The sequence below is a fragment of the Urocitellus parryii genome, chromosome 12 (genome assembly GCF_045843805.1).
Source record: "Urocitellus parryii isolate mUroPar1 chromosome 12, mUroPar1.hap1, whole genome shotgun sequence".
NCBI lineage: Eukaryota > Metazoa > Chordata > Mammalia > Rodentia > Sciuridae > Urocitellus > Urocitellus parryii.
Window position 1 is genome coordinate 17,662,422 of NC_135542.1, and position 72,089 is coordinate 17,734,510.

Sequence of the window (72,089 nt, forward strand, 5' to 3'; positions counted from 1 at the left end):
CTCTGTTTAGTGGGTATTTATCCCACTGCTGCCTTGCCAGCAGCTTAGTTTCTGACTTGGTAAATGTCCTGGGAGGTCCAGGGGGGTCCACCTAGCTGTGCCTTAATCTCTCCACCAACTACCCAGGCTTCTCTGAGGGACCGGCCGAGCAGCAATCCCTTCCCACTCACTCCCCTAAGCGGCATGGCTCTGGGCTGGAGAGGCCACCATCCTTGTGAACACCGCTGCCTTTCTGTGGGACCTTGGGTGCGTCTAGCGCTACATGCCACTTGCTTCTGCGACTTTGGGTGACCCCTGGTGTCCGGCGCCTCCCACCCTAGGTGGTCTACTATGCTGTTTGCTGTCATGAGGATGGAATTGTTCTGTGACAGAATCCGGTCCTTTGACCCAATTTTCACTGATGCACTGGTGTGTGGCGACCTGCCCTTGAAGGGGTGGCATTGGCTGGGACAGGCACTGCAAGAACAGCTTCAGTGATCTGGCCGCTTCCTCCATGCTGCTGGAGGAGCTCATGGTGGTGAACCAGTGGCACGATCGCCTTTCTGGGGAGCTGGTGGTCTGGGCGCCTGCCCCCGGGGCGGTGTGTCCTGCTTAGTGACCTTGGGGTGCAGGAGGGCACCCTGAGCTCGGGCACCCGCAGTTTTCGAGCGCTGCTTCCTTAGTCGCCCGCTCATTGCAGGCGGCTTTGCCCTGGTGACCCATCAGGTGGTGAAACTGTACTGCATCCTGTTCCATGTCGTGGTGGTCATCCTCATCAAGTGAGTGTCCCCACAGGGTTCCCTGTGTTACAGCAGCTTAGCCTGCCATAGCCTAACTAACCCAGAGATGGGTTAGTCTGAACATTCCAGAATGAAACAAATGGGAGAGATGCACGGACTTGAAGGACGGGAGAGGAGGACCAAGGATGAGGGCTCCTTGGATCAGCGCAGAGAAGGTTGCACGGAGGCCTTCCATGTCGTGTAACCATGCCTGGCTACCCAGCAGCTCTACTTTCGAGAGTCACAGGCCACCCTTGGGCTTTTCTTTGGGGAGAATGAATGTTAGGACCATTGCCTTAGATCAGATTAAAGCCAGCCGGGAAGGTGCTCAAGCAGGAGTCTCTGTATCCCCTGAGTAAAGAGTCTAGTTTCTTGGCTGGAACTCGAATGTGGAGCAGGGCTCAAGAATGACTAGGAAATGCCTGGGCCCGAGAAAGGTCTCACTCTGGACCAGGAGCTGGGTCCAGCCAAGGTTTGCACACTCAGGAGGAGCTGGGGCCGAGACTCAGGTGAACGCACCCCAGCCAGCTCTGTCCTGCAGGGATACCTGCAGTGGAGTGAGCCAGAACTCTGTGCCCTCCCTGCACGGACCTGTCACTTTCCTCTCAGGTGCCCTCTGGACTCAGGGCTTCTTCCCTGGTGCCGATTACCTACATGAAATCCAGACCACTGATTACAACTAAAGGAAGGTTTTTTTGTTGTACCAGGCATATGTACAAAAAGCAAAACAATACCTACTAACTGAAATGATTAAAATAACTAGCTCTGTTGAGATTTGTCCCACCCTGGGGACAAGCTGTTGCTAGGAAATCAGATTGAGAAGTTTAATTTAAAGGAAGCCCTTGGATTAGATCACAGACCAGACAGGCAACAGCAGACACGCTGCTGGTGTCACATGGGGATGTTTCTGAGTGTGATCCAAGTTAAAGAGCCAGGAATAGAATATGGGCTGGCAATGACACTGGCCATGCCACCCAGGGCCTAAGGCCCCTGCAGCTGTCTCCCACAGATGAATACGTGCAGTTTCTAGCTGTTCAGTCTTGGTTTCCTTTGAAACAGCCATTTTCAAAAGGAACAAAATCCTGTCAATCTGGCTTTATGGATGCTCAGTTGTTTAGACACTTCAAGAGGAAGTTTGGTATTGGTTTCCCTGCTGAGGTCTGACCCTGGATCATTTTCAGTTTCCAAGTTTGGTATGTGTATGTGTGTAACTGGTCATGTAGGTTACAATCTTTATTTTCAAAATATAATTGCATTTTGGGGCCCCTAACCTAGCAATTCATCCTACAGATATAGTGGCACTCACACTCACTGTTTTGTAGTAAAAAACTGTGAAACCAACTAAGTGTCTCTAAATTGGAGATTGGTTAAATAAATAACAACCCATTCCAGCAGGGGAATGAGGTATAGCTGGGTCAATATAGATGGAAATGGGCAAGAAAACTGTGAAGTAATGATATACTTCATATTTGCTTATAAAAAGAACAGATAGATACCCAGCACCTCAAAAGCATCTTACCTCAAGCCAGTATCATGAAGTGAATGGATATGCACTGGAAAACCTGCCCCTAGAACAGGGGACAAGGATGTTGTGTGTCACCAGTGACCTCTTTCTCAAGGTATCATCAATGACAAGGAAAACCACAAACAAAAATTAGAACAATATAAAATAAGAATTGTTTTCATAAGGATGATTATTTGAAAACTTCAAAAGAATTAATTGAAAATCCTGTTTATAGAAATCAGTAGGCTTCATATATTCAAATTACCAATTGGAAAAAAATAGGGGGAAAATGATATGACTTAAATAGTAACCAGAAAAGTTTAGTCCCAAATGCTCAAATTAGTACTAATTTTAAAAAAAAGGAACATTTTTGTGTTTTTCAGTTGAGTACAACATTTAAGACAAAGGCAAAAGCCATTTAAGACTATGAGTCTGAGTATAAAGCAAAACTTTTAAAAAAATTCTTCACAGCAGGAGAAATATTTACTAGTGCAGAGAGATGACACATTGGGACAAATATGTGTGCCTCATATACAAAGGACTCAGATAAACTAACAAGCGGAGCGCAAAGTGGGTGGAGGACAGAGAACACAGAAGAGCACACATGTGCTATAACACATGTACACGCACTTGGTCTACCCATCAGAGAAATGCCAAGGAGAGTGCCAGCAGGTATGGTCTCTCACCTGCCAACTGGCAAAGGCCAGAGCCCCATCTGTGCTGTCAGGGAAGGTGGGAAAAGGACATTCACAGTCTGGGGAAAACCCTCGGGGGCTACCAGCAGACACAGATTCAAAATTTTAAGTGCACTCACCTTTGACCCAGCAATTTTGCTTCTAGGAATCCATACTACAGATGTGCCACAATCAAATATCACACAGCCACTAAAAAGTATGAGGCCATTCTACAGTTACATTCCTGATCAGATATTAAGTGAAAAAACGCAAAATGATGCTAGTTCTATTAAAAAATGCAGTTTATAGAACCAATTTTAGAGATTCACACATACAAAAAATGGGCCATGGTTGCCTCCGGAGTCGGGGACATGGGAGCTGAGAAGGGTGGGAGGAAGCAATTCCCCTGTGCTCCTGGATGGTGTCACCTCAGATTTGTTTTTCATGGTGCTAAGGACACAAAGGGAGGGTGGAGGAAGCCCAGCGGGGTTATAGGCCCTCCCAGGTCCTGGCCAGGAAAGGCTAAGTTGGTCCAGTGGTCTATACAGCTCATGAGAATTCTTTTCAAGATCTGAGATTTTTTCCATTGATGGTACTTTGAAGTAATAGGATTAGAATGCATGATTCATAGATAGCAAACAAAAATGCACCATAAAGGACATAAATGTCTGTCTGCCAAGAGGGCCAGCAGGTCTGCCCCATAGGGCTTGCCACTTTGTCTATTCTGCTGGATAATTTAATAAAAATTAAGTCACATGGATGTATTTCATGAACTTTATTTTTAACAAACATTTATATCAACAATACATCTGGAAGAACATCAAGGTTCAAAGAAAGAGAATAGTATTTACAAAATGATTTCTGGGAAAGTGTCTACAGTTAATTTTATTTTCTCAAACGCTTATATTCCAAGAGCAGCACAATGAGCCTATTTCGCAGGGTCTTGATTTTGTTGGAATAGTGCTGTTGAAACAGACTCTTCAGCTTTTGCCTTAGCAAATCCAAAGGTGGAAGGTGATGGCAGTCTGGGATATTCAACATGGTGTGAAAAAACTCATCCCACACGTCCAGATGAGGAAGCCTGCAGAGAGAAAGTACCGGCCACGGATGGAACGCAGCCTGCTCTGGCCCTGACTGCCGCAGGTGGGTAGTGAAACAGAACTCTCACCTAAGAGCACTTGGCCATCAGGAGTGGACACATCCAATCTATCCCACATTAGAGAAATTAAAGTTCCAATTAATTGTCTCAACACACCTGGCTCCCAAAATAGGATTTAAGATAAGCAGTCTTAGCAATAACTCTTCAGTGAAAAAAAATCTATTTTATTTTTTAAAGGCAATCTATCTGTGCTGGGTGTTGTGAGTGCATGGAACCCCAGGGGCTGGGAAGCCTAAGGCAAGAGGATCATGAGTTAGAGGGTGGTCTGGGTAACATAGTGCTACCTCTCCTCATTAAAAAAAAGATCCATTTGCTTTTGGCTCCTGTATCTACCATACTGTCAGCATCTTGTGATCTGGACACGTAGTTCTAAGGAGCCCAACTGCACATGTGCCAGACCAGGTGGACAGGCCGTCCTACTCAGGAGAGAGCTGACTGAAGAGCTCCGGCTACTCTAGTGGTTAAAGTCAACTAGAGGAGCTACAGAGCACAGAAAGATGGCAGCAGGGCCATGCAGAGGACTGGCTTCAGGCTTTCCTTTACACAAGCGGCCAGAGGTGGAGACCTTCTGGATGACCATCTGGTCCTTCCATTATGAGCAAGAGGAAGCATAAAACACTTGTCAGATATAATGGCTCATTATGCAGAATAAGACATAACAGTTACCAAGTTTTCTCCAGGGACTGAACCTAAGCTTCACTATATATGGCACAGGCATTTTATAAAATTACTGCCAATTTTCTTTTTCTGTTTTGGAAGTGGGTAGGGAAGGCCAGGGGAATCGCAGTTGAAATTATTCCCAGAAGGTATATATGCACATAAGATTCCATTTGGCTGCGCACAGAAGATGAGTTCACTTTTCTGTATGTTTTAAATATACCTCAAAAAAGTTAAGAAAGTGTAACTGGACAAGGAACAAGCATGTAACAAATACTTCCTACGAATTTCCTTGGCTTCTTACAGGAAAGATCTGAGGAAGGCAGGATGAGTATTATTTGCATCTCCACACACAAGAAAGCAAGCAAGCACAGCCCTGAGGCTCTGGGACACCTGCCTGGGCGGGATGCCTGTCACCACCCAGGAGCTCCCAGGGGTTCTGTGGGCTACTGGCTAAGTGGGAAGCCCTGTGACCACTCCCTGCCCTGGGCCAGCCTTGTGCTGTACCCACACTGCCTAAGGGATCCCCTTCTGCCAGATGGAACCTGTTACTACCCTAGTTATTCTCTTCCCGCTGTAGCCCGATGCCGACACCTACCTTCTGAAAAGACCTTCAGGCTTCCAGACTCCTCCCTCGTTCTTCACCCTCATGTAGGTCCCCAGCAGCATGCAGTACACAGTGGCTGCCACTCCAAAGTAATCCACCTGGCAAGAAAGCGAGGTCCCATGACTCATGGCGATGCACACATGATCCCATCACCATGTGCTAACATAGGCAGCAAGCTAAGTCACAGGAGTTTATCTTTGAACAATTCTGGAAGTTGATTTCTGGTGGCTGGGGATTCAAGCAGCAGGAATGCTGCTTCTCAGTGAGGTGAGCAAGAGGGATTTCACTAAAATTCAATGCCAGACAGTCCTAGTGACTAATAAGAGACTCAGAAATTCAGGTACACCGAACAGAGACAGCACTGGAGCTGAGCTGGTTGCAGCAGTGGTGGTGGTTCACCAGATGGAGGGAGAATGCAGAGAAATACAACAGGGAGGTGTGCTGTGAGAAAACCTGAAATCAGAAAAGCAGCCTGCACTGAGCTGATGCGGAGGTGATGGAAAGTGCTCTGTGTTTCTCAAACAGCCAAGGGGAGCTGAGGCGGGGAGCCTTGAGCCTCCAGCTGCAGTTCCTGCTGCTGAACAGGGAGAGCAGCGCCAACACTGCCACGCTCTCAGGTGAGCGCCCACCCAGGGTCTAGGCCTAGGGTCTTCCTAGCAGAACGTGAGGGAAATGGACACCAGGATTGTACCCAGGCGGATCCACATCAGAAAAGCGAAGGAGAGCTGAACTCATCTTCTCTGTGCGTCTGGTGCTCACATGACCAGCTGAGGAGGGTCGGGACTCGGAACGGGTGTATGTGAAGACGCCTAGGGATTAAGCCTAGGCAGGCGCGTTCACGGGTGAGAGAGAGAGAGAGAGAGAGAGAGAGAGAGAGAGAGAGAGAGAGAGAAAGAGAGAGAGAGAGAGAGTATGTGTGTGTGTGTGTGGGGTGTGTATGTGGGGTGTGTGTGTGGGGTGTGTATGTGGGGTGTGTGTGTGGAGGAGGGGTGGCTCCCCTTCCTCAAGAGTAGAATTTTTGTGAGGCTCCTGAGATTCAGATCCCTTGACAGAGCTGGGCAACTGCCATGCATTAGCAAATACTACCAAACAAAGTCCCCGAGGCCCTGTTAGATCTAAGCCACTGGGCCCCTCATAGAACTCTGCGGCAGCACCCCTGGAGTACCAGGCCTGTGCAGACAGACTCCAGTTGACAGCTCCCTACCTCCCGCTGGGCCACTCCAACCAGCCGCTCAGGAGCAACACCAAAGGTGTAAGGAGTTAACAATCCCAGGTGCTGCTGGCCCCCTGTGTCATAGCCCAAGAAGAAACAAACACGGGTGGGCACAGCAGTGACCACACATTCTTGTTGACTATTTTGATCACCTCAGTGGAGATGATTCCTTCTTCTTCTTCTCTTTTTTTTTTTTTTTTAATTAAGAATCTTTTCTCTTTTTGGGGAGTGTGTGTGAGAGAGTTCTTGATGTGACAGAGTTCTGATTGGTTCATGGACATACACACATATTTCTTTCTTTCTGTTTTCTTCTCATTTTTAGCATGCTTTTAATGTTATTTTTCCTTGCCTTTTGAGGATTAGGGCTTGGGGTTCGTATATTTCGGTTTTGTTTTCTTTTCATTGGTTTCTTTCTCTCTTCTGCTGACAGTCAAATTCTCTTGTTTTCTTTCTCTTCCTTCCTTAAAACCATCACCTGCTACATCTCGTCTTCTTCCTGTGTTCACTTTTTTGAATTATAAACACTTTCACCTTCCTATCATGTTTTCTTTTCTCTTAATTAACTGTATTTTACCAAATTTAGCACTAATTGGTTATATAACTCCTTTCCCACCATTAATGCTGTTGTAATGATTACTGCTGTGGATGACATAATTGGCACCTGTTGTTTGCTTTATTGCCAGATATAGTTCATGGCTACTTATTTGTTTGGCAATAGACCACACCATTGTTTTTTGTGGTAATTGACATTAAATGTCATAGTAGATATTTATTTTAACAGAAACAGATATCTACTTTAATGCTGTCTGTTGTTTGCATCAGTTGTTACTATTGTTTGTTTTACCCTATTCTGAGAGATGCTGGGAATTCACAGGGTGGAGATTCTGCTGCTGAACTCAACTCGGCGACAAGACAGCACACCTTGCTCCATGCACATGACAAACATCAGCTATACTTTAACACAAAGAATAGAAGAAATAAAAACTCAAACTAATGATCAGGCTCCTAATAGAAATGGCTAGGGGTTGTCCTTCAGGTCCCACTACAGACATCCACTGCTATACCAAAAAGAGAATTAACACAGAGTCTGTGGATACCACATCTACAAGGGTGTCTCAGTCTAGATAACTTGAGGACACTTTGGCAAGTAAAGACTGAGCCCTAAAAAGGCCTACATGTAAGAGTGGCAGAGAAATCCACCCCAACAGATGTAAAAAACCCAACTCAGGAATACAAGAATAATGAAAAAAACAAGATAACATGATATATCCTAAAGTTCATAATTCACCAGCGACTTACTCCAAAGATACTGAAGTGGATGAAATATCAGATAAAGAATTCAAAAGAATGGTTATAAAAATGACCAATGACTTCCAAGAGAACACAGAAAAAACAGAATGAATTAAGGAAATCAGTACAGGATATGAATGAGAAATTCAACAAAGAGAGATAATAAAAAAGAATTAAACAGAAATCTTAGAAATAAAGACATAATAAATCAAATAAACTGTCCAGCTAAAAATCTCTCTAACAGAGTAGAAAATTCTAAGGATAGACTCTTAGAGCTGGAAGACAAAGTGGCTAGTCTTGAACATTCAGATAGTGTTAAAGAAAATACATACTGACATTCAGAATAGACAACATTAAGAGACCAAATTTAAGAATCACTGAAATTGAAGAGGGTTGTGAGAATCAGACTAATAGGATGGATAATCTTCTCAGGGAAATCATTATATTATTATTAATATAATAATTTGGAAATTATTATAACAGAAAAATTTCCAAACCTTGAGAATCAGATGGACATCCAGATATAGGAGGCATTCAGAACCCAAATAGACATGACTGAAAAAGAACCTATCCATGCCATAATATAATTAAAATGACTAACACAGAGAACAAGGATAAAATTGTAAAAGTCTCAAGAAAAAAAAATCAGGTCACATTTAGAGGTAAGCCAATCAGAATCACTTCTAATTTTTTAACAAACTCTAAAAGCCATAAGGTCTTGGAATGATGTGGTCTAAGTTCTGAAAGAAATTAAATGTCAACAAGATTGCTAGAACCAGCAATACTATCCCTCGAAATTGAAAAAGAAATAAAAACCTTCCAAGATAAGCAGAAACTAGAAGAATTCAATATTGCTAAACCAGTAATACAAATACTCCACAGAATAACCAAACCCCAGAGCTCACAATTAAACAAATCTCATTGGAAGGGTAGCTCTAAGCAAAAGAGAAACAGGATCAAATTAAACATTATAAACAAATCAAAATGGCAGGAATTAATAAACATCTCTTTATAATAATATTGAATGTAAATGGTCTTAACTCTTCAATTAAAAGACATAGCTGGCAGAATGGATTAAAAAGCAAGACTCAATTATATGTTGTTTGGAAGAGACACACCTTATAGGCAAAGACAGGCTGAAAGTAAACAACGAAATTGATATACCATGTGCATGGAGCCTGAAAATAAATAGGAGTAGCTACTCTATATCTGACAAAGCAGACTTCAAACCAAAATTAATCGGAAGAGACAAAGAAGGTTCATATTGGTAAAGGGACAATTCAGCAAGAAGATATAACAGTAACAAATATTTATGCTCCAAATTGGGTGCAACTAATTACATAAAAGAGATACTACTCAAAGCCTTAGTAAGACCCCAGTACAGTAACACTGGGTGATCTCAACACAATTCTCTCACCATTAGATAGGTCATCAAGACATAGACTCAGTATAGACTCTTAGAACCTGAAAGATATTATAAATCAAATGGACTGAACAGAGATCTATAGAGTATTTCATCCAACATCAGATGAATATTTTTGACCATGGTTCATGGAACCTCCTCCAAAGTAGATCATATTTTAGGTCACAAAGCACCTCTTAGAAAATAACAACAAAAAAAAAAAATTAAAAATTCTTAAATAAGAATAGTGATAAAACAACAACCTGTGGAATACTATGAAGGCAGTTCTAAGAGGAAAATTTAAAACCAGCCTAATGATATATCTTAAAGCCCTTGAAAAATAAGAATGAACCAATTCCAAAATGTGTAGGAGAAAACAATTAAAATCAGAGCCAAATCAATTAACTTGAGAATTAAAAAAAAAAAAACATTTAGAAAGGATTCATGAAACAAAAATTTGGTCCTTTGAAAAGATAAACAAAATTGATAAGCCCTTAGCCAAATGAACCAAAAGAAAAAAGAGAGAGGACACAAATTCACAAAATTAAAGATAAAAAAAGAGAAATCACCACACATGTCAAGAAATCCAGTGGATCATTAGGGACTATTTTGAAAACTTCTACTCCAATAAATTGTAAAACCTAGAAGAAATGGATACATTTCTAGACAAATATGATCTGCTAAAACTGAATCAAGAGAATATAGAAAACCTAAACCCGCCAATAACTTGTGATGACAAAGAGCAGTAATAAAGTCTTTCAACAAACAAAAGTCCAGGACCAGACAGATTCTCAGCTCAATTCTACCAGACCTTTAAAGAACTAATGCCAATGCTCCTCAAATTATTCTATGAAACAGAAAGGGACAGAACGTTTCCAAATTCATTCTATAAAGCCAGTATCACACTCATACCAAAACCAGATAAAGACACATCAAGGAAAGAAAAGTGCTAATCCTTCCATGGGGAGTCCGTGGCTACTCTCTGAATATACTATAAGACCTTAGGATGGCTGAAAAGAACAGACAGAACTCCTCCCCTTCCCTTGCACTCCAGGAGATGCCAGAACAGCATGTGGTCTGATATACTAGACCTGACTCCCGACCTTTCCCCTCTATCACAGGCTTTTGGAAGCCACAGTCCTCACTTGGTAACCAGGCATCTGGTGTTATTAATCCAGGTTCAAAACTTTACATTTATCCTATTAAGTATTCTTTATATTTGTCATCTGTATTCTAATTTGGTGAAATTTCTGAAGCCTTTTAGGATAATAATGATCCATTTCTAACACTGTTTGAATCAGGTCCTGCACCTGAGTTTCTGTGCCACTCTCACTGTCAGAACCACCTGCCCACTTGCAAGACATGCGGCTGATTCCCCTGGGGGCAGTGGGGTGGGTCTCTCTATTAACCATGGCCATAAAGAAAACCATTTGCTCTGTTTTTATCTCCCAATCCAAGCTGGCTTCATGTGGCAGACTTTCGTTCTGAAGGGTTCACAGATCATTAAATACCTTTCCTAGGGTCAACTCAGAACATATCTGCTTTCCTTCTTGTGAATAATAAGAAAAGTGTACTCTTCAGGAAGAGAATTTCATCCCTCCCTTCCCCTGAGCCTTAAGTCCCATCTCTCCTTTACTACCTTCTCTCTCTTTGAATGCTACAGAGTCAACCCAGGACCTCATGCTTACTGGGCAAGTGCCCTACTTCTAAGCCACGTTCCTGGCCCCCATCTCTTCTTCAACTGGGTCCAAGAGACCAGTTCAAACTAACGAGATTCCAAATTCATTTTGAAAATCTGGTAGGTACAACAGAGGAAAATTTTCCAAACCTCTTACTTTAGGTCCGTACCTGGTAGTTCCATGGTTTGTTACTGAGCATCTCAGTACACTGGAAGCCAGATGTTTGACATTTTGCTGTAAAGGCAGTTCCTTTTGGAAAAAGTTTCATATCTATACTCTGACCCAGGTCAATAAGTGCCAAACCAGTAGACAAATCGCCATCTTCATCGTTCTGTTCCAAAAACCTAGATTAAACACAATTCAGGACAGGAAATGAGCACAAATGACAAAGGGCTGCTAGATGTTCAGGAAAGAACCCTGTTCAGAGGTCCACACTTGCCTGTTTCCCAGTATGAAATTGTCTGGCTTAATGTCTCCGTGAATGATCTCACAGCTGTGGACGTGTTCAATCATGTAGAGCATCCTGATAGCGAAAGAGATGACGAGAGCCTGGGGCATCACTTTTTCGGGGGTATTTTTGTAGAGGTTAATGGCATTCTAGAAACAATGCAAATGGTATCCTGAGTTGGATGAGGATTAATGAAATTTCAAGTCAAGGACTTTGCCCCTGTTTAGCACCCCAACTAAAGCTCTAACCAGAAAATATATGGGTAAGGCACAAACCAGAAATGCACTTAAATTCATATCCATATTATAAAAACAGAACACTTACTAATAGTGTCCCATAGCTGTAGAGATCTCCTACCAAGATGCTCCCATTCTGGAATAAGTGGGCAGAATAGAATTTGATAAACATGTGGTGCACAGCTGGCTTTAGTCTCTCCATCAGCTGGGTACCAATGTAGAATTCCCAGAGGTTGGCAGACTTCTGGACCTACAAGCAAAACCAGGTATGTGTTATTTATATCCAGAGTCACATTCTGGAAAATAGTATCCTAATAAGGGACATGAGAAAGCAATGACATTATGATTTGTTCTGCAGAAAGCAATTCCAGATCCTCATAGTATTGTTTTATTTCTTAATTGCTCAATAAAAACATCACTGTCTTAAAGAAAAAAAAAAAGAGGCTGAAAATCATTTCTCTACAGTTCAAAAATGTATTTGCACCATTTACCTTTAAGACACATTTCTGTTTATTTTTGGTCTCATTCACATCTCCCTGGGTAGCTTCATAGACTTGGGCGAAGGCCCCTTCTCCAACAAGCTGATTGACGTAGACCAGTGAAGAACCTGGGAAGAGATAAATGTGTCAAAATGACAAATGGGCTCAAAATATTAAGGACTTTATCCAAATGAAGAATTTGTAAAATTTTTTTTTGTACTTGAATTGCTTTCATAAATAAAAATGGCCACAGTCGCTTGGGAAATGTTTTACAGGCTTAGATGAAAGGAAGTAAATACCTGCAACAAGAGCCCCCTTACCAAGTTCAGGGCAGCCTGTGGGGGTCACTAAGGTGCGTGGGTTTGGGCACTCAGTGCCTCCCCATCAAGGTTCTCGCATTTTAAAATGAGCAGTACCTGTGCTGCCCATCTTGCAGGCAGATGACAGGAGAAATCCTCCCTGAAGTGATACATAAAGCTTTTTGAAATAAACACGTTTTACAATAGGATAAAAATAAAAAAGACATCTTGATGAGGCTCCAATAGCTGGTGCTGCTCTCCAGGCTTTGCAACGCTGCTCAAGGGTGACAAGAAGAAGAGAGATGCCGGAAGGTCGGCCAAGAAAGGCAAGGGCCCAGTGAACAAATCTGGGGCAATGCTGAAAAGAAGAAGTGGTCCGAAGGCAAAGATCAGGGCAAGCTCAACATCTAGTCTTGTATGACAAAGCTACTTATGACAAACTCTGTAAGGACGTTCCCAACTACGAGCTTCTAAGCACAGCTGGGGTCTTCCAGGGATAAGGACTTGCGGTTCCTTGGCCAGGGCAGCCCTTCAGGAGCTCCTCAGTAAAGGACTTTTCAAACTGGTGTCAAAGCACAGAGCTCAAGTAATTTACACCAGAAATACCGAGATGGAGATGCCCCTGTTGCTGTGCAGATGCACTAGCAGGTCCAAGCAACTGTGCATTTGGAAAAATAAAACTTTATTAAAACAAAACAAAAAAATTAAAATAAAAAGGGCAAAATAAAACTATAGCAACATTTGTAATAGACGATTTAAAATACTTAATTCAACTTTTAATTTTACATAGTTTTTGATTGATAGAAAAGTGGCCAAGAAAGCAGAGTTTCTGCATCCCCTAGCCCACAGGGCTCTTATGTCACAGACAAGGAACCAACCGAGGAGTGCTGCTGCTGACTGAAATCCACACTTGCAGACTCACTAGTTTTTCTGTGTTTCAGGATACATTATATTTAGTCATTCTATCTCCATGGCTACTCCTAGCCTGTGACATGTCTCAGACTTTTCTTGTCTTTTTTTTTTTTTTATAACTGACCTTGATAGTTCCAAAGAGTACTTACTAGTCAGATGTCCTTCAAATTGGGTTTGTTTATATTTTCCTTGTGGTTACACTGGGGTTATTGATTTTGGAGAAAAAGACCATGGTGATGTTGCATTTGATTCTTAAAAATTCTAAAAATAATCCTCCCATTCAAAATCAAATATATATTTTAAAAAAAAGATCTGTGATTTCCAGTCTAGCACATAAGCAGCTTGAAAGCTGTCACTCCACTTTTATGGCAAGAAAGTAACTGAACAACTGAAATTCAACAGCTTTTCTTGGACTATTAAAAAACTGAGATCAGAGGGAAAACTTCTGCACCCAAAGTGGGGAGACGGAGAGGAAGACACAGAGATTCACAGCAGACACCACGCTAGAACTAGCAATGGGAAGGACAGTACTCCTCAGAATATCTAAGAAGATGACTCTCAGTTGTTTGGTGCACGCCTGCAATCTCAGCGACTAAGGAGGCAACTTAGTGAGACCCTGTCTCAAAACAAAAAATTAAAAGGACTGGGATGTGCTCAGTGATAAAATGCCCCTGAGTTTAATCCCTAGTATAAAAAGAAAGTCTCTAGGGAACCTTAAAGGCAACAGGGAAGACAACACAGCTTAACTTCTAGCCAGATAAAGGTTACCCCAAAGCCTAACTATCTCAGTTCCACTTACACAGTCCATCAGGTCTGGCCAGCAACAAAATTGACAAGGCATATTAAAAGACAAAACACAGCTTGAGGAGGCAGAGCAAGCACTGGAAATGGGCAGAGATTTCAGCATTATCAGACCAGGATAGTTTTTAAAACTGTTATCAATGTGCTAAGGATTCTAACAGAAAAAGGAGACAATTTTCAAGAACAAATAGGTCAAATAAGCAGAAAGAAGCAAAAAGAAATGCTAGAAATAAAAAACCCACTCGGTGACAGAAACCAAGAGTGTCTTTTAGTAGACTGTACACGGCCAGGGAAAGAATCAGTGAGCTCCAGGACACCCTAAGAGGAAAACTGAAATGTAAAAAGAAAAGAAAAAAGTGTGAGTTTTCAAAAATTCAAGACCAACACCAAACCACAGATCCTGAAATCTCAGAGAATACCAGGCAGGACAGATAGAAAAACCTACACCTAGGCACATCACAAAGAAAATGCAGAAAATCAAAGACAAAGAAAATTTTGAAAAATGCTACAAAATAGAAATAGCTATAAAAAGAGCTTACTTCCGGAAGAACAAGGATAAGTACATCAGATTTCTCCTTAGAAACCACACAAGCAAGAGTGTGCAGTACAACATTTAAAGGGTTGAAAGAGAAAAACCGCCAGCTAGAATGCTTTACTTCATGAAATTATCCTTCAAAAGTGAAGGGTAAAGACAAGACTTTCTTACACAAAAATGGAGGGAATCTGTCACTGGTAAACGTGCACTGTTCTTCAGAGAGAAGAAAGATAATATAGGCCAGAAACTTAGACTCAAAGAGTGTTAAGTAAAATACTTGATGTTTCTTATTCTAAATTATCTAACAAAAACCCATTGTTCAAAACAATAGTGTCCACCTAGTGGTGGCATACCAGTGGATAAGTGAAACCAACGGCAGCAATGAAAGAAGAGATGGGCAGGAGGGAGGGAATGACACTCCTGCCGCATGGTGTGGGCCCTGCTGTGAGGGGGCGAGGTGCTATTGGAAAGTGGACTTGGACTGGCTCTGAGTGTATATATACTGCACACTCTGCAGAATCCACTTGCAAATGTGACAAAGATAATATTATTGATATGCTGAGAGAGGAGACGCAACAGAGTATGAAATAATTCAAAGCCAAAGAAGGCAGAGAGTGGGGGAAAAAAAACCACAAAGAACAAGTGTAACGACTAGAAAACTAACAAATGAAACATGAGTCCAGCTATATCAATAATCACTCAGAACACCAATGATCTTCACCCACCAATGAAAACACACACACTGAAAGTACAACGACAAATGCAGATTAACAGTTAATAAGATATAGGATGCTAACAGTTATCTCAAGAAAATAGAAATAGCTGTATTAATTCCATACAGCAGATTTCAGAGCAAGGAAAATTAACAGGCATAAAAGGGGGCATTACAGAATGAAAAAGGGGTTAATTCTCCAACAGGACATGCTGTGTATACATCTCATGAAAGAATGTGAAAATATATGAGGCATGCATTGATAGAAATGCAAGTAAAATGGGTGACTTCACTATTACACTTGGAGATTCCTATATCCTTCCATCAGAAATGGACCATTAAGGGGCTCAGGATGTGGCTCAACTGGTAGAGGGCTCACCTGGTATGCGTGAGGCATTGGGTTCAATCCTCAGCACCACATAAAAATAAAAAAAAAATATATTGTGTAAAATATAAATATATTGTCCACCTAAAACTAAAAAATAAACATTAAAAAAGGACTTAGAAAAGAAGAAAGAGTATATAACTAAAAATAACACATTTTAAAAAAGAATTGTTTACAAAAAAGTAAGAATAAAAATAACAAAAAGATATAAAATTAATGATTTAAGGTTCCACCTTAGGAACTTAAGAAAAAAGAACTAATTAAATGTAAACAAAAGAAAATATTATGAAAGAAATCAATAGAGAAAAATAAGAAAACCCCAAAAATTGTGTTTTTGAGAAGATTAATAAAATTGATAAACATCAAGTCAGGTAAGCTAAGAAAAAAAAAAGACACAAATAATGAGAAATGAAAGGCTCATGGACGCTAAAGACATAATAAGAGAGTATTCAGAACATAATGTTCACAAATGAGAAAAACCTAGATGAAATGAACCAATTCCTTGAAAGACAAAATCTATCAAAGCTCATAAAGATAACTAGATAATTGGAATAGTTCTGCATCTATTAAGGAAATTGCATTAATAACTAATAACTTCTAAAGCCGAAAGCACCAGGTTCAGATGCACTCACTGACAGATTCTATCAAATCTGTAAGGAAGAAATTATAGAAATTCTCTATAATCTCTACCAGAAAATAGTGGTAGTGTATACTTCCTAATTCATTCTATGAGGTCAGCATTTCCAGGTTATCAAAACCAGATGGAGATATTATAAGAAACACTACAGACAAATACTTCTCATGAATGTAAAAGTCTTAACAAAACATTAGCAAGTAAAATCCAACAATGTATACAGTAAGTTATATACCACAACTGTCTTAGTCTGATTTCTGCTGCTATAACAGAATATTATGAACTGGATAAATTATAAAGAAAAGAGATTTATTTGGCTCATAGTTCCAAAAGCTGACAAGTCCAAGATTGAGGGGCTAGAACTGGTGAGGATCTTCATGGTCCATCCTAAGATGGTGGGAGCATCACATGGTGAGGGTGAGGAGGGAGATGGCCTGCCAGAACCCCCATTACAACTAACCCACCCAGCAACAATGGCCTCAGTTCAATCGTAAGGGTATGCCTTCATGGCTTAATCAACTCTTAAAGATCCCCCCTCTTAAACTGTGACAATGGCAATTAAACTTAAACATGACATCTGAAGGGGACATTCAAACCATAGCAATGATCCAAGAAACACAAGGATAGTTCAACATCTGAAAATCAGTTAACCTGACCCATCATACCAACAGGCTAAGAATAATCACATAATATAATCACATGATCATATTAACATATGCAGGAAAAACATTTGATAAAATCCAACATCCGTTCATATCAATTCTGAGCAAACTAGCAACAGAGAAACTTCAACTTGATAAAGAACATGTACAAAACCTATAGCCAGCATCAGACCTGATGGTGATACACTACATAGATGCAGCCCCAAGATCAGGAATGAGGTGAGGATGTCTCTTATCATTTCTATTCAGCATTGTACTAGAATTCCCACCTAGTGCAATAAGACATTTATTTATTTAATTTTTTTTAAAAGAAAGAGTGTGAGAGTGAGAGACAGAGAGAGAATTTTTAATATTTATTTATTTTTTTTAGTTTTTCGGTGGACACAACATCTTTGTTTGTATGTGGTGCTGAGGATTGAACCCGGGTCGCACGCATGCCAGGTGAGCGCGTTACCGCTTGAGCCACATCCCCAGCCCAGCAATAAGACATTTAAAAAAAATAAGTATACAGATTGGAAAAGGAAGAAATAAAACTATCTTTCTTTACAGATGACAGGACTATCTAAAGAATCAACAGTAACATGGGGCTGGGGATGTGGCTCAAGAGGTAGCGCGTTCGCCTGGCATGCGTGCGACCCGGGTTCGATCCTCAGCACCACATACCGACAAAGATGTTGTGTCCGCCGAGAACTAAAAAATAAATATTAAAAATTCTCTCTCTCCTCTCTCACTCTCTCTTTAAAAAAAAAAAAAAAAACATTAAAAAAAAAAAAAAAAGAATCAACAGTAACAAAATCTCCTGGAACTATTAGTGGATACAGAAAGCTTATAGGACACAAAGCAGATTTATAAAATACAATTATTTCCCTATGTTCCTGAAATACACAATTAGAATGAGAAATTTAAAAACAAAGAATACTTAGGTAATAATATATATTATGTACCAGATCTATATGAGAAAATCTAAACTCTGATGAAAGATCAAAGGAGATTTAATTGGAGAGATTTCCATGTACAGGGATAAGATTCAATTTTGTCAAGATGTCATCTCTTCCCAACTTGACTAAATGCAATCTCAATAAAAATCTAGAAGTTATTTTGTGAACACCAACAAACTGATTCTAAAGTTTATATGGAAAGGCAAAAGACCCAGAAAGTCAACACAATATTGAGATGGAAGAAGGAAGTAAAGGGCTGACTTCATCCCACTCTGAGACTGACCATAACCCTGTGGTGCTGGCAAGAGACAAGCAAACCCATGGAAAAGAGCTGAGTCCAGAACAGAACCACACAGACTTAGAACTGCTCTTGGGCAAAGGATCAAACATGAGAAACAGTGTCTTCAGTAAGTGGTGCCAAGCATTCAGACATGCACAAATGACAATGAACCTAGACACACACCTTATACCTTGCACAAAGGTTAACTCAAAATGGAGCATAGACCAAAATGGAAAAAATAAAACTATAAAACTTCTAGAAAAGAATACAGAAGACTATTTAAGTTTCCACTGGTGCAATGAGTTTTTCGATGTAACACCAAAAGCATGACCTGTAGGGGGAAAAAACCCTGATAAACTGGACTTCATTAATATTAAAACTTCTATGCTTTAAAAGACACAATTTAAAAAAAAAATAGACAAACCAGACTGGGAGAAAATCTTTGCAAAACAAGTACCTAATAAAGAACTGCTATCTAAACTATTTGAGAAATTCTTGATATTTAACAATATGACAATTAAAAAATGGGTAAAAGATCTGAACACATAGCTCATTAAAAGTATGCAGACAGCAAGTAAACACATGAAAAAATGTTCACTCTCACTGTTGAACTTCACTGTTGTCACCCTGAAATAGTGAGACACTATTGCACACCTACCAGAAGGGTAAAAACAACAGCAAAAGCTGCGAGGGTGTAGCAGGGAGTTCTTGCTCATTGCTGATAAAGACACAGATGGTATGGCCACACTAGCAGAGCTTAGCACTTTCTCATATAAGCAAACACTCAGCCCTCTGTATATGAGGATCCAAATCTATAAACTTTTTTTTTTTTTTAAAGAGAGAGAGAGAGAGAGAGAATTTTTTTAAATATTTATTTTAGTTTTCGGCGGACACAACATCTTTGTTTATATGTGGTGCTGAGGATTGAACCTGGGCCGCAGGCGTGCCAGGCGAGCGAGCTACCGCTTGAGCCACATCCCCAGCCCCCAAATCTATAAACTTAACCAACAATAGATTGAATATGTACAAATATTTTAAAATCATTATTCCTTAAATAATAGAGCATATCAACTACTTACTCTGTACAAAATATTGTAAGTAACCTCAAAATTATTTAAAGTATATGTTAAGTTATATGCACGGCTACCCATTTTATATGAGAAACTTGAGCATCATGGACTTTGGCACCCACTGGGTTCCTAGAGCTAGCCTGTGCAGACCTGAGGGATGAGTGTATATTCATGCCTCGAAATCCAACAATCACACTCCTTGGTATTTACTTGAATGGGTTAAAAATACGTCCATAGAAAAACCTGCATACAATGTTTAAAGCAACTTTATTCATAATTGCCAAAAGGTGGAAGCAACGAGGTGGCCTTTAGTAGGTAAATGGGTAAATGAGCTGTGTGGTACAGGGCCATCCAGACGGTGGGGACTATTCAGTGATTCAAAGAAAGCTAGCAAGCCATGAAAAGGCAAAGAGGAGCCTTAAATTCTGTTGCTAAGTGTCAGGAAATGGCCTGATGGGCTACAAACTATAATTTCAAACACATGACATTCTAGAAAAGGCCAACTGTGGAATAAAGGGCCCAGTCAGTGTCTGCCAGGGCTTCTGGGGTACAGAGGAAGGGGAGAAGGGCAAAGCACAGGAGACTCAAGGCAGGCCAATTATTCTGAAGTGCCCTGCAGCGAGGAGATCTGCCAAGCGTTCCAAACCCCAGAACGCACAGTACAGGGAACCTCGAAGGAAATCGTGGACTTTGGCCACATACCGGTACTGGCTCATCACTGTCACAATCAGCAGGCACACTTATTCAAGACACTAACAGAGGATCTGGGTGAGGGGCAGGGAGGTGGGCATGGGGAACTCTGATGGCCCCTCAATTGTTCTGAAGGCCTACGGCGGCTCTATGTGTGAAAAGCCTTGCTCTCGTGTTATCCACACCCACCCACTTTCCCACTCCCACTAAGCCAACCATTTTAGTTTTGAGTATTCTTCAAGAGTTTTCCAGAAATATTATCAAATGAGTATATAATACTATCCCTCTTCTTAAGAAACATGTAACACACACTGTCCATACAGAATTAGTTTCCATTCTGCCAGTGTGGTGGTGCATGTTGTAATCCCATCTACTTAGGAGGATGAGGCAGGGGGATCACAAGTTTGACACTGGATTGAGCAATGTAGGGAGACGTTGTCTCAAGATAAAATAAAAAAGGCCAAAGATGTAGCTCAGTAGTAGTCCTTGCATAGCACGTGTGAGGTCCTGGGTTCAAGCACCAGTACTAAAAAAATAAATAAATAAATAACCAAGTTTCCATTTGGATGATAAAAACTTATAATAAGACGGTGGTGACAGTTGCACATGTGCTTGTCATCAACGTCCTTAGTGCCTCAGTATATTGAAAAGTGGTCAGAATGGCAAAAAAAAAAAAAAAAAAAATCCTCATTTTGTTATCAATGCCTGTTTTTGACTATAAAATCTGCAAGAAATTCTTAAATAGTCTAACTGCATTTTTAAAATTTTGCAGTTCTAGAGATCAAACCCATAGCCTCACACATGCCAGGTTAGTGCTCTGCTGCTGAGCTGCCCCAGCCTAAGCACGTGCATTTTTACTTTGATAGAGATCTCTGAGTTAAATGTGTTCCAGTCCAACAGCACTCATGGTTCTATAGCCATGGATTAACAAGATTTCTCAATACTGTAGCTGTAACTCTTTACTGGGGCTGGGGGACAGGAGGAGAATCTCACATACACATGAATCACCATCAACGTTCCATGGATGAACAAGAATTCAAAGTTATATCACCCATAAAGTTCTTACCCAATTGAAATTCAGTCTTGGGCTTGATGGACGGAAGTTTACACTGCCACTCAAAAGTATTTGGATAGGAACTCACTGGTTTAGGAAGCCCAGATAGAAGTTTGAGAATCAACTTATCATCCCACGGATTCTCAATAGTGAAGTCTTAAAGGAATAGGAATAAGAAAAGAAACATGAGTTCAGTATTCAAAGATTTTACTTAATAAATTTTAGATAAAGCAAGTGGAGACATTCATTCATTAATTAAGCTTTCAAAAGTGTCATCCTTTATAGAGCATTGATTCAAGTAATAGAGAATTGTTTCCAAAAGTCAGAACTGGGAGTTGTGCAGTTGACCATCTGCCATTTTGGATTTGAAAGTTTAAATCAACATTCAGGGTGACAAAGGGATATCAGCTGCATCTCACTCCGCTCACCTAAAATGCTAGGTCCTGCCTTTAGCAGTTATGGCTGCACATTTAAGGCACAGATGGGGTAGGTTAGTGACCTCAAATGTGCTCAGACAGATACACAGTCTTTAACTGCTTTCCCACTTACACCCACAAAACACAATTTGCACATGAGTTGTACTTTGGTCCAAGATAGAAAACAATTTCTAAAGGGAAGACGAAGGTTTCTCTCCAACTTAGAATAATAATGTATTCTTATTAGTGGCAATTATGAAAGGACTGCTAGGGTAGAACCTAGCCTTGTCCCCTAGCCACTCCATCTCTGGTCCATATTCTCTACCAGTAGGTGAGACTGTCTGGGTGACAAGGGGTGGTAGGAGGGATCTCTTTAATCTTGACCCTCTGTTGACTTTTCTGTAAAGTGGGGAAAACAGCATTAGATTAAATGCCTGACACACAGTAGGCCCTTGAATTCCAATTCCCTCTTCCAACAGCACTTAACTTGAAATCTAAAATTAAAATGGATCGATTTGCCCTTCAAGTACATTCCTGCTGGACTGCACTTCAGTACAGTGAGAAGTGTCTGACTGTAGGTTCTACTCAGTGGCACACCGGTCCCCCTCTGAGTTCTTCCACAGAACAGCTCTTCCTATGCTGTGGTCCTAATGGCATGACTAAGCCTGAGCCTCTGGGCACACCTGGAGCACTGACATCCCCATGGGGACCCGTCTGCATCCGGTCTTCTTGGGGCCTGGCACTGGCATTGAATGGGTCCTCCACAACGGCTCGGTCAGTGTCTGTGAGTTTACAAGCTTCAAGGCCCCGAACAGCTTCCTGGGTGAGTGCAGCACCCGGGGCAGGCCGGCTGAAATGGTGCAAGGATGCCAAAGAGAGGTCTCTGGGGCATGTGCCTTCTGGGCTCTTCTCTTGAATTGAACTGGATGTGGAGAAAATCATAGAGAAAATAAAAACACCCTATTATTAGAAGCCTAATGGACTTGATCACACAAAAGTTCTGCAACAGAGTTTCCTTTTCATTCTAGGAATGTCACTTCAAAATTGCTGCACAGCCTGAGTTGATTAAATCATTTTCTTACACAACTATAGGCAAATACAAAGCTAGTCCAATATTAATAGAAATAAAAATCAAAGACATGATGATATACTAGATAAATGGGGGTGGTGATACGCTTGGTATTATTTAGCAGGGAATGTCGGGAGAAAGGGTATCTCAGCAGCACTGCTATGATCAAGACTGGATATCTAACTTCGTTCTAAAAATGACTTCATTTATAACATTCAGACAACAAAAAAATGTCAACCACAATCTAACAAAATCCTACACATTTCCATACATATGGGTGTGTGTATATACATGCATACACAGCTGATTCCCATTCATAGGTTTCAGATTTGTGAATGCACCTATGTGTTAAAATTTACTTAAACATCCAGATCAACATTCATATAATTTTCAGTCATTTGCAGACTTTAGAGAAATGAAAAATCTGGGTGCGTGTTCCCAGGCCAGGTGGAGCAAGGTGAAGCCTACAGCTTATGCTCCTCACTGCCCTGCTTGGAGTCTAATGCCTTGGTTTTTGCATTTCTGTGTTTTTTGGTTGGGATTTCAGGTGTTTTGCTGAAGTGTGTCTATTGTTCCTAAGCATAGAAGGCTCTGAGATGCCTTACAGAGAAAACAGGTAAGCCTCATCCAGGCACAAGTGGAATGTAAGTCATGAGTAATATGTATTAAATAAGGTGACTTTAAACAAACATGGCAACAGAGACCCACAGGATAAGCATGTATTTCCCCTGGACAAGTGTCCAGTATACACTACAAGGAACAATGAGAATCAATCGTGTATATCTACACCCACATTTAACCCTTACATCTATACATATACATCACAAATAAATATGTCCCTTTCTCAACTGCAACAATTTCTTAGTGTTCCCTAGTTTCCCAAGACCATGATAGTTCAAATAGTACTGGCCACTATTTGGCTTCTCAAATAGACACTAGGGGAACCTTACCTGTACATTGAAAAATTGTTTCCATACCTTATACTACCGATACTAGTAACATGGGTATCCAAATTACTGTCAATGCATAAATGATTAACAAAATCTTTCTCTCTTGTCCATAAGAATCTGAGTCTGTTAACTGTTAGCTCTTTTCCCCTAAAAACCTACTCTGTCACCATTGGTTATGGTTAAAAATAACCCTCACTGGTTAACTGTATCTAGAGTAGAATTACAAATATCTGCTAGGAACCCATAGTTTCAGTTATTCATTTTTCAGAAAAAGAAATGAATTAGCATAAGCATGCAGAAAATGGTTAACTCACCAATAATAAAATAATGCAAATTCAATAAATTTTGGTTTTTAATTGAAATTGTGCCCAGTGGGTTTTCTCATGGGCACCCTGGGACCTGATGGAGGTGTTGCATAAGGCTCTTAAGCGAGGCTCCTGCACTTGGTTCATGTGAGCCTTGCTTCCTTGCAACTGAACTGTCACACGGGGCCAAAGACAACAGTTCCTTGGGTAGGATGCACCCAGCCAGCAACTGGGATTTCTGCCCTATGTACTTCTAAGTTAATCTTACATCAAGGATGGCTTATGGCATTCTTGTGAGTCAAAGGTCTGGCTGGGCTTAGCCACTCCTGATGGCTCTTGTTATCAAAAACCTCATTCAACTGTGACCCAAATAAACAAATGATTAGATAAAAGATGTGAACAGAAATGACTTAAGAAATAAAATAAATGAACCTAAACATATAGAAAGTGATTAACATCAATAATAAAATTAATGCAAATTCAATATATTTTTGCTTTTTAATTGAACTTGTGCCTTGTGGGTTTCTAATAAGAGGCAGTGAGAAGAAGGGGTCAGCACTCAGACAAATACAGGTTCACACTCCAATTCTGTAAATTTGCAGCCTTATGACTTTAAGTCAATAATTTATCTGAGACCCAATTTCCTTATCTATAATGGAAAAAGAAAGAATAGTCCCCACAACTCAGTTATTATAAGGACTAAGTGAAAGACAGAGTCCAGGAAAAGCGTAAGTACTGTGTCTAGAGTAAAATAGTTACCCAGAAGATGGCAGCTTTGGTTAGGATCTCTGAGGTTTACAGCCTGCGCAGACATGGTGGGGTTTACGGTGCCGAGTCTGCCTTTACTGCTTATTCCTTAGGAGGCTTAAGTACCCTCTCTTCTCTTAAAAGGAAGTCATCAATTTTCTCAATTTTACTGGGTATGAAAAGCAATTCTGTGTTTGCCGAGTTCTGCAACAGTCTTCACATGGCAGGGTCTCTTTTTGGTAAAAGGCTTTCCAGTTCTAATCCCCAAATGAGTATAAGTCAATTGCAGACTCGGTCACCCTAGCTGCTTCTCTCACTGTCCTGATACCAAGAGAGGGGCTCATTACTGGGCTTAGAGGACCTTCTGACTAAAAGCTGCCAATTGATAAGCACTTTAAGAGTTGTTCAGGATGGGATTAGGTATTCTCTTACATCTGGAAAAGGAAAGCTCAAGTGGAAATGCAGAGAAGGGCACAACTGCAAGTTACCTGAACTTTCTGTCTCTCAAGGGCTCCACCACATTCTCAACACAAGAACTCAAGGGGACATGGGTACACTGCGTTGCTATCATGTTTTCTGAAATACACAAAAACGAGAGACACAAACATTTCATGCATGTATATGCACGCGCATACCATTTGACATGGTTACAATTCTAGAATTCCTTTATATGATGACTTTCATTATAATTTCAAAATAGTGTTCCATGGCAAAGTGCGATAAGGTGCGGAAAATCAAGATCACTCAACCCTCTCGTACAGGGGAGCACTTCAGTTTTGACATCTGATCTATAATGATCCTTCAAGAACAAAGAGTCCAGAGAGCAGCAGGTCCACTCCAGACAGGATGACCACACAGGTGGTCACTGGCATGGGTGACAGGTCACAGCCAGGTTCAGGAGATTAGTGAAGTGAAATTCCTTGGCAGTTATTTCATTATTGCTTTTAAGAAGTACCAGCAGTGACAGAGTTTGGCTGGTAAATTGGTAGTCACTGAAATGGTACCGAAGTCCCAGATCTCACAGTATGCATACTGTAGGTTGGTAATAAAAAACTAATAATTATCTGTGCTCAATGTAATGCCACATATCAGGGTTCAATTCAGAGATATATATCTCTTTTATATAGGGTGCTATATTTGGGATGCAGTAGAAATAAAAGACTATTTGTGAGTTTTGTCATTATTCCCTTGAAGCAAAACACTAAAAAACAAAATTATTTTATGTGTAATGTACCCTTGGCTGCATGTCTGAAATAATAAAAATTTATAGAAATGTATCAAGGACCAAAATTGGCTATTTTTTTATTCGTTAAAAACCATGTTTAGTATTTTTAGCATTCAAATAATTATCTGTAGTGCTCCCCTCTTGACTTTTGAAAAACATAATCATACTCCTGTACAAATGGTTTAGACTTTGTATATTTGCCTTTATATGCTTCTATAAGTTTCCCCCATTTCTACCTATGATCTGTTATTAAATTTTCAAAATATGTGGACTTTATGAAGTTAGTATGCCAAAGAAAAAAACAATTAATGGATTCCAAGCCCCTTTATGGTTTTTGAACGTCCCCCTTAGAATTGTCAAGAACACTATAATACTAATGAACCGACTAATACTAATGTTTGTAGAAGACAGACACTGAAAAAGTATGTCGCATACCTTTATCTTCCAGATTGTTCACTGCGTCTGCTGGAAGCTTGTGGAAGGGGGTAGATGCAAGCTGGGCAGCAGAGGTGAAGTCCCCTGTGCTCTTAGGACTGGGTGCCAGGGTTCTGTTGCAGCGAATACCCCAGATGGTTGAATCATCCAAAAACTCTTCAGAATGGGGCACTTCCTACAACAAAGGAGGAGCTGAAAAATAATCGCCATCTTCTTGTTTTGTCTGTGAAATTTAAGACATTAAGACTTCAAGCTGGGTGCAGTGGTACAGAATGTATCCCTGCCATTCAGGAGGCTGAAGTGAGAGGATCACGTGAAGTTTGAGACCAGTCTGAGCACCACAGTGAGATTTTGTCCCCAAAAAACATTTTACCCCTCATCTTTAATACATCTCAGTGGAACTACAACACAAGGGTCACATTTTTTATTTTAATTCTACATTTTTCTTTAAATTTGAAAAAAAAATTCCAGGTTTATAGAAAGATTACAAAGGTAGCACAGTCTCATATAACCTTCATTAAGCTCCCACTAATGTCAATTTCTTCTAGATCCTCGCACATTTCAAAAAGTTAAACACCACTTGTAGCTATCAGTCCTTATCCGGATTTCACAAGTCCCCTCCAATATCCCTTGGCTGTCCCAGATCCAGTCCAGGATGGCATGTGTGTGCCACTGTCCTGTTGACTTTGTTTCCTCTAGTTTATGACCATCTATCAGTCCTTCCTACTCTTTCCTTGCACTGAAATTTGTGAACACTAGTCAGGAACTGTGCAGAATGTCCCCCTAATTTGGGCTCGTTTTCTCACACGTGGACTAGAATTATAGGTTTTGGGGAAAACTTGGGGTAAAGGACCTTCTCATTATACAGTGGGGATGCATGCTAGTTAGCCACAAGGCTTGTTCCTGGTGAGGTTAAACCCAATCACTGAGAAGGCATCTGTGAGGTTTCCTCACAGGAAACCATTCTTCCCATTCTCTATTTGTTAGAGAATGGGAAAAATGTCTTACCCAAACTCAAGGGAGGTAAATTAAACTCCACCTTCTAGGATGTCATTAAAGCATTTGTGGACAAATGTTAAACCACCACAGAATCAACAGTGGTGAGATATTTGGAGGCTCCAGAAGTACCTGTTTCTTCCTGAAGTTTTACTCACCAATGTCTGTTCCTTAGTGGATCTTGCCTATAGCATTTATTTCATTGGGACTCTAATGATGCCTTCCACATCACTTGGAATTCTTCTCTAAGGAAGAATCATCCTTTGCTCCCTTTTATTTATATCAATATCTGTTTTATTTCTTGGGTTATAATTCAATATTACTTTATTCTACTTATTGTTCAAATTTTTCTAGGTTTAGCCATTGGCTCATTCAGGTTGGCATCTATATTCTTTTGATATGCCACATCTTTCTTGGTTTTCTTATAGGAAAAAACAACCCAAAATTCTTCCTTAATTTTCTAGCACAATATGCTTCTGACTTATCTTGTATTTTTCTTGCCCCAGCCCCTAGAATCAGGCACTTCTCCAAGAACAGAATTACGGGTCAAGTTTTTTAGAGTCTGTAGGGAAAGACAAATTGCTGAGTCAGGTCCATAGCTCATGACCCCCTTTGGTTGCCCTTACAATGCCACCCATGGTTTTTATTTTTTTAATTTGTTTAGATATGCATGACAGTAGACCGTATTTTGACATATTATACATACATGGTGTATGTATAGGATTCCATTCCTGTGGTTGTTCATGATGTGGAGTTATACTGGTTGTGTATTCATATATGAACATAGAAAAGTTATGTCGGATTCATTCTGTTGTCTTCCCTACTTCCATCCCTTCCCTTCATTCCTTTGTCTAATCCAATGAACTTCTGTTTGCCCCCCACCTTTATTGTGTATTAGCATCCACATATCAGAGAGAATATTTGGCCTTGGTTTTTTGGGATCGGCTTATTTCACTTAACATGATAGTTTCCAGTTCCATCCATTCACCAGCAAATGCCATAATTTCATTCTTCTTTATACCTGAGTAATGTTCCATTGTGTAAATATACCACATTTTCTTTATCCATTCACCCGTTGAAGGGCACTTAGGTTGGTTCCATAGCCTAGCTATTGTGAACTGATGTGGCTGTGTCACTGTAGTACTGTTTTTAAGTCCTTTAGGTATAAACTAAGGAATGGGATAACTGGGCCAAATGGTAGTTTAATTCAAAGTTTTCTAAGGGATCTCCACATTGCTTTCCAGAGTGGTTGCACCAATTTGCAGTCCCATAAGGAATGTATGTAGACCTTTTCCCTCACATCCTTGTCAACATTTATTGTTACTTGTATTCTTGATAATTGCTATTCTGACTAAAGTGAGATGGAATCTCAGTGTAGTTTTAATTTGCATTTCTCTAATTGCTGCAGATGTTGAGCATTTTTCCATATATGATTTGACCTTTCGTATTTCTTCTTCAGTGAAGTGCCTGTTGTGTTCCTTTAACTATTTACTGATTGGGTTATTTCATTTTTTGGTGTTATGTTTTTTGGGTTTTCTTTGCATATGCTGGAGAAATGCTCTACCTGAGTGGCAGGTGAAGAAGATTTTCTCTCATTCTGTAGGGGAGAGAATTCTCCCTCTCTCAATGTTTTCAATTGTTTCCTTTGCTAAACTTCTTAGTTTGGCACCATCTCATTTATTGATTCTTGATTTTGCTTCATGCATTTTAGTTGGTTCCTAAGTGAACATGATGAAGAGTTGGGCCTAGATTTTCTTCTAGTAGATATGAGTTCAATTTCATTCTGCTCTAGATGGATTTCCAGTTTTCCCAGCACCATTTGTTAAGAGGCTATCTTTTCTTCAATGTATGCTTATGGTGCCTTTATCTAGTATGAGATAACTGTACTTAAGTGGGTTTGGTTCTCACACATAATTTTTATATCTTCTGCATTGTCTTCATAAAATCCACCATCTCTTCCAGTGGAGGCGAAACTGGTAGATTGCTTCTTCAGATGATACAAGATAAATTACTGGCTTATGTTTAGCATCAGGATATGTGGAAAATGCATTGTGGGTTTGGTAAAAGTAATAGTTCAGCAAAATGTACCTTTAAAGTGATGGCGCTATGTCTGCAATTCACTTCATTATTTGTGAAAATTTTAAGCTCAAAAGATCAGAGGGATTAGGGAGCCAGGCAATAGTTCATCCAAACAACCCCCCAAGGGACTACAAATAGGAGCCAGGGCTTGGTGTCTTAGTAAGGTGCTTGGTAAGCCAGTGGCTCTCAATGGTGCCTCACTGCCATGGGGTCAGGCAGGGGCTGGGGATGGAGCACACTGTGGGGTACACTTAGGGCCAGGGTGGAAGTCAATGAGGACGGACACAAAGGCCACCGTAGTGGAATGTGGTGGGCTACTGGGCAGTGAAGGGTGCCTGCTGAGCTGTGCTGAGGATGGTCCATCTCAGCTGGATTCAGATTTGCTGGGTTTCTCACTGATATTCCACTTAGGCCTCACTTCCTCCGTCTAGGAAAAACAAATATCCCCAGGTGGCTTGTTCTTACTAGAGGGAAGGCTCTTTGAGGGCAAGGATCATATCAAATACATTTTTATTTCCTATACATATTAGATATCTGGCACATCACAGGTATTCAAATAATTGTCAAACAATATTCTAGCAATATTAGAACAATAACAAGTATTCTAACAAGTAGAATAACAATTTTCTACTTTGCACAATATATTGTGGTTTTATAGACATCACACCATTTGAGTGGCATAATCACTTGGCAGATCTGTGTCAGATGAAGTAGAGATTGGCTTACGTTTGGTTTTGAAGGAAGTCTGCTGCTAGAGCGTTCTCCAAAGGTCCTGGCTCCTGTGGGCTTGTTTTTAGGCTGTGGTAACCTAAGGAAAAGATTTATAAAATCAAAAACAGTAAAATATGGTGATGAAATAAATGCTACCACTTGATCTAATGTTAGAAAGATTCTCCCCTCATTTATTAAGGGGTTTCTTACTATTGCACTTCCAGAAAAAGTGAACTGACTATGTAAATATAAGTTGACTAACAGTTACCAAAGAGAGGGTAGAAAATGCAATTTTTGTTAGTTTTTAAATTGTTACAATTTTTTTTTTAGGAACAAAAGAACAATTAGAAGCATGGCCAATAAAATACCTTGGATGCCTTGAAACACCTTAGCTCTTTTCCCAGTGCCTGGCTGAGATAGGGAACTTCTCTCTGCATGCTGGTCATGCTTTCTCCATTCTGCCTGGGTGTGAATTTCCTCCATACCAAGACACTTGTAATTTACCCAGATATCTCTTTTTCCATAGTTTAAACTATTAACCACTCTCTAGTATCATGTGCCTCTGCCTTAAAACATTCTCTCTGCAGCGTTACCCAGTGTAAGCCGCCTCCTTTCCCACTTATCAATCCTGCAAATGTAAACAGCACAGTACGGACACCTGCACTGATTCCTCTACATTCTGAAACAATTTCAAACCAGAGAATCCTGTTCTTTGACAAATTCTAATGCTTTCCTTTTTCTACTATGCTTTCACTTGGAGCTCTGCCCTCCTGGAACTCATGCACAGCACTGTGGCTCTGCAGAACACTGGCAACAAGCTCCCAGCTGTTGGTGGAAAGGCTTATCAGTGCAGAGCTGGGCCAGAACCAGACCGTCCTGGCAGACAGTCCAAATTCCCTCCCTGCTGCCTCACCATCTTGAGTCCTGCAGGCACCTCCAGGCATCCTGTGGCACTATGACATGTGTCCCCCCAGTGATATATTAACTTGATGTTTCTTTACCCATAATTTTCTTTGTTTCCATCTTCAAAAATAGGAAAAGCAGATGTCAAAGCGACAACTTTATTGACTCCCCAAGCCCCAGAAGAATTTGCATTTTCTGCAAGAGAATAAAAAATGTATTTCATGACTGTTCTAGGAAAAACATGACCCTTTACACTAAAACTTCAACTACAAATGAAGTGGGAGGTAGAGGGGAGAAGCTTATAGAAAAGAACTGGCATCAGTTTTTAAATACTAGGTGGTAAGGCAAGTCATTTTGTAGTGGGATGAAGTGATTTAACTATAATCACTGGGCAGCCTCAGGTCCCAAATTACTGCCACACATCAAGAACACAGCTCATCATTCTCCTATGACACTTCTATTATCACCTGACTCATTCAATAAAAGCTCTCAGTGGTTTTAGTTTTCATTTGCTTTAAGAAAAATCTCTTCTCCCAACTCCAAATGGATCCTACTGATCTTTATTACAATCTCTGGCTCCCAGCATGAATCCCCTGGCCCTAGGTAAGAGGGCTAGTTGCTGGCCTCCAACCACAACCTGGCCACTTTTCTACCAAGAAGGCCTCAAATCACTCCTGGACTACTCAGCTCTTCCTGATGTACCTCCCCATGGGGATTTTATCCTCCTTTAGATATCACTGTTATAGCAACCCAACCCACCTAACCCAACCCAACAGCAAACCCCAACTCTACCACACGCATCGAAACCTTGTCCAACTCTGCCACACTTCTATTTCATGCACTTTCTGTGATGACCAAGGCAGGGCCACATCTTAGGTAATCCCTGACAATGCCTGGGCTCCGCCCACAGTACAATGCACCAATTAGCTTTCACATAAATTATTACTTTGAAACTGGGCTTCAAATGCGTCTTCATTTTGGTCTAGAGATGGCCATTCATCTTTGTCATCAGAAACATCAGGAAGTGTAGGAGCCTGGAACATATTCATGATGAAACCTAAAAACCAGAAAGAATATCCATCAATAGATTGCAAAAGAGTTTAAATTTTTTATAGTTTAAGGTGCTACACATTCAAACAAAAGGGTTTACCCAGTGCTTCCTTGGTGTGCACCGTGGGCGAGGGCTGGGCTCTGGAGGGTGTTGCCTGAACCACTCCCAGTGACGTGTTTGGAGTCGCATGGAAGGAACTTGCACTGGCCACCTTGTGCGTTTCATACACTGGCAAAGGGACAGGACCAAGAGCAGGATCATCAGGTCATTTAAAACGTGTTAGAAGGCACACAACTGCAATAACTTACTACAATTAGACCAGGTTACCGTGGTAACCATAATTGTCAATAATCATCGCTCCAGACCCACATACTTATCTTTGTAAGAATACAGGAAGTAGGTGAGGCAAGAATCATAGTTTCACACAAAATAAAGCGAAGGCTCAAAAGACACCGGGTGTTTGGCCTGAGATCAAACCAATTAGAGTTTTGTCACAGGTAGCATCCTGAGCTCCACCATGTCTCAAGTACTGTCTGCTTGTGGTCAGAGTGTAACCCCCCCCCCCCACTGTCAGTCCTAGACCACTTTCCATCCCACTCAGCTTGAGCCCTGCTTGCTCAGGTTTCAGTGTATTCCTCTTTGCCCTGCTCGCCCTGAAGCTCTGGCCTCTTTACTGTGCTTAGAACACCAGGGATAGTCCTGCCTGGGGGCTCTGCATCTGCAGTTCCTCTGCTTGAAAACTGGTTCTCCGAGGTAGCTGCATGAGTAGCTCCCTCCCTATTCTTCTATGCAGGCATCACCCTCACCAGCATCTTCCCTGTTCACCTTCTCTGAAACCTAACCCCTTACTTCAATATTAGCCCTTTCATTCCTGGGGGGATTTTCATTGTTTTGTCAAGATTCCATCTCTAATGATGTAGAATGGTTGGTGCCCAGCATCTAGCAAGCACGCACCAAGTCTCAGTTGAATAGAATGAGTCTCCAGCTGTTTCAGAGAGCCCACCCTCATTAATAGTCAAAGGAAAGAATGCCATAGCCACCTGCAGGGGGGAGTGAACACCCACACTGTCCCAGGTAATTTAATAAACTATGCACACACTTCCAGTGTGGTGCCAGACAGGAGAACAGTATTCGTAGTTAAACTTTGAATCACCTTTCTTACTCGACCCAACTAACATGACTCATTTTAGATTAATGTACTGAGAAAGTTAATAGAAAAACTTGCATAAATTAATCTTTCAAGGAACTCTGAACTGATAAGATATTTACAATTAATACCATTGTTTTCAATAGTCTGGGGCTGAAATAACCCCTGATTCTAAGAAGAGGATTCCTAACGCTTAGGTTTAGTAAGGTCAGAAGGCTTCCTGTCCCATAGCCCCAGTACAGCCCAAGGAGTGTGCCCCAGCAGGCCAGGATGAAGAGACCCCCATGAAGCTCACCTTCTTTGGTCTCTGCTCCACTCTGTGGCTGGAATCCATGAGCAATCTGACTCATACATCTGGAAGAGAAAACCCTGAGACACATAAGAATCAACATGTCTTACAAGAGAGTTTCTCATTAACTCTCAAGAAATAATAGTAAAAGAAGCTGGTCAACAATCACAGCCTGTTGCTGAAACACAGATGGAGCTGCTTAGATCCACGGTGTAAATAAATGAAATGTTTTTTCTCTTCAGTTCTTTTTGAGGAAAACACTCTTACAGATAAAGGCCAGGCATAGAACACTAGTATGTCGTGTCACTTCTGTGTCTCGGCACCACAACAACCAGCCCTCCTTGTGGCAGGACAGGACAATGGCTTCCTAGTTCCAATGGGCTCATTTGCCGTACAGCATAAGGGGCTGACTGGGCACTGATGCCCAACAAGGTGGAGGCACCGATGTGCTTCAGCTGAGCGAATACCTTTCTGATGAGCCCACAGCCACAGGCTAACATCCAGATTTTAAAACAATAGCTACCAACAAAGATAATAAAGCTATGCAAACCACTTTTAAAGCTGTGGTTAAGTACACTAGGGGCAGGGGCCTCGCCTCATACTGCCCAGGATTCCCTTAAGGAATGTCATTAAAATGTGAAGTAAAAAGCACAAAGCACTTTTAATTAAACAATATCGTATCAAATCACAAGTTGCAAGACAGTCAAAGTGACTGAAGATAAAAACAAACACAACAAGTGATGTGACATTAATTCTAATATCTGAAACCCAGAAAACTCTCAAAATTGGGGAAAAAACTTTCACAATAGTGTGGAGGTAGCTTGTGACATGGAGTCACAAACATCGATCCCATACTGCTCCGTGGGAGGACAAAAGGAGTACGAGGGCATGCCAGCCACTGCCTGGAGTAATGTCCCCTGCAGGCCTTGGCCACAGCCAGGAGGCAAAAGGCAATTCCAACTATAGGTGTTTATTCTTCAAATACAGAGCGACTTGAGTTTCAGGAAATTTTAATTTATAATTCAGAAGAAAAGTATGAAGACAAACAAATCTAAAATCTAGAAGAGGGATAGATCCCTCTAAAGAAGTATAAAATATACATGTTTGAAAATTTTGGGCTCAATGTTTTGATAATTTTTTTCAACAACATATTCATGTAAATCATTTTAGCTGGGTATGGTGGCACACACCTGTAATCCCAGCTATTCAAGAGGCTGAGCCAAGAGAAGCCCAAGTTTGAGGCCAGCCTCAGCAGCTTACTACATACTCTCAGGAACAACAAAACCAAAAAAGAGATGAGGATGTTGCTTAGCGATAAAGCACCCTCAGGTTCAATTTCCAGTACTGCAAGAAAAACATTTTTTAATAGAGATACCCCATCTCTTACATAATGCTCTTGATACTGCAGGTCATAAAAAAGAAGCTGACAGATGCCATTTACACCACTCTCATCTCCAGGACTGGCTTTGACTTACCTGGACTCTGTCACTGGCTGGGCTGTCAAAGGAGTAGGAGGAGCTATGCTCTGGCACACTGCTGGGGACACCAAAGCAGGAGGAACAGCATCTGCCACAGGAGGAACAACAGGAGGCACCTCTCTGGGCTTCTCGCCCAAGTTCTTTGGGGTTTGCTGATTGAGTGACGGAAGACATCGAGCACCAAGTTCCCACTGAGCACCTGTGCCTAGCCCCACACATGCTGAATCCACCTTTCATGCCAGAAGGAACAAAAATAAACCACAAAGACCAGAATGTTATTATCAGGTATTAGAGCTTTCAAAGCATGTGACCCTTATCCTTCCAGGTGCTTTAAAATACCTGGAAATTTTCAACAGTGAAGAAAAAAGACCACTCTAAAACATAACGAATGCTTTGTTGCTTCCAACCCCGGCTGTGACTGCCACTCACACTTTTAACCATTGAAAAATAACCAGCCTCTGCAGTCATATCAGTATTTAAGAAGTGTCTTGTTTCTCTTTATTAAACTGAGGGGAAAAAAAAACAATAAATCAATGTTACCAAAACGCTCACAATGGTGTTCTCTTAAACTACCCTTGATAGGCAGCGTCGTCTTCCTGAATAGGACATGTGTATATGAACTGCCTCAGAAACAGGGTTCATGGTGGGAAGGATTAGACTAAAGGTCTTTGTTTTTCTACTCACAAGTACATAGATTAGAACTAATGTTACCAACTTAAAAGACAGAAGGGTTAATTCCTTGCCCGAAAAGTATCCTCACAAATTGAGAGGAAAAACATCAAATGTCTAGAATATTGTTTTAAACAATAACACTAGTTATCAAAGAATATAACTTAAAACGACCTACACCATTTCCTTACCTACTAAATTAGTACAGATCAAAAATAATTGTACACCCCAACTGGAGGAAGAGCCCAGCCTCCCGCCTGCACAGTAGGCAGACCACGCGGCCTGGAGAGGGGGCCCAGCTGCCCGCCAGAGAGGTAGACAGACCACCCCAACTGGAGGAGAGGCCCAGCCGCCTGCCCATGCGGTCACCTGACCGAGCTCTGGACAAACATAGGTCTCCCCAACACCCCCCACCTCATCAAACACCTTATGAGAAAAACTGATGGAACTCATCTTGGAAACTCCCACCAACCCTTAAAACCCATCAACCGGTGGGCGTGGCTACCAGCTCGGTTCTTCAGTGGATCAGGCACCTGGTTTACATCTCAGAGAATAAGAGTAGAGAGGCCACAGGTGGAAGCTCAAGTCCTCTCACACTGAATACCACCACCACCCTGAACCCAGAGACTCCAGCTAGGAATTGACAATGCCACCAACTGGAAGAAAAGAAAGCAGAGTTCTGAGAGACATTTTTTTAATTTCTTTTTTTATCTTCTCTCTCTCTTTTCATCCATTCATCCAGTCTCCTCTACCCTTCCCCCTCTGGTCCTCGCAACCTCAACATATGTGAAACCAAGAATTGTGCATGAAAAAGGTCTTTAACAACTGAGTCACCAGAATAATATAATATAGAGGAATTCCATATACCCCACCTCCCTCCCCCCTTTTATTTCTTTTTTCTCTTATTTTCTTTTTCCCACTCTCTTTTTTTCTCTTTCTTTCCTTGTTATTTGTTTTTCTCCTTCTTACTCCCTCTATCCCAACGGACACAACAAAATCTATGGGACACAATGAAAGCAGTTCTAAGAGGAAAATTCATTGCTTGGAGTTCATTCCTTAAAAAAAGAAAAAAACAACAAATAAATGATCTCGCACTTCATCTCAAAACCCTAGAAAAAGAAGAGCAAAACAACAGCAAAAGTAGTAGAAGGCAAGAAATAATTAAAATCAGAGCTGAAATCAATGAAATTGAAACAAAAGAAACATTTGAAAAAATTGACAAAACTAAAAATTGGTTCTTTGAAAAAATAAATCAGATCGACAGACCCTTAGCCATGCTAATGAAAAGAAGAAGAGAGAGAACTCAGATTACTGGCATACGGGATGAAAAAGGCAATATCACAACAGACACTACAGAAATACAGAAGATAATTAGAAATTATTTTTAATCCTTATACTCCAATAAAATAGAAGATAGTGAAGGCATCAATAAATTTCTTAAGTCATATGATCTGCCCAGATTGAGTCCGGGGGATATGCACAACCTAAACAGACCAATATCAATTGAGGAAGACAGGGATGCCCTCTCTCACCACTTCTGTTCAAGAAGCCATCAAAAGACTACCAACTAAGAAAAGCCCAGAACCGGATGGGTATACAGCAGAGTTTTACAAAACCTTTAAAGAAGAACTAATACCAATACTTTTCAAGCTATTTCAGGAAATAGAAAAAGAGGGAGAACTTCCAAATTCATTCTACGAGGCCAACATCACCCTGATTCCTAAACCAGATAAAGACACTTCAAAGAAAGAAAACTACAGACCAATATCTCTAATGAACCTAGATGCAAAAATCCTTAATAAAATTATGGCAAATCGGATACAAAAACATATCAAAAAGATCGTGCATCATGATCAAGTAAGATTCATCCCTGGGATGCAAGGCTGGTTCAATATATGGAAATCAATAAATGTTTTTCACCACATCAATAGACTTAAAGATAAGAAACATATGATCATCTCAATAGATGCAGAAAAAGCATTCGATAAAGTACAGCATCCCTTTATGTTCAAAACACTAGAAAAACTAGGGATAACAGGAACATACTTCAATATTATAAAAGCTATCTATGTTAAGCCTCAGGATAGCATCATTCTGATCGGAGAAAAATTGAAGGCATTCTCTCTAAAATCTGGAACAAGACAGGGATGCCCTCTCTCACCACTTCTGTTCAACATAGTTCTCAAAATACTGGCCAGAGCAATTAGACGAAAGAAATTAAAGGCATAAAAATAGGAAAAGAAGAACTTAAATTATCACTATTTGCGGATGACATGATTCTATACCTAGCAGACCCAAAAGGGTCTACAAAGAAACTACTAGAGCTAATAAATGAATTCAGCAAAGTGGCAGGATATAAAATCAACACACATAAATCAAAGGTATTCCTGTATATCAGCGACAAATCTTCTGAACTGGAAATGAGGAAAACCACCCCATTCACAATATCCTCAAAAAAAATAAAATACTTGGGAATCAACCTAATAAAAGAGGTGAAAGATTTATACAATGAAAACTACAGAACCTAAATAGAGAAATAGAAGAAGATCTTAGAAGATGGAAAAATATACCCTGTTCATGGATAAGCAGAACTAACATCATCAAAATGGCGATATTACCAAAAGTTCTCTATAGGTTCAATGCAATGCCAATCAAAATCCCAACAGCATTTCTTGTAGAAATAGATAAAGCAATTATGAAATTCATATGGAAAAATAAAAGACCCAGAATAGCAAAAGCAATTCTAAGCAGGAAGAGTGAATCAGGCGGTATAGCAATACCAGAATTCAAACTATACTACAGGGGGCTGGGGATGTGGCTCAAGCGGGAGCGCGCTCGCCTGGCATGCGTGCGGCCCGGGTTCGATCCTCAGCACCACATACAAACAAAGATGTTATGTCCACCGAAAACTAGAAAATAAATATTAAAAAAATTTAAAAAAAACTATACTACAGAGCAATAGTAACAAAAACAGCATGGTACTGGTACCAAAACAGGCGGGTGGACCAATGGTACAGAATAGAGGACACAGAGACCAATCCACAAAATTACAACTATCTTATATTTGACAAAGGGGCTAAAAGCATGCAATGGAGGAAGGATAGCATCTTCAACAAATGACGCTAGGAAAACTGGAAATCCATATGCAACAAAATGAAACTGAATCCCTTTCTCTCGCCATGCACAAAAGTTAACTCAAAAGGGATCAAGGAGCTTGATATCAAATCAGAGACTCTGTGTCTGATAGAAAAAAAAGTTGGCTCCAATCTACATATTGTGGGGTTGGGCTCCAAATTCCTTAATAGGACACCCATAGCACAAGAGTTAAAAACAAGAATCAACAAATGGGACTTACTCAAACTAAAAAGTTTTTTCTCAGCAAGAGAAACAATAAGAGAGGTAAATAAGGAGCCTACATCCTGGGAACAAATTTTTGCTCTTCACACTTCAGATAGAGCCCTAAAATCCAGAGTATACTAAGAACTCAAAAAATTAAACAATAGGGGCTGGGGATGTGGCTCAAGTGGCATGCTTGCGGCCGGGGTTCGATCTTCAGCATCACATACAAACAAAGATATTGTGTCTGCTGAAAACTAAAAAATAAATATTAAAAATTCTCTCTCTCTCTCTTTAAAAAAAAAAAAAAAGTTAAACAATAAGGAAACAAATAACCCTATCAACAAATGGGCCAAGGACCTGAACAGACACTTCTCAGAGGAGGACATACAATCAATCAACAAGTACATGAAAAAATGCTCACCATCTCTAGCAGTCAGAGAAATGCAAATCAAAACCACCCTAAGATACCATCTCACTCCAGTAAGATTGGCAGCCATTATGAAGTCAAACAACAACAAGTGCTGGTGAGGATGTGGGGAAAAGGGTACACTTGTACATTGTTGGTGGGACTGCAAATTGACCCAGCTATTCCCCTTCTCGGACTATTCCCTAAAGACCTTAAAAGAGCGCATTATAGGGATACTGCTACATCAATGTTCATAGCAGCACAATTCACAATAGCTAGACTCTGGAACCAACCTAGATGTCCTTCAATAGATGAATGGATAAAAAAAAAACGTGGCACTTATACACAATGGAGTATTACTCTGCACTAAAAAATGATAAAAGCATGGCTCTTGCAGGGAAATAGATGGCATTAGAGCAGATTATGCTAAGTGAAGCTAGCCAATCCCTAAAAAACAAATGCCAAATGTCTTCTTTGATATAAGGAGAGCAACTAAGAACAGAGCAGGGAGGAAGAGCATGAGAAAAAGATTAACACTAAACAGGGACGAGAGGTGGGAGAGAAAGGGAGAGAGAAGGGAAATTGCATGGAAATGGAAGGAGACCCTCATTGTTATACAAAATTACATATAAGAGGAAGTGAGGGGAAAGGGTAAAAAAAAAAAAACAAGGGAGAGAAATGAATTACAGTAGATGGGGTAGAGAGAGAAGATGGGAGGGGAGGGGAGGGGAGGGGGGATAGTAGAGGATAGGAAAGGCAACAGAATACAACAGACACTAGTATGGCAATATGTAAAAACGTGGATGTGTAACCAATGAGATTCTGCAATCTGTATACGGGATAAAAATGGGAGTTCATAACCCACTTGAATCAAATGTATGAAATATGATATGTCAAGAACTATGTAATGTTTTGAATAACTAACAATAAAAAATAAAAATAAACAGAAGAACAGAAAAAAAATTGTAATACAGGTTTACTTACATATTGCTTATATAAAATGCTTGGAATTAGAAATGTGTCAGGTTTCAAAATTTTTCAGATTTTGGGAATATTTTCATAGACTAGTTAAGCATGCATCCCTTATTCAAAAATTTGCAATCTGAAATGCTCTCAGATCCACAACTTTCTGAGAATGGGACATGACACTGAAAAAGTTTCAGATTTGGGAGCTTTCCAGATTTCAGAGATGCTTGACCAATATTCAGTTCTGAAGAAAATATTTTAAAAAGAATAATCAGAGACTTTCTCTACCAGATAGCAAAATAGGAAAGCTATAGCATATATACAATATGGAAAGATCAAGAAGAGATATACTCTCACTCCTCTTCTCTATCCAGAATTCACCTAATCCTCCCATGCTCCCCCTCCCTACCCCACTATAAGTCAGCCTCCTCATTTGATTTTTTGGCAATTGGAGAAAGGGAGGGGGCAGGGGATTAGCAAGGGAGGTAGAATATGATGGACATCATTATCCAAAGTACTTGTATGAAGACACGAATTGGGTGTCAACATACTTTATATATAAACAGATATGAAAAATTGTGGTATATATGTGTAATAAGAACTGTAATGCAAAAAAAGGTACATATATAAAGGCATGAATTGGCGTGAACATACTCTATATACAAAGATAAGAAAAATTGTATTCTATATATGTAATAAGAATTATAATGCATTCCGCAGTCATGTATTTAAAAAAAATCAATAAAAGAGTAAATATATATATATATATATGTGTGTGTGTGTGTGTGTGTGTGTGTGTGTATAAAGAAGAGAGATAGTGACTAAAACAAATATTAGAAATGGATTTTATAATATAAAAAGTTAGTATGTGATAAAGATATTTTGAATAAAGGGGCCGAGCTGGTCAATAAATGATTTATGGACAACTGGTAATTCATTTTGGAAAGTACATCTTCATGCCACCTCTACACAGGAAAATCCTATAAAGGGACCTGGAGGACCAGACCCTTAGGGTACTGAGTATGATGGAGGGACAGAGCTGCGCATCACATTTGTTTTGTTACAACACGCTTCCCAAGAACAACAGGGATTACATTTGTAAAACCGAGAGTCAGAATGATCCAGGACTTTCCAATACCAATGGTAGAAGCCAAAAGGCAACGGGCAATGCCTTTGAAAACTCTAAGGGAGGCTGAGGCAAGAGGATTGCCAGGTCAAGGCCAGCCTGGACAACTTAACAGACCCTGTTCCAAGATCAAAAGCAAACCAACAGAAAATGCACTGAGAGTGTAGCTCAGTGGTAAAGTAACCCTGGGTTCAATCTCTAGTACTGCATAAAATCCAAAATGACTTGAGGGAAAATGATTTCCTTCCTAGAACAGTTCTAGTCAAATCATCAACCAGTGTGAGGGTAGAACAAAGACACCATGAGACAAGCAAGAGATCTCAAAAACTTAACCCCTCATACATGCTTTTTAAACAAGTTATGAGAGATTGTGTACCTTTAAAATGGGGACCTTAAGGAAAAGCAATGGCATGTGAATCAGGGATATACCACCAGAGAGAAGCAGGAAGAACCACTCCTCAGAGGCTCTGGGAGACATCTGGCCAAGAAAAGGGAATGGGAGTGCATCTGATGTATTGGATGTGATTGATGAATATTTTAAGTTTCTTCAGAATTTGGGGATAGATGAATGATAAGTAGCAAGAAATACATAAAAACAAAACAATGAGACAATTATTTTAACAATTGCTTATATCTATCAAGGGAAAACACAGTTATATAAAAATTGAAATAAACATTAAAAATGAAAAAACCCAATAGAAAAATAGACAAATCCATCAAAGTCAATTTATTTGATTGGTACCAGGGATTGAACCCATGGGTGCTTAACCACTGAGTCATACCCCTGGCCCTTTTTATTTTGAGACAGAGTCTCCCTAAGTTGCTGAGGTCAGCCTTGAACTTGTGATCCTCCTGTCTCTGTCTCTGGAATCACTGGGATTTTAGATGTGTACCACCACACCTGGTTTTATGGTCAATTTAAAGAAAAAAGAAGACAAAAAGCCACTAAATCAATTAAAAATGTCCAGTACCACTTGTAATTAAAGAAACAGGTAGTTGAAAATACTTAGGATAACTAACATTATCAAAGTGTATGTGAAAAACAAGTAATTTTATATACTATTGATATGAGGTAAAATGAAATTTTTTAGAGGACAGTATTTTAGGTGCACAAACTTCAAAGGCAACAGTTGTACTTCCATCTTTTCTAGAGAAACAATCTTGTATCATGTTTGTAACAGTCTCTGTATGATGTTGGTACCTGCCCTGCTGTAAGTATGACAGAAGACCATGCTGCAGCGGGTAAACTGGGTCTCTGTGCAGTGATATTGACAGATATGTTTGTAGAAAAAGCAGAAAATAAGTCTTATTTATATGGAAAATTCAACTGTGTTCATTTTTATGTGTGTTCATGCATAGCATATATCTGGAAAAAAGATAAACTTCAGCAATTAGCACTGAATAAGAACATTCGTGGATATTCATGTATGTTTGAGTCTTCCCCCGACCCGTGTGGGCAGCTGAAATTAAGGTCACTTGTGTGAATTTCCAGGGACATCAAATAAAACACAGACACCCGCTTTACCTTTAAACAAGCTTCAGGACACGGCTTTTCTGCTCTCGGCCTCAGGTTCCCCAAATGGGGGAGCAAGAGAAAGTCACGAGAGAGAGCAAGCACATTCGGAAGTGGGCTTTTATTGGGGGGGACCCTTATTCTTAGAAAGTTCTATCCAAAAAAGGCCAGAAGGGGCAGGTTACAAGGGACAGATGAGTGTAATTCAACCCAAGGGGCCATAGAGCAACACACCTACATCTGAAGGCACGCCCTCAACTTCCTGGACTGGGGCAATGTCCAGGTCACTATAAGATGTAGTGACTGGTCAAAGCCTCTCGGCTCCAGGATGGAAGGTGCAAATCATTCAGAGTGGCTCCCCATAGTTGGGTATACATACTTATATCTAGTGAATGTTCTGGCATAGATTTTGCATATATATATATATATATATATATATATATATATATATTAATTACACACACACCTTTCATTCAATATTAAAAAAAAATCATTGCAGTCATGAATTTTCTATCATTTTTAAAACATTCATTTAAATAAGCTTTACCTTTTAAGTATCCTATGTCATAGACAGACATATACAATGTGGAAGATTAAGCAAACATAATATAGCTTAAATTATTCCCAATCTCTCCAATTCATAAATAATTTCAAGAAAATACGTGGCTGTAATATTCATCCCTATTTCTTCTTCCCACACAAGACAATGGCAAACAGAAATATGTCTAGATGACAAAATATTGGAAGTCTATAGTCATTGTATGAAAGCCAGAAAAAGGACGCTAAGTGCTAATGTGTGAATATATAAGCATGGACACACACATACATAAAACATCAGCCCTCTATTCTCTAAATTCCTTTGCTCATTCTTCATTTGAATGTCTTTCTGAATCACACAATTTTAAATTTTGGAAAGTTACTAGCTAGAATTAACTCTAAAACAGGGCCCAGAGAGCCAATAATCCCCACCGCTGGGCACAGGACGCCCAGGTCAGAGCATGTCTGTACCTTAGGCTTTTCCTGGACACTGGGCAGGTCCTCCTGGGACAGCTCCACCACTTGATGCAACTTCTTATGAAGCTCATCCATTTTCTGCTTTAATAGCTGCTCTTCAAAAGCATTTGCTTCTTTCTTTTTCATATAATGTCTGTCTTCATTTACTTAAGGAAAAAAAAAAGGTTTATATGCAAAGCTTAAATTCAGTTCATCAGAGGAATACATAACAAATGGATAAAGTCCAATTTTAAGATGGCAAGTCCTATTTTAAGATGGCAACATTTTTTAGTCTTTTCCATATTTACAATCTTTATATGCCCTTAGCACAGTAAGTATTATTACATTCAGAGTATAAGTTACAAAAATTTATGATGATCAAGTCTATCTGGTAATAGCACAGTATCTTATTAAATGCTTCTCATAAAACAATTGGGGTTGTGCTAATCATTTGAAAATAATTGTTCATTTCAGTTTTTAAAAAAGATACGATTCTCTGAAGGAAGTAAAAGTAAAAGAGTTGGGGCATCAAGCATGCTGTCAGTCACACAGCCCAAAACTGGCTCATGAGACAAAGTAGACTCTGGCTGGACACTTTCAGGCTGTGGCATGTGAAGGAAAAAATTATCTAGGCATAACTCAAAATGGATCCTCCAAGAATACTGACTGACTTTTTGTTGTTGACCAAATATGAAAAATTATGAGCAAAAAAAAAAAAAAAAAAAAAAAAGGCTCACGGAGTGCATATGGTCCAACACTATAGACAGTATAATGCAAACGCTGGTGTTAAGGCACACCCTGTTCCCTGTAGGGAGCAAATCTCAGTCTACTCTGCAGTCTCTATGACTAACCCTAACCCTAACCCCTAAGACAACACTTTGATCAGGGGTCTCCTTCAGCATGTTTTGTTTGTAGTAGGTGCAGAACTTGGAAAATCTCTTCTGAACTTCAGTTCCTTTCACAGTACAAATGACTTACAGCTTTAGAATAACTATATACAGAAGTTCAACTCCATACAGATAATATTGTAAACATTTAAAATATTATTTCACTAAGGCTAAGGTGACACTGGCATGAATATCTAGCTCAGGGCTCGACTAGGGTTCAGCCATGGGCTCGGCTGTCAATACGTGAATACAAGTCTTGAACAAACATAGCTGCTACGCTGGTGTTTAACAGAGACCGCTAGTCTTCTGACAGGACGAGCTGGAGACATTTTTTGAAGTCTTTCAACATAGTCAATTATTTGACAAAAAATGTAATTACTCATTATTTTAATTGACATAAAAACAACTCAAAATATAAGACTATAAGACCAAATACCCCATTGTTCATGCTTCCTCCGTTGATTGTATTTCTGGGCTCTCAGTTCTTCAAAGGAAAATTCTGATTCTCCATGAATAAGCTTTTCCTTCCAATACATAACGACCTGTTGAACATCAGCTCTGGCTGCTGAAGATGAGGGCACAGAGCACTCTGATTTAGAAATCACGATCACCCTTTGTTCCCTACAGGGGAAAACACATCACTTACAACAGTGTATGGAAATAATTCTGCAAGGAAACTAAGTAATAGAACTATGCAATGATTGTACTTGCATATTTGACTCTTTATCACAAGCTGAAGGTATTGCTCCAGACACTTCTGAACCCTAAAATACAGAAAACAAACAGAAGCATTAACTTACTGAAAAGAAAACTTCACATAAATTACCTCATAAATCAATATGACAATATATGAGTAGAAAGGCTTCTTAATCTCCAGTAAATTTCTACATGTTCTTGGTAAAATTTCAGTTAATAGCTAAAGCTTTAGTTTGCATCATCATTGGTAGTATAATTTTTGCAACAAAAAGAGCCCATAAACCTTTAAAAAAAAATCCATTAAAAATTTCTTCTGGTATTACTGAGGTTGTGGATGCCAACAGCTGAAGCTCTGGGTTTTTAAACTGGCTCCAGTTGGGAATGAATCAAGGTAGGGATCCTGGGCCTATGAAAGAGGGAAGCAGAACAAGGAGGAAGAGGATCTTGGTAGGAGAAAAACTGCTGGGGAGGAAGTGAACAGGAGAGGTTGTATGGAGGGGACCCTTAGGTCCCATAACAAGTTATATTTGTGAGTATAAATTTAGAATAGATGGCCACGGGCCTAGAAAGCTGACATGGGAACGGGCAGCTGACATGGATGTTAAGTCACAGGAAACAAGGTTAAAGAAAAGAGATGCCAAGGTGGATACAGAAAGGAGCCAGGAGAACCGTTCAATACCACTCCTAGTTTCTGTACAACCTATAATAGTCACCATTACCTGATTCTTAGAGATAGAGGCTGAGTTCTTTCCTTGACTTGATTTTGATGGTACCATTTGGTTTAAAATTGAAGCATTATGCAGAGGTTCTGAGGTCCTAGCTATAAGGGAAAACAGGATAAAATAAGGAGAAATAAGAGAAAAATCACAGTAACCAAAATTATCACACAATACATCCCCTTGATCTTTCAGTAAGCAGCACATGAAATAAATCAATTCAATCACACTGCCTCAGAAAATGGAACTAAAATATTTTGTAAGTAAGTATTTTAGAGACAATTTCTGACCAAATCAAAATGTTCAAGAAGTACCCCAAATAACTGTAAAACTGGTTATTTAATCAGGATAGGATAGTCAATGCAAATTGCTGAAATGTGATATTTATTTCTAAGGGAAATAAAGCCCTGCCATGTTTCCTAAAGTTGCCATCAAATACATTTGATTCAATTCAGAACAGATGGAGTTCAGAGTATCTCTTTTTGATTTTGTTTTTTAAATCCCCAAAATAGAGTGAAATCATCAAGTAGATTTGTCTCCTTTAAAGTGCATTATTACCAAAGTGTCTTCCCCATTACCTGAGACAGTATAGTTTAGTTTTCATTAAATACTAGAAGGATTTGCTTTTTAAAGGGAAAAGAAATCAGCAAAAATTAGCAACTAAATTACCAACAATCTGACACTGCAGAAAGTATTATTTTACCTTGAGCTGGCAAATGGGTTTCAGTGAGACGTGTCTGAAATAACCTAAATGATAGAAAAGGCATTAGTATAGATTTTAAGTTTACAGTCTAATATATACTGTATTAAAGTAGAAATTGAAGGTAACAGCTTACTATATGTTAATAAAGACCAAGGTTGAAGTAATATAGTCAGACAAAATGCTACGAATATTTTCATATCTGATGTACATATATTAAAAAAATTCCTCAAGTCTGTAAATGTTATAATAGTGTTTGGACTCCTACTTTGGTTATTTAATATTTGGGAGAAAGAAGTGAAAGTACAAAGCTTAGACCACTTATTCAAAAGGTATCTAGATCCATTACTGCCCATGCTCTGAGAGGACATCTCAAACGGGCCACTCACAGCATTTTTACACATCAACTCTGTGGAATTATATGCAATTCCTAAGCCTGACATTGGTGAGTAATGCAAGCAAGAGTGCATACTAAAAAGAGAAGAGATCCACAACCAAATGCTAGACCTTGTTTTGCTCTTAATTCAAACAAACTAATGGTAGCAAAACCATTTTACATGATGGGGAAAGACTGAAAATTAGGTGATACTGAAGAATTACTTTTAATTTCATAGGTGAGATCATCTACTAAGATTCTGTAAGAAATAATCTTTTGGAGAACTTATAGTAATAATTGGGATAAACTATTTAGTTAATTCGAATCTCCTATAAAAGTCCTTAGCACAGAAAAAACATGATCAAATGTAATAATTATGGAAAGTAGGTAATGGTAACATTTCTGAGCAGTTTCTTTTCTTTACTCTTTAGTGACCAAATTTTCCACAAGGTTTCCCCATAAAATAGATAACAATACAATGTAAAAGCAAACATTTCCTCTCCAAGTAGGAAATGCCAGGAGGAGTTGTACGTAGAAACTACCTGTACTGCTGTTGCAAGAGCTCTTGAGGTTCAGCCTGGTTTTGAATTCCTCTCCGAAACACAGCACTGGCCTGCTGCAACTCCCCCTGGGCTTCCAGATGCCCTGCCCAGGAAATGTACAGAGGAGATGACTGGATTCCAATCCCCTGGTTGTACAGAAACTCAAAAAACTGATGTGGGTCACTGTTGTATTCAGCCTACAGGAACCCAGAAGAAAAGCACAGAAGAACAATGAGGCAAGGGTGGAGGAAAGATGTTAAGAGCTGGGCTGGGGCTGTGGCTCAGAGGTAGAGCGCTTGCCTAGCATGTGTGAGGCCCTGGGCTCCATCCTCAGCACTACATAAAGTAAAATAAAGACATTGTGTCCACCAATAACTAAAAAATAAATATTAAAAAAAAATGTTAAGAGCTACAGGGGTGCAGTTGGATAAGAAGAATAATTTCTAATGTTTTAGAGCATAGTAGGGTAACTATAGTTGGCAAATAATATTTCAAAATAGAGGGGTGCATGCAGGAGACAGAGCCAAACTGGCATTTATGAATGAATGTTCCCAACACAAAGAAATGATAAATATATGAGGTGATGGATACTGTATCCCACAAATGTGAACAATTATTATGTGTCAACTAAAAATTTTAAAAATATATAAATACCAAAATAAATTAAAAAACAAAAAAAAAAAAAATAAAACACAGAACTGCTAATTTGGGCCAGCCCAGAATCTAGCTGGCCCTCCACCTTTCTATATTTGTGGAGGCTTGAGGATATACTATGTAGGCGAAGGTGTGTATGGTTCTCTGGTCACAAGCCTAAGTTAGGATCATTCCTTTCCTTGACATTCAATATCCCCAAAATTACCCAAACTATTTCTTTAGACAGTAAGTTTATAAAAACCCATCACATGAAGTACTACTTGTGTCTTGCTCTGAGCTTGCTCAAGGTCCATAGGTGCCTCCAACCAGTACTCTGTAATTCAGTGAACGAATTCATGTTTGCCTTATCCACTCCACTCGTGATTTTTTATATCTCCAAGCCTTTGACTTCCAGGTCAAAGAGATGCAATCTTCAGGCCTGAGCCTTCATTCTCCCCTTAGTACTAAGTGTAGTTTCTGAGAGCCAGAATGCTCCCCACTGTTTACTCCCTAGAGCTCTCCTGGCACCTGGGAGTTTCCTGCTCATCACATTTCCTACCCAACAAACCCTCTTTTACTTTTTGGTTTCTATTCCATGTTGGAACATGTGCAAACTTGAAATAAAGGAGAATTTAAAAACTGAATCAATGATTCACTATACAGAGCCAAGGCTATACACATCTCTAGTAATCCAACTTTTAAAAATTTATGACTGGAAACAAGGAATTAAAATAAAAGGCAGTCTAAAAGATCTTAAAATATAGGTCAAAAAACAAAAGTTCAACATGATTACAGATTTGATTATCGATATGAAAGTATACTCACAAATTTTAAACAATAATTGATGAATCTTGGGTCATTGTGGTATCTCTTCGTAACTAAAAATTCCTTCATTAAATGTTCTAGTAGCATTATCAAGTAGTCTTTATTATCAGGAAAATTCTCTTCTACCCACTGCATATAGCTAGAAAAATATGGATAATGTTAACTTTCCATAGTACAACATATAGTTGGTTTAAAGGAAAAAACAAAAACAATGCCCCACCCCCCAAATCCAAATGCTAACCTTTCCCATTCACCAAGTGGGTCATTTCCTTTGTAGCTCTGCATATGGGCTTCAAACATTCTAGAACAAATAAAAGAATGCACATGAAAATTATGAATAATTTATAAGAGCAAAATATTTAATTATATGTGATTTATATCATATATTATGTTTATATTAAATATTTATCATATATCTATATATTGTATTATATTATATAATATAATATATATGTGATTTATATACCTTAAAATAGAAACCTTAAATACCAACCTAAAAGCTATATAAAATTTAAAAGAGCTCTCAGAGGTGGTCAAAAAACTCAAAAACAGTCAGTATTTTTCCAGAGGAAAGTTCATCCCTAGCTCTATCCCAGAGTCTCCTGCTTCTGTCCCTGGTCCCCAGGGTTGCTAACCACCCTGAGGGTCAGTGCCTGGAAACTTGCTGCCCCTTCTCCTAACAGTGGGATATAAGCTAGACCCTGCTCAGATCCCTTCTCTTGCTTTCCAGGAGCACAGTGGAGACTGAGTTGGAATAAGATCCAATAAGGGCTTGCCAGCAGGTGGATAGACAAGATTCCACAACTGGACACTCCAGATAGAGTTCATTTCCTGGGCCCCAATGTAACACAAAGTTCCTGAGGAAGAAAAGGTGATTGGCAGTTTTCATGAATCAGTCACTAGAATTCCCATAGAACTATTTCCCTGACTTCCAAATACCCAAACACATCTTAAAAAGAAAAAAAAAAAATCAACCAAGCAAAGCAAAACTCTTGTGGCAGTTCAGGTGCTAGTGGGGCAAACAAGCAAAAAGAAATTAAATAGTGTCAGGTTACATTAAGTACCAAAAAGAAAAAACAAACCAAATAGAAGGGGTAAGAGTTACTATTTTCAGGTAGGGTGGTCAGGGAAGGCCTGCCTCTGAGGGCACTGACGGGATACCACCAGAAAGCCACAGAGCTATCTTGGGGGAAAATGGTCAAGGCTGAGAGAACTTCAGGAACCAGCCTCTTCCAGGAACAGAAAGTGAGCCAGTGTGGCTTTAGTGTGATAAGCTGGGGAAGTTCTAATTTGCATTTTAAAAGTCTTCCTTCCTCCATGTGAAGATGGTAGGGATAGGAAGCTACTGAAACACCCCCGTGACTGGTGGTGAGTTGGACTACATGTGGGGAATCTTGCACCTCTCTTAGGGCAAGGAAAGGACTTCCTGATGGGACTGTGTTCTGGGTATGAGTCAAGATGAGAAGGTGTCCTAGGTTTGCTATCTGAGAAATCATTAGATTTTTTTTTGAAAAAGGGATTTTAAAGCAATACTTTGGTAAGAGACAAGAACACCCACCTCAAAATACTTCTTTGACATATTTCAAGGTGGATAGTCAGAGAATTAGAGGCAGAAATGGCTCTGAAAAACTATTCTAAGAAAAACTTGCATCAATTCATATTAGCAAGATAAACAGATAGATTTTCTCTAAGTCCACCTTAATTCCTCATTTCCTTTCTGTTTTTTATTTTGATGCTCCCAGGGTCTTGCACAGGATAAAATCTGTATACCTTTCCCCTTATTAATCTATTTATTGTCAATTTAAACCACACACTCAATTAAGGACCCTCAGAAAGTAGAAAATCTTAAACTATACTGTATTCTAGCTATCACATCCACAGACAAATGAAATCATTGTGTCTTAAGACTAAAAATCCAGAAGCCATGATAGGAAAAGCCAGAAAAGTTCAACTATATAGTAATGAAATGCTTCTACATGTCAAATAAACAAAATTTTTTAAAACTTTCCAAGTCAAAAGAGAAATGATAAACTGAAAAAACAAAAGGACTTCTAAAAATTGAGAAGCAAAGTTATAAACCCAATTTTTTAAATGAGCAAAGGGATTAAAAAGAAATACAAATTCACAAAGAAATACAAATGGCTCTTAAACTTGAAAAGATGTTAAACCTCTCTCATAAGAGAAATTCACTGTCAATAAGATACAACTTAATCAATAGATTTTGCAAACAAAAATTTTAAACACAACAAAAGTACACAGGTAAGAAATGGAAGCAGGCACACTCAAATCTTGCTTGTAGGTATCTTACCAATATCTCAGATGGATTTGCTCTTCATCCAGGAAAAACACTTTCAGGAATCTAGAAAACTGATACATCTGGATATATGCAAAATACCATTGCCATTATGTACATTTTTTTTTTTTTTAACTACAACACTGTTTGTAACAGCAAGATATTGTCAACAACCCAAGTGTCTGTCATTGAGGATTTTTGGATCAATTATGGTATATACAATATTAAACAGTTGTCTAAAAAAATTTTTTAAAAAAAGAGTGCTATGTATTGATAGAAATCTCCAAGGATATCTTAGGCAAAAAAAGAACGGAGTTGCTCTGCTACATTTCATGTGAGATGAAGGCAGGAAATGTACACATACAGACACATACATACATATACATACACTTTAATAACGTTAAGTATTTATATGTCTAAGAAGAATCACTTGAAAAAACTAATAAATAAATAAACAAAGGATACATATGATAGGGTGAGAGTAGACAGGTACAGGAATTGTCAGTGAATACTTTCCAAATCTTTCTAAAACCATACAAATATATTATCTATTTTTAAACCTTAAAAATGATTATTTGTAAACTTGAATCTTTCTCATGCCTCATAACAGAGGAACAAATCCCTATAATGCCAGAACTCTTCCTCCAAAATGTGTAATAAACATAACCTTTGCCCAAAGTAATTCATGTTCACACCAACCACATTCTCCAGGAAAATGGCTTATATACACTAATAATAAATCAACCCGTTCATTAGAGCAAATTAGTCTTTAGAAAGTCAAAATAAGGGCTGAAATACAGATTTCCCTTTAAAAATGGGGGTAGAGGGATAGGACTTCCAAAGAAAAAGTCTTACAAGATTTTTGTTTTGAGTATATTGACAACCTCGGTCTTGTGATCCCCAAATATCTGGTAAACTAATCCGTTTTACTTCTGCCACATATGATTTAACCGTATCAAATGTTTTTTTTAATCACCGGCTGGGCAAGTCACACAGGCTATGGGAACTTGTCAACCGTTGACGGGACGGAATAGATGAGTCGACAATAAGCAAGGCACTTTTTTCATTTAAGTGCTGTGTACTAAATACTTTTTAAAAGAGCAGTGGGATTATGAGTAAGAGAGCTATTGTAAATTCTCTCCCTCTATAGTATAATTTTTAAATGAGTGACTTAAGACACGCAGGGCGGGGTTTTGGTGGACTGGACACTCCTCCCACAGCGGCGCCCCATGCCCACGGATAGGTTTCCTTAAGGAACAGCAAGACCTCCAAGGGCCTCCCAAGCTGCCGCAATGCCCCTAAACGGTCGGCGTGGCCGCAGATCTCGAGTAGCCAGGGTCTCAGTGGGACCACCCTCTACTCGGTGACTCGGAAGTGGCCCGCAGCCTTGAGGCGAGGGGGGGCCCAGACCAGGAACGCAGGCAGGTCCGTGCCGAGGGCCCAGGGGCGGAAGGCCAGAGCCCTAACTGTCCCAGCCCCCTCAGGGGCCCAGAGTCGGGGATCATGAGCTCGCGGCGCCCACACTCCACTAGCCGGACACTCACTGAAAGACATTTTCCGGGTTATCCATGGCGAGAGGACGCAGGCCGGCTGCAGGACCACAGACAACGAAAGCTAGTAGCACCGCCGATTTGAATCTCCCGCGCAGCCGCAGTCGCGGTGCCGAGCGTTGGCAAAGCGCCTGGCTATTGGCTGTGGCAGCAGACGGTCTGGCCAATCGCCGAGGCCGTTTCCGGAAGACCAAGTTTTGCCCCCTGCGCGCCGGCGGCCCCTTCCCACTTCCGGCCGGCTGAAGGAAGGGAAGCCGTCGGGGTGGAGGCCTCCCCTCGTAGGGGCGACTTTCCATCCCGTGTCCCGGGCTGTCGGGAAAGCACCAAATGACCCAGCCAAGGAAGGCCTCCTCGCGGATCCTAAAGTGCTGTGCACTGGAAAAACCTGAGTGGTCTTGGTTTACTAACTGTAGCATAAGGGCACGCATGCTTTTAGGTAATTTTCTGGTTGGCAGCGTTAATTATGCATGGCATGTGAAGGTGGTGGTTTGGGACCCTTGAGACCTCTGGACTTGGCTGATGTAATAGACTGGGTGCAAAGGAGAGAACGAGGGCTTTGGAGAGGTTACAGAATGCCAGGGAGGAAGTTTTCAGCTTTTTTGTTTGTTTGTTTGTTTTTTGTTAGGTCTAGGCATTCTGGAGACCGAGTTCTCAGGTATTATAAAATCCTATGATCAGTGTCCAGGTATCCAAGAAGAAATAGAAAATATGTGATGTTCCTTAATTGAGAGTGAGTGGAAAAAAGTTAATCTTCTCTGCCCCTTGATCTTTAGTAACTTACCACTCTACCTCTCAAGGTTGTTCAAAGACTACTTGACAATGTAAGTGGAATATAAAGTACTGTTCATGTGATTACCTTCCTTTAAGAAAGAGGTCTTGTGAATGTTCTAGCTCCCTTAGGCTTCTCAAGTTAAATTCCAAAAACTATATATATATATGTGTGTGTGTGTGTGTGTATATATATATATATATATATATATATATATATCAGCTTCTGGAAATCCAGGTACTGAGTCTGGAATTTCTTCCAGCAGACCCATTACTTTGGAGCTATAAAGTGTCTGATTGACGGAGTTTATTACTCAGAGAATGCTCACTTTGAAGTCTTTAAACAAGTGCTAGTTTCTACTAACCATCACTAGAACTGAGACATTTTTCATTCTACCAACTCAAGCATCTGATAGTGGCTCAGTAATCAGGAAATGCTGATATTCACCGTCTGTCGTGAAGTAGGTGCCATTAGACTTATACCTAATTACAACCTTAGAACTTGAAATTAAGGAACTAGTGGTTTTATCTGGGACATGAAGATACAAAGAAAATGTCTAAAAGTGGTGTATGTGTATATTAAGAGCCAGGTGAGAATTCAGACTGTATCTGCCAGGGGAGGTCAGAGAAGTGGGGCGGTAATGAGACCTTCATTCATGTAAGTCTTCACTTTGAGATGAGACTTGCTGAGAGGCTTTCTGATCATTGAAAGCATAATCAGAGTAAGTATTGAAAATAATAATTTGGCCTTTTTATTTGGGTGAACCCAAATGTGAGACACTTGGAGGCTGCTATGTTTGGGGTAGGTATCCCCCAAAGGTCCACGTATTAAACTCTTGGTCCCCAAAGTGATGCCATTAGAACTGTTAAGAGTCAGGGTCGAGTGGAAGATCCTTAGGGGGGCTGTAAAACCCCAGTCCCTCCCTCCCCTTCAGTTTTACACCACAAGATGCTCCCACTATGATGTACTGCTTCACCACAGGCCTAAAGCAATGGGGCCAATAGATCATGGACTGGAACCTTCAAATCTGTGAGCCAAAATAAACCTCTTCTCTTCATGAGTTTATAATCTCAGGCAGTTCATTATAGCAATGGAAAGCTGACTAGGGCCAAAAGAAATAAGAGATGGAAAAATCAATTCTCCAAGAAGTAGTAGACCCCCTTTATGATCATTTCTTGTATTTGTATTAAGTATTTCCTGTGGTATCCTCTTAAAAACTTCAAGCTTTCATTCTGTTCTGCTCTTATCATTATTTTCTCAGTCTAGCTGCATGTCTATCACTGAATAAACATTTTTCTATTCAGACCCAGTTGGCTTGGTGAAGGTTTGGATGATATTAAAATTTGAAATCACTCAGAACCCACAGAGATCAGTTTTCCCCATTTTGTTAGCCTCTTTGGTTTTTCTAAAATCTACGGTGCATTTTTATCAGTATCCCTCAACTTTTTCATTAATTTATGTCATGATACAGTAATTGGTACATATTTGGAAGAACACCAGTGGCATTTCAAAGACTGATAAATCTTTCCAGATATTTTAGTTTCAAGGAACAAGAAACCCAGCTTGAGATAATTTATTCACCATAAAGTAAACTTACTTAATAACACAATAAACTTACTTAATAACACAATAATTCTGACTGGTGGGTGGGCTTCAGGTAGTTTGATCAGGACTCTTAACTCCCTTTCTCTTCAGTTTTCTCAGCTCTATTTCCTCTATTGGTTTTGTCCTCAGGCTGACTTTCTTTGTGGCAGCAAAACAAAAAACTACTTACTGTACAGTCCCAAATGCCCTCTATGTCACTCCTAACTAGTTAGATTACTTTCCTTCCCATGAAGCCTCCTCAGGAATAGTTATATGCCCTCGGAAAATCTGGGGCTTTGGGAACTGAAATGGGAAACTTGTGCTGGGGAGGCCCTTTCAGGTATACAGCAGTCTCCTTATAATCACAGTTCTCCTTTATGGGGAGGTGGCCCGTGCCTTGTTAGGGGGCTCTTCTTCCTGCCAAGGAGGGTATCCACCATCTAAGAAATAGAGGTCTAGAGTAATTATTGAAGAACAAAAGACAAAGTTGGAAAGAGTTTCAAAAAGGTGGAGCCTTGATAGGTCCAGTCCACACAGCAGCTGGAGCTGGACAGCTAGAAGGTGGCTCCTGTGGTTTATTTAAGGGGCACATCAAAGGCAGGGATAAGGTTTCAGGGATGGAGTCTTGCCTTGTGATGTGATGTCTTATAGTCAGCAGCTTGATTGGCATCTTGGCAGGTTCCACCCTTTTCAGAGGGCTGTGCAGCTATAGCAGGGCACCCCATCTCTGGTGCTGAGTGGGACCTTGGGCAGAGCTGAAGTTCACCTGCATCAGGAGGTCTCTACCTGTGGGAGTGCCATGGGAAGTTCCCAGTGCCAGACCTGTCCCCTCACTGGGCTGTGGTGCCCCTCACTGGCTGTGGTGCCCATTGTCCACATACAGACCAAAGATGGATCTTGACACTGTGTCACGTTGAAGAAGAAATTTAAAAACCACTGGAAATAAATGGGTAACTCTGGCTAACTTCAAACTACTGACCCACAGTTGCTTTGGTCATTAGTGGGTGACTGCTCTTCATTTTCTTCCGAAGACAGCCTTGACCATCACATTGCTATGAGACCGTCACATTGCTAATGAGAGGCCAAAAACCACAGGGCCTGCTTACAAGCCCAGTAGAGGGCAGGCTGGGGGGCTGGAAGATGGTGTCCGCCTGTCCCGTGTTCTCTGGACTTCCATGGCATTTGGAAAAGAAAAAAAGATTTCAGAAAACACAATGCCCTGTTCTATTTGGATTAGCTTTTCTTGTAAACCCTCTTTTAGAGAGAATTGTGTCCCTCCTCTGAAACTGAAATATAGAAGTTCTAGCCCCAGCCACCTCAAAATGTACCTCTTTTAATATGCTATCTTATAAGAAGGGAAAATTTGAACACGGACACCTGAAAGGGAGGACAGTATGGAGAAGCAGGGAGAAGGTGGTCATCTGCCAGCCTGGGACAGAGACCTGGAACAGATCCTTAGTGGTCCCTGGAAGGAACCAACCCTGCTGATACCTTGGTCTTGGACTTCGAGCCTCCAGAGCTATAAGAAAATAAATTACTATTGTTTAAGCCACCCAGGCTAGGGTGCTTTGTTAGGGTAGTTTGCTCCAGCAAACTAATACTGACCTCCAACGTATGTCCCAATCTGGCCTGTTTCTCTTCCCTCTAAATGCCAGTTGAACCAGCAGAGGTAGGGGGTGATGTCTGACAGGTAGGACATCTGATGGAAGTTAACAGCTGTCAAATCACCTTCAGCAGGAGGAAGAAAAAGCAGCTCCTGGCAAGCCAGAGTTGGCCTGGCACCAGCCGCTGACCTGGGCTGTTGTGCTGAACATGAGCAACTGCACTGAATGAGCAGAACACTCACTGGATTGTACCTGCTCTTGGCAGCACCCAATCCTTGAACCCCACATCCCTGCCCACATAATCACCAAACACAAGACCAGATCTTGTAAGTCCTTCTGACACTTTCTTTAGGAGATGTGTTCCCCTTAGCAAACTGTCTCCCTTATGGCAATGAACTAATAAACCTAACATGCTTTCTGATTGTCTTTGATAAACAAGAGTTTCAGAACCATTCTGACTTTGTTTTATATACACCTGAGTCATTGGGGTACCTCCGCCCTACTCTACCCCACCCAACCAGGTCATTTTATACAGTTTAATGCCATTATACAACACTAACTTGTTTTTACTATCATTACATTAATAGCTTTTGTACTGATTTTATTATTGAATTTTTCCCTTTGTTTCACGTGGAATTTTTTAAAAAATATTTAATTGTAGACAGACACAATACCTTTATTTTATTTATTTTTATATGATTGAACCCAGTGTCTGATGTGTGCCAGGCAAGCGCTCTGCCGCTGAGCCCCAACCCCAGTCCTAGCTTGGATTTTCTTAATATAGAATGTAGTATAGGAGGAGGGTTCCATTTTAGATTTATAATTGTGATAAATTTTTTAAAAACTCTTTATAATTAGAGTTTCATTTTAACTTTTAAGTTTTTGAGTTTAGTCAGCTGCCTACAAGAATGGAATAAACATAATCCTCTTGTCTACAAACATAAGAGGTCAGGGATGAGCTCTTGTAAATAACCCTTTATTCCCAAGGTAACTTTTGTATGTGTTGGTTTAAATATCATTCTTGATGCTTTTTAGGGTTTTATGTGAGCTCCTAATGGGCTAGCATTTTTATCAGGCCCCATCAACCTGAGTACTGCAAAACTAGGGTCCCCCATGGGAAAAATGGCCCTCTCAAGTCATCTCTTGCCAGTGGAATTCACAATGATTACAGTTCTTTTGGGAAGTGCTATCAATATCTATCAACGACAAGCCTACCCAGCTCACTCCCAGGAAGAGAAGCCATGGGGTGAAGCACAGTTGGGGATAAGTGGTGTGTAGAGGACACCCAGTGCCTAATGCCCAGCAGCCCAACGCTGGAGTGAGGCGTGTGCTCAGACACGGGACGGCAGTGTGAGCTGCAAAGCAGTTAACCTGGAATCTTACACACACTAGAAGGATTGAGTCTGGTTTGCAGCGATGATCTTATGTTCGGTTCTGCCCAAAAAGCAAGAGGCAGAGGCAGGAAAATAATTCCAATATTGTAAAACAAAGGTGAAAAATGCATATTTCCACATGATTATATAACAGAGGTACAGATAAGAAAGGGTATTGTTATTAGTTTTGTAAATAGTTGGTTTACTAGGAAAAGGACAGAGGTGTGTAAAGAAGAAAATAGAAATAGGGAAGGAAAATGGAAATTTTCAACACTTACTAAACTTTCTGAGTAAGTGCAGCATTAGAAAGAAGCCAGAGGAAGAACAAAACAAGAAGGGGTGGGGGTGGAGAGTAATAAAGGCAGCAGTAATAAAGTTCCCAAAAGCAAGCAAGAGAAGGTCCCCCAGAATAACTCCTTGAACTACCTCAGCATCAGCATCCCTGGGAAGAAGTGGAAATGATGCACCAGAGCCCACTCATTGTGTTCATTATGCTCGGCTGCACTGAAATTTGTGGAGCAGCCCATATCATCAAGAAAACTCAGACATGGTGGGATGTTTCTCTGGTTTTAATCCTGTTATAGTTTTTGAAACCTTGCCTCCCTTTAGTGTTTCCCTCTTCCTAAATACAGCTGGGAACCCCTAAGCTAGGAGAGGGGCTGGGTTATGGAAGAGACTCTTACCCTCTGCCTCCCCACCCACCCCTATGTCTGGGCCTGTTGATGTCCCCCATGCCTCTGCCTTTACTTACTTCAGGAAATGCATGGTACAAACTGAGCTGGAGGAGAGGGTCCAAGTCAAAGAACTTGCCAAGGAGCTGACACTATGAAGTAAGGGACAAAGCTTCAATTGTGCAAGACAGGATGGAACCAGGAGCCAGCAAAACGTGACCTGAAGCAAGTGATTTGGGAAGCAAGATGAGAAGGTCCTGCTGATCCCCATTAACAGAACAGGGCTCACAGCTCAATGGTGCCCTGGTCAGAGGGTGTGTTAGGTCACCTTAGAGATGCACAGCTCACATGGAGAAACGTGTATTTCCATGCAACCCGAGTGGTCCCCGCACATAATTTCCCAAGTGCTTCTGCTCTCAGAGTGAGTGTTCCCTATTGCTCATCTGAACTGGAGCCACCTGTACTATATGCAATTTGAAATTCCGCACTGGACTCCTGCTTTGGTCTTCATGGCATATTTCAGCATAAGCATGGAACCCTTTCTTGCTCTTAGAAGCCTACCTTTCTGAGCCCAGGATTCTCTTCTAGTCCCTGCAGGTGAACTTGCAGCTGCCACACTTTACAGGTACTCTCCCCTGGATTCCTCATGCTGGGCCTTGGTGTACCTGCTAGTCTGAGCTTCTGACACCAGTCCCACAAATGGGGTTATTTTCTAGGGAGTAGGGTCAAACCCCAGCACCATTTATTGAAAGACTCATATTTCTCAATTTAATTTCCCTTTTGAAAATCAGTTAACCACAAATATGTGGGCTTATTTCTGGACTCTCATTCCATGATCTACATGTCTATCTTTATGCCAATACCACGCTGTTTTAGTTACTGTAGCTTTGGGGTAGATTTTGAGATCAGGGTGTGAGTCCTCCAACTTTGTTCTTTTTCAAGGTTGCTTTGGCTATTTTGCTTCTCTTCTAATACCACATGAATTTTGGATCAGCTTGTCCACTTCTCCAAACAAACAAACAAAGTCATTGTTTTGATGGTGACTGCATTGAATATATACAACAAGTTGAGGAATATTCCCATCTTATCAATACTGGTCTCCAAACAAGAACACAGAGTATCTATATTCAGGTCTTTAATTTCTTTCAATAATATTTTATAGTTTTCAGTAAATAAGTCTTTTTACTTAGCTATATTTATTTCTAAGGACCATATTCTTTTTGATGCTATTGTAAATGGAATTGCATTCTTAATTTCATTTCTTGATCAGTCATTGCTAGTGTGTAGAAATACAATTGATTTTTATATATTGATCATGTAACCTGAAACTTGACTGAATTTATCAGCTCTTAATAGTTTTGTGGTTGACTCGTCAATGTTTCCTATATGTGAGGTCATGTCATCTAAAAATAGTAAGTTTTACTACTTCTGTTCCAAGTTGGGTGCCTTTCATTTCTTTTTCTTGCCTAATTGCTCTGAATAGAAATTCCAGTGCAGTTTTAAATAGCAGTAGTGAGAGCAGACTCTTTGTCTTGTTCCTAATTTTAGGAGAAAAGCTTTCAGTCTTTTATTATTAAGTGTGATGATAGATATCCCTTTATTGGATTGAGAAAATTTCCTAGTTTTCTTAGTATTTTGTTTTGATTTTTATCATGAAAGGTAAGTTCTCTTTCTGTATGGATTGGGATAATCATGTGTTTCTTCCGCATTCTATTAAAACGATGTATTTGCATGAGCTGCTGTTGTGTATTCATTCACTCTCTCTTGCATTCATGGGATAATTTCACTTAGTGATGGTGTATAGTCCTTTTACTATGAGGCTCAATTCAGTTTTCTGGTATTTTGTTGAAGATTTTTGTCTGTATATTCTCTAGAGTTATTGGTTGGTAGTCTTTATTTTTGTGATGTGTTTATCTGGCTTTGGTATCAGGGAATACTGGCATCATAGAATGAGTTGGGAAGTACTCTTTTCTGAATGTCGGAGAGTTTAAGGATTGGCATAATTCTTCTTTAAATGTTTGGTAGAATTCTGCTGTGAAGCAATCTAGTCTTGGGTGTTTCTTTGTTGAAAAGTTTTTAAAAATTATTGATTGAATCCTTTTACTTGTAAGTTTATTCAGATTGTTTTTTTTTTTTCTTGAGTCAGCCTTGCTATTTGGTTTCTAGGCATTTGTCCATTTTATCCATGTGACCGATCTTGTTGGTGTATAGTTGTTCAGAGAGCTCTCTTATGATCCTTCTAATTTCACTAGAGATGGTAGTAACACCTCCACTTTCATTCCTGATTCCCTGCACCCACTTTTTCAGACTTGTTAAAAGTTCGTCTCTTTTTTTGAGCTTTTCAAAGATTTACCTTTTGATTTTACTGATTCTCTCTACTGTTTTTCTGTCCTCTGCTCTAGTCTGTTTGCCCTTCTGCCTGCTTTGGGTTTAGTTGCTTTCTTTTTCTAGTCCCTTGAAATTGGAGGCTGGTCACTGACCTGAGATCTTTCTTTTAACGTAGGCAGTTACAGTGCATTTTCCTCCGCCCGATGTTTTCGCTACAGTTCACGGTTTTTGGTGTGTTGTTTTATTTCTCAAAGTATCATCTAATTTTTCTTATTATTTCTTTTTTACCCATTAGTTGTTTAAGAGTGTGCTGTTTAATTTCTACATACTTGTGAATTTTCTAAAATTCCTCTGTTACTGATTTCTAACTTTATTACATTGTTTTGGAGAATACACCTGGCATAATTTCATTTGTTTTACTTTACTGAGGCTTATTTTTTAAATATTTATTTTTTATCTTTAGGTGGACACAGTATCTTTATTTTATTTTTATGTGGTGCTGAGGATCTAACCCAGTGCCTCATGCATGCTAGGTGAGTGCTCTACCACTGAGCCACATCCCCAGCCCCACTGAGGCTCATTTTGTGGACCACCTGTGGTCTATCCTGGAGAATTTTCCATGAGCCACTTAAAAACAACATTGATTTGGCTGCTGTTTGGTATAATGTTCTACATATGTCTATTAAGTCTAGTTTCAAGGGTTCTTCAAGTTTCTACATCCTTGTTTGTCTTTTAAAAAAATATATTTATTTTTTAGTTGTAGTTGGATACAATACCTTTATTTTGTTTACTTATTTTTATGTGGTACTGAGAATCGAACCCAGGGCCTTGCACATGTTAGGCGAGTGCTCTACCGATGAGCCATAACCCCAGCCCCCTTGTTTGTCTTTTATTGAGTTGTGCCATCCATTATTGACAGCAGAGCATTGAATTTCCCAACTATTCTTGTTGAGCTGTCCCGGCTGTGGGCTGGAGGCCTCAGTTCCTCCCCACATGGACCACTGCCCCAGGATTCTTGCATGTCCTCATGGCAGGTGGCTTTCCCCAGAGTGAGGGATCCAAAAGAGCATGGCAGAAGCCTCAATCTGTTAGTTTTCCTTCATATCTTTTGGATCTCTGTTACCAGGCACATACATTATATATTCTTCATGAATTGATCCTGTTGTGAATGCATAATGTCCTCCCTATGCGTTGTAACGATTTTTGTCTTATAGTCTGTTTTGTCTGACGTTAGTAGCCACCCATTCTCTTTGGGTAAATGTTTCAGGGAATATCTTTTTCCATCTCTCTAATTTCAACTTATTTGTGACTTTAAAACTAAAGTGAGTCTTTTATAGATAGTACCTGACTGGGGGATGTTTATCTATTCTGCCAATATCTGTCTTTAATTGGAGAGTTTAATCTATTTACATTTAATGCAGTTACTAATAATTCTGCATTTTTATAAGTGTCTTGTATCATTTTATTCCTCAATTCCTCCATTACTCCCTTCTTTTGTGTTAGTTTTTTTCTTGGATACCATTTTGATTGCCTTCTCATTTCCTCTGATGATTATAATTAACATAATCAAAAAATTTTTGAATTTAATTTTACTCATTAATTTCTTTTTGAGACAAGGCCTTTCTATGTTGCCCAAGCTGGTCTTGAACTCAGAGGCTCAAATGATCCTCCAACTTCAGCCTCCTGAGTAGCAGATGTGCTCCATCACTCCCAGCTAGTTAGCATCCTTTAGAACAATTTAGCTCAAACCAATGCCAACTTATTCTCAATAATATACAAAAAATATTGCTCCTATGTATTTCTGTCTCCTCTTATTTTATTTCTCTGGGAGGAAGTGGAATTAGGTTGTTTTCCTTTTTGGATGTCTCCAAAACATCAGTGATCAGCATCAGCATATATGTCATTGTTATTATGAGGCATAGAATTGGAAAGAGACTTAATAGACTCAGAGAGTTAAAGGTTTCTATGATGGTTTTCTCAGATCAGCAAAGCTAGAGTGAGGTAGTCAAGCTATTCAATAGCTCATATCTAGGATTTTGCTCAACTCCAAGTAATTAGAAATTTTATTGTTAAAATTAGGTGTGTTCTGGGGTTCCATATCTATTCACTGGTTTAGTAATTCATTAGAAGAAGTCACATGACTCACTTATAAAATTATATAATTATAAAATTATACTTACAGCAAAGTGTATTGCAAAGGATTCAGTGCCAGAATGGTAGATAAAACATACTCATGGGTGAAGACTGAAGAACTCAGGCAAAGGCTTTCTTCCCTCTGCACAGGTTATACAAACATTTTTTTTTTCCAGATTTGAAATGACAGAGACACATGAAAAATGTCTCTTCCCAGGGAAGCTTACTTGAGTTCTTAAACAGAGCTGATCACCTGGACATATCCCTGGTACATATTTGCTCTGTGACCCATGCCATAGACCTCAAACCAGGCAGTGGGTACATAAAATAAAGGCCATGTTAACTAAAAATGATCCTGATTATCTACTACACCTTGCCTTAGTGCTCTGGGCACACAGGATAATGCAGCTTGTGAACATGCCAAGGGTTACCTCTTAGATCTTGACTCCAGACATCCTCAAAGAAAAACTAGGAGTGCGTGAAAGGGGCCTTACTGCATTAGCATTTTCCTTATGAGATGTTACCATACAAATAGAAGATTGGGTGCTTGCTTTAAGTAAGTTCACGATTGTGCAGAATTTATGAGTGCCGTAGAGGAAGAGTGTACAAATATGACTAAACAAATATTCCTCAAGACCAAGAACACTGAAATGGAGTCATCTATGCACATACGTAGGTTTAGCCATTGAATTTCCCAGGCATCAAACAACTCATGCCAGCTGTTCATTACCAATATTACAGATTCCTTCGTGGTAGCAAAGCTGAGCTTTCTACCCACTGCTTGCCTTTTGGGGAGAGTTAAATGAGTGGGAAGGCAAAGAAGAACCCAGACTCCAAAGGAAATCTCCTGAGGTTGAGTGGTACAGGACAGTGATGGCAGTGGTACAGGACAGGTCCACTCTGAAGCTCCTTTGGCACTTTCCTGCATCTCTAGCTTGAACCAGGTGCAGCTGGTTCAAGACAAGCACAGCTGCACATGCCAGGCACATGCCATCTCTGCCTCCCTGTCAACAACACTGCCCTCATGCCTGGGCCACATGCCTCACTCAGGGGAAAGCCACCTCTCTGTTCTTCAGGGGCAGTGCTGCTGTGACTGTTCTCCCATCCACTCTGAGAGCTGGGCTGGGTCCATCACAGGGTCCCTGCATCCGGCCTCTGCTGGATGGCAAGAACAAATCTGTCACGAGGAGTCTGTCTCTACCACCTTGCCTCTCTCTCCAAGAATCCATGCAGTACCTGAGATGGTTTATGTCCCCTCCCCCACCCTGGAAGCATCATGCTTGAGAGACCCTCACTTCAATTTTTAAGATAGGAAAGCAGAACTTTAGGGAGCTTAAGTGTCTTGACTCCAGCCATAGCCATGAACTGTGAATGTAGGCAGCCTCCTCAGGAGCTCCCTTAACTCAGATCTAGTGGGGCCTGGACACACATCCTTTTGAAAGCCTCTGCTTGATTTTCTTTGGGCTGGGTCTGCTATCTCCCCAGCAAAATCAACCAGTTCCTCAGCCTCATGTCTTGGAGTAGAGTCCATGGTTCTCCCAGGGGCATTCTCTACCTCTTCAGTGGAGCAAGTTCCCTCTTGGGGAAAAAGGGCCCTTTAACTTGCCTGGTGTGGCAAATGGCTCACTCTGACCACAATATGGTCATAGGACATACTGTGTGCTCTGATACCATTCTACCCAGATGGGGGGAGGTGTTGGTGATATGGTTTCAGGGGTTGGCTGCGATGCTTCCTGTATTTCCCAGCTGTTCTTGTAGCATCACAAGGGAACTGTGGTGGTGGTGGGGGGACTGCTGCCATTGACAGTTCAGATACCCAAAGTAGTTGTCTCCCCAACCCATGCTACACTGCTCAGATTTGCCTACAGGATCTTCAGTGGCTTCATTGCCTCCTGGCCTTGGAACACTCTTGTCTGAAGGACTCCAGACCTTCCTAGGTGGAGGGACTAAAAATCTACCTAGAAAATCAGCTGCACAGAAATGCCGAGAGGAGACATGCCAAGACCGAGTCAGCACTGTGCAGGGCACCTACGTCAGGTCTGGGGCCAGTGAATAGTTCAGTTTGATTATCTGCTTTCGTATTCCCTCCTGCTGCCTCCTGCAGGTGCTGGTGAGACTCTTCCTCCTGGGCTCCCTTGCTCTTGTTCTTTTGTTATTTGGGGTGTAGTTCTTTCTGGAATTCTCTCTCATTTTTTAAAAAAGTTTTTATGTAATTTTATTTGCCTTATTGCTTATGTAAGGGTGCTGAAGTAGGACAGGAGTTGCGACATGGAGAGAGACAGATTTTGTAAGCTTTGAAAAGTGTTTGAGGCCAGGGGCTGGGGCTGGGGCTCAGTGGTAGAGCGCTTGCCTAGCACAAGTGAGGCCCTGGGTTCATCCTCAGCACCACATAAAGATAAATAAATAAAATAAAGGTATTGTGTCCATCCACAACTACAAAAAAGTACTTTAAAAAAAGTGTTTGTATCTTTTATTTGGATTAAAACTTGATATAACATTTGCCCCTGTTCCATCACTTGGCCATCATTAAGTCAACAAATCTCCCGAGAATCTAACACCCAGATTTCTTTATGACTTTTCTGTTTTGTTTTTAACTTAAAAAGCTCTTTTGGGAGGGACTTATTTTGTGTTTTCTCAGTTTTCTGGTCCTTTCTGTTCCAAAGGGGATCTGTGGCAGCCTTTCCCAAGGAGACCCTCCTATAAATCCATTTGACTGACTTCAAGAAGCTGACAAAATTATTTAGCACTGAATCAGTTTTCCTGGAGTGTCCAGCATTATCTAAAGGACCAAGTTTCTATCCTGATTCATACATATTTTCAATGACACTTATAGGTTTTTTTCTTTGAGAAAATTATACTGGAACCATGGGCAGTTTCCCCAAATGTTTTCTTTCTAGATGCATTAAGAGTTGTGAATGCAGTCTACCAAGATTTGCAACCGTATACCTCTACCATGGTACCATTGAACTGTCAGATTAAAATGGCAGGAGGGAAACTTCCTGTCTTCTTGGTGACCATGGGGTGGGGTGCAGGTGAGAAACAGGGAGGCTACGGGCACATGCCCTTTCATTTTGTAGGTGTCCTGGAAGCGGCATGGCTGTGGAGTCACAGGGACCAAGTCTGGACAGTGGCTCTATTTCTCCTCCCCTGTGTGGTCTCAGGAGCACCACAGCCTCCGCAGGCCTGCTTGCTTACTTTTTAAAAAATTCTATACAGTGGTTGTAAGTGGGATGATTTATGCCTGTGTCTGGGATAAAGGGTAAATCAATGATTTATTTGGTTTGATTTGCCTCATCACCAAATCCTAAGACACAACATGCTCATGTCCATTTTCCTGACTTCTGGATGTATAAGGCAGAGCCTCCTCAGAATGAAGTGAGCACCAGTGCATACCAGTGACACTGTAGAGGACACCAGGGCACACCAGTGACACTGTTGCAATGGAAATGAGTTGGCTTGCTGTCTCGACCTACTGGTTATTGGGTTCAAGGGCTCAAATAACAAGAGTCAGATCCTGTGAAATGCACTGTCAGTGCAAATGAGGGGATTGCCAATGGAGGAAATGAGGCACAGATGGCCTTGGAAAAACGTCACCAGGGCTGTGACAGTAGAATGCTTCTACAGAGACTCCAAGTGGTAGAGCATGGGCATCCTCCTAGCATTGTCCAGTTTGTGGAATGAACTGCAGAAAAAAGGAGGGGACTCTTGGTTGACCAAGCATTCTGGTGTGCCCAAGACTGGATGTGGGACTTTCAGTGCTAAAACAAGGATAGGTCCAGGCACCTGGGAACTCCTTGGCCAAAAAGAGGTGGCACTCAGAGGAATAGCAGTGTAAGAGAGATATAAAGGGAGACTATGACCTTTGTCCAGGGGAAGGAGCTGGGGGCATTGTGCTGGGCTTTGCCAGTGGCCGCTTGGTTGAGTGTGGACACTGCTACTTGCCTGTCTAGCTTCTGTCCTATTTCCAGGAAAGCATTTTCAAATCCCTTAGCAGAGCTTCTCCACTTAGGCCTCGTCCCTAAGGCCTTCTCTCTCTCACAACTCTCTCACTTTACCTGTTCCCACTCACTCCTGCAGGAGGGGACGGTGTCAGATTTAGGGCCTAATGGAGAGTGGAAGTTGGTCTCTAAGAGAGGTAAGTGAGGAAGGAGAGTGACCTAGGGATAAGCCCAGCCTCACTCAGGGAAGGTTTCTGGTGAGTGCCTACTGAGCACTGTGCACATTGTCCTAGCATGTGTTCTGTGTGTGCACTATCATGTTCACAGTGGGGAGGATCAGGATCTCACAACACACCTGTGTGTTTCCTAATAAATTACTGCAGTTCTGTTCTAGATACGGTGTCCTTGTAAGTGTACAACCACTACAAGTATACATGGTGGCCTGGATTTTCCTCTTGGATTTGGATTGTGCCAATCTCATGGCTGGGAACATGTTCCTATCCAGTTTTTAAATTTAATCTTTTTTTTTTTTAAGAGAGAGGGAGAATTTTAATATTTATTTCTTTTAGTTATCGGCGGACACAAGATCTTTGTTTGTATGTGGTGCTGAGGATCGAACCTGGGCCGCACGCATGCCAGGCGAGCACGCTACCACTTGAGCCACATCCCCAGCCCATCAGTTTTTAAATTTAAAAAATAATTTATTTTTTATTTGTCAATGGATCTTTTCTTTTATTTATTTATATGTGGTGCTGAGGATGGAACCCAGGGCCTCACACATGCCAGGCAAGTGGTCTACCACTGAACTACAACCCCAGCCTCTCCTACTCACTTTTTGCTTGGTTAAATTTTAACCTTTATACCTCAGTGTCCCCAAATTTGGATCAGATGGACTAACCCTCATATATTCATATTCACATGGGGCTTCTACAACCAGACCCACAAATAGAAGTTAAACATAAAACCAGAGAGGCTGCAATAAGGAAAATATCCATATAGACAGGAAGTATACTTTAAACCAAGGATTGATGAACCGTTTTTTTAAAAAAAAAACCCAGATAGAAAATATTTTGGGTCTGTGGGCCACATGGAATCTGTTGCAAGCACTCAGCTCAGCTGTTGTGGCATGAAAAGCTGCCATAGACTGTGTGAATGTATGGGCATAGCTATGTGCCAATAAAACTTTATTTATAAAAATAAGTGATGGGCTGAATTCCAGGGATTGTAGCATCAGGACCCTGCTTTAGACTAGGTGTTTCAATGCCAGATACAAAGATCATGTGGGGAAAATTGTTTAAAACACATGCCCAGGCCTTATTCCTCAGGAATTCTGGTGCAGAAGACTGGTATGGAGACTGAGAAGAGACAGTGGTAAAATAAGTTTAAGTATTATAGAAATGTTTAAGTATTATAAGTTTAAGTATTATAGAAATAAAAAAGTAGATTAATATAATTAGCACCTGTCCTACCGTTACCTGTTTCAAAGCTATCAATGTTCTGCTGCTTTTGACTCATTGTTTCCTCCCTACTAGCTGCTCCCCTCCCCCGGGAAGTGCTAGGGAGGGAGTCCAGGGCTGGCACACGCTGGGCAGGTAGGTGCTCTACTCCCGAGCCACACCCTTTGCTGCTTTTGTGTTTTCAATCAGTATTTTAAAGCAAGTCTCAGACATCATATCATGTCACCTGAAACACTTACAGATGTGCAGAGGACTAAAGTGGATGGGAGAACAATGCCATATGATAGCAAAAGAGTAACAGTTCCCAAGTCTCTTCTTATACCTGTTTGTGTGAAATTTTCCTCAGTTGTTTCAAATTTTTACAGTTGGGGAAAAAAATCAAGTTTTGCAGTTGGTAAAAGCTGGATGCTTCTTATGTAACGTGGTCTGTGCATCAGTTCAATGGGTCTTTTGAATCTTTGCTGTTAATATTTTCACTGTAAAAATTCTCCCTCCTGGGCTGGGTTGAATCTCAGTGGTAGAGTGCTTGCCTAGCATGTGGGAGGCATTGGATTCAAATCAATCCTCATTACCAAATAAAAAAATAAATAAAGATTTGTGTCCATTTACAACTAAAAATATTTTTTAAAAATTCTCTTTCCTTTTCCTTATGCCCATTTTGTTGTTGTTGAAATACTTGACCATTTGCTATGCATTTTTAGCTTTTAGCTAATTTCATCTTTATGGGATCTCTTAACATGTCTTTTTTCCCTTGTATTTCTTAAAAAATATATATATATATATATATATATATATATAAATATATATATATTTGTAGTTGGACCCAATCTCTTTATTTTATCTATTTGTTCTTATGTGGTGCTGAGGATTGAACCCAGGGCCTCTCACATGCTAGGTGAGTGCTCTACTGCTGAGCCACAACACTGGTCCCTCCCTTGTATTTCTGATATATCATTTGCCTGACCTAGAGGCTTGATTAGATTTGTGTTCAACTTTTTCCCCCTCAGAAAAGTTAAATAGGTGGAGTCCTGTGCTTTCCATTGTGTCACCACAGGAGCCAGAGTGTCTGGTTTTGTCATGGCTAGGGGGCTTGGTGTTAGGTTACCATATACTTGCCAACCTGTCATTAGCCAGTGTTAGTAGCCCTGATGACCACTACCTACCCACCTCCATCATCTCCTGGAATTTGCCAGATAATGATTTCAAAAGTTTTATTCTTTCACACTTATTTACCGAAATATATTCATAAAATATACATCACATATTCCAGGTGAGAATTGTGACAGATGGGAAAGGGCTGCTCTGCTGTGTCAGAATGATCTGGTTGACCCAGGTCTCTGGCCTCATGTTTCTATGGGCTGAAGAATTTTGTAAGCTATCTTCAATTTCGTGTGTGTGTGAGTGTGTGTGTGTGTGTGTGTGATTTAAATCCTTTCTTAAGCTGCTTATGTTTTTCTTGTTGCTCATATTGGGCATTTTGGCTGGTGAAGGACTCCTGTGTCCCTTTGACAAAACTTCCAGGATGACATCCTTGCTTTATGGCACTGCAGAGACACTCAAGTTTCATCTCAGACATTCCTGCCTTGCCCTGGAATCAGCCTTTCTCCAGGAGCTCTGGTTCCCCTAGTAGGGAATGGTATTTAGAGATCTGAATCTGGGTGCTGGTTGCTCACTGCTGTGGGGTAGGTATTGCTTCTGAATTTTTTTCATGAGCAGAAGTAGCTCATGCAAGTCAGTGAAAAACAAACAGTGAAGTCATATTATTTCCAACTCAAATTTAAGATAAATCCAGAACTGGGTGGACTTTCTCTGTGGAGTCAGGACCAGAACCATCACAGTTCACAGCCTAATTGTTTCCAAGAACGGAATGCATGGGAACCCTTGATGCCAGCCTGCCTGCTGGGAACTTTAAGGAGCATAAGCATGTATTCCCAGCAGGAGGCCACTTGTGCCTGTGGGCCTCATGGAGGCCAGAGTGAGTCCATCAGAGTCCACTTGTGGGAAGGCTCTCATCCTGGGGAGAAGAAGAGGCTGTTGTATCAGGGGTGATCTCATAATGAAGCCATGGCTGTTTGGAGGTGAGCTCATTCCTGAGGACAACATGGTGTCTGTTTCAGGAATCTGTCCCTTCCCTCTCCCGGAATTCCTGTCTAGCACTTGGCATAAGTGAGAACAGTAAGTAAAAGGCTTACTTACATAAAAACACTGGGGAAGACATTGCAAATGTTGTCCCTTGTGATGACATGAAGGAAAGCTGTGTTTTCTGGTTCTTTTCCCCACCCAGTACCTTCTATCCCAGCCCAGGGCTGCATGTGGGGTGGGGAGGTGCAGAGGTGCTCATGATCTATAGGAAAAGCCCCTCAAGGTTCCTGGAGAAGAAGGATGGAAGGGCTTGGTCAGGGGCTAAGCTCTGCATAGGCAGGGGCCAGGTAAATCTGAGTAGTAAAATATCTTTACTAGAACTCCAGAAGTACTCTAGCTGGGCAGTATTGGGAATTAGGCAGACATTACGATATCCACATTTTTCTCTCTTCAAACCTCAGTGCAGTGGCCAGATGACCCATAAGATGCCACACTCTCATCTGAAAAGAAGGACTAGTTGGACAAGCCCCAGGGGTCGGAACTCTTAACATTTTTTTAGTTGTAGTTGGACACAATATCTTTATTTATTTATTTTTATGTGGTGCTGACGATCAAACCTAGCACTCTCACATGGTAGGCGAGTGCTATACAGCTGAGCCACAACCCCAGCCCCCAACTCTTAACATTGTATGGCTCCATGACCTCTACAAATCATACTGAAGTGCCCCTGGGAACAGGCTACTTCTGACCACAGAACCCTGAGTCCTAAAGGTAGTGTGTAGTGTTTGTGCCCTAGGCCTCCATAAGAGCAGCATCCAGAACGTTTACTGAGGCCCCTCAGGTTAGAGCAGTATGACATAGGGCATGACTTTGAGTTGCGTGAGCCCTGGATAGGGTGCTTGGGAGGTCACCAAGAGCTGTGTGCTCTTGGGCAAGTCAGTCAGCATTCCTGGTCGTTCATCTATGGGTGCAGCTTAAAAGAAACCTGCCCACCAGATACACATCAAGACCCACTTAGCTGCTACATGAAGGCTCCTCTGT

At 40.4% G+C, this 72,089-nt stretch overlaps 1 protein-coding gene across 1 annotated transcript; it reads right to left on the reverse strand.

Moving 5' to 3' along the window:
• Positions 1 to 3,767: 3,767 nt before the first annotated feature.
• Bub1 (BUB1 mitotic checkpoint serine/threonine kinase) lies at positions 3,768 to 53,174 on the reverse strand. Its single transcript, XM_077791853.1, has 26 exons — positions 53,104 to 53,174; positions 49,508 to 49,567; positions 49,267 to 49,405; positions 47,809 to 48,005; positions 46,894 to 46,937; positions 46,194 to 46,294; positions 45,490 to 45,542; positions 45,215 to 45,399; positions 43,907 to 44,058; positions 34,877 to 35,109; positions 33,408 to 33,481; positions 32,065 to 32,193; positions 31,861 to 31,971; positions 31,013 to 31,109; positions 30,027 to 30,108; positions 29,719 to 29,721; positions 26,226 to 26,400; positions 25,054 to 25,141; positions 22,178 to 22,416; positions 21,091 to 21,234; positions 12,119 to 12,234; positions 11,716 to 11,877; positions 11,383 to 11,540; positions 11,113 to 11,287; positions 5,351 to 5,457; positions 3,768 to 4,017 (listed from the first exon to the last, which is right to left on the reverse strand). The coding sequence occupies exons 1-26, from the start codon at positions 53,127 to 53,129 to the stop codon at positions 3,822 to 3,824; spliced, it is 3,246 nt and encodes a 1,081-aa protein (XP_077647979.1). The 5' UTR covers positions 53,130 to 53,174; the 3' UTR covers positions 3,768 to 3,821.
• Positions 53,175 to 72,089: the final 18,915 nt, after the last annotated feature.

Coding starts and splice junctions, on each gene's coding strand:
- Bub1 (XM_077791853.1), bottom strand. CDS start 53,129: ATGGATAACCCGGAAAATGTCTTTCA. Junction 46,938..47,808: donor CTCTTGCAACAGCAGTACAG/GTAGTTTCTACG, acceptor TCTATCATTTAG/GTTATTTCAGACACGTCTCA. Junction 31,972..32,064: donor GCACACCAAGGAAGCACTGG/GTAAACCCTTTT, acceptor TCTGGTTTTTAG/GTTTCATCATGAATATGTTC.